General features: G+C 36.3%; 3 protein-coding genes across 3 annotated transcripts in view; 1 reads left to right on the top strand and 2 right to left on the bottom strand.

The window, feature by feature from the left end:
• atg2a (autophagy related 2A) overlaps positions 1-3,624 on the bottom strand; it is a 76,852-nt gene extending 73,228 nt beyond the window's left edge. Inside the window, exons 1-2 of the mRNA XM_056472982.1 lie at positions 3,103-3,624; positions 61-223 (exon numbers count right to left, since the gene is read on the bottom strand). Of these exons, the coding sequence (XP_056328957.1) occupies positions 61-223; positions 3,103-3,273 (334 nt within the window). The 5' untranslated portion in view covers positions 3,274-3,624. The remainder of the gene's footprint in view (positions 1-60; positions 224-3,102) is intronic.
• Positions 3,625-6,272: 2,648 nt separating this feature from the next.
• Positions 6,273-39,837, bottom strand: nxf1a (nuclear RNA export factor 1a). Its single transcript, XM_056472627.1, has 22 exons — positions 39,771-39,837; positions 38,840-38,896; positions 37,269-37,464; positions 34,621-34,744; positions 29,714-29,797; positions 28,073-28,177; positions 27,849-27,929; positions 27,694-27,763; positions 27,478-27,566; positions 25,141-25,248; positions 24,849-24,958; positions 19,921-19,957; positions 16,523-16,591; positions 14,752-14,807; positions 14,550-14,654; positions 12,534-12,589; positions 12,325-12,440; positions 12,191-12,233; positions 12,005-12,077; positions 11,556-11,738; positions 6,635-6,695; positions 6,273-6,311 (listed from the first exon to the last, which is right to left on the bottom strand). The coding sequence occupies exons 1-22, from the start codon at positions 39,835-39,837 to the stop codon at positions 6,273-6,275; spliced, it is 1,929 nt and encodes a 642-aa protein (XP_056328602.1).
• Positions 39,838-45,632: 5,795 nt separating this feature from the next.
• rps6kal (ribosomal protein S6 kinase a, like) overlaps positions 45,633-66,676 on the top strand; it is a 65,425-nt gene continuing 44,381 nt past the window's right edge. The window contains exons 1-8 of the mRNA XM_056472547.1: positions 45,633-45,861; positions 48,857-48,913; positions 54,269-54,385; positions 58,067-58,148; positions 58,233-58,313; positions 60,700-60,779; positions 65,172-65,278; positions 65,569-65,606. Of these exons, the coding sequence (XP_056328522.1) occupies positions 45,796-45,861; positions 48,857-48,913; positions 54,269-54,385; positions 58,067-58,148; positions 58,233-58,313; positions 60,700-60,779; positions 65,172-65,278; positions 65,569-65,606 (628 nt within the window). The 5' untranslated portion in view covers positions 45,633-45,795. The remainder of the gene's footprint in view (positions 45,862-48,856; positions 48,914-54,268; positions 54,386-58,066; positions 58,149-58,232; positions 58,314-60,699; positions 60,780-65,171; positions 65,279-65,568; positions 65,607-66,676) is intronic.

The raw sequence follows: 66,676 nt of genomic DNA, 5'->3' as shown, positions 1-66,676 counted from the left end.
AACAATTAAACATTCCTGTTTGAAATGCATGTTATCAACCAAAAGGTTTACTGAACTCACTGGTTCTGTATTTGGGTCGGCATGTTATTTGCAGTCCAGTGATTTCAAGAGTGCAGTGTTCTGTCACAAGGGCCGCCCAGGGAATAGTCACTGCGATGCTGTTCACGAAACCTTCAACAATCTCCAGAGGAGCTCCCAGTGAATCCAACAACTCATTCACTGCCTGAAAAGGAGATTCAGAGTACAGTTAGAAAATATGAAATGATCTAATATAAGAACAGATGCAAAAAGGAATGCAAAACAGGGAGGATGTCCAAATAAGACCATTAATATGACCCCACACTAGTCATGGGGCGATGGAAAAGTCAAGGTTTTAAAATCGCCAACATTTTCTGCTATACCATTCCTACAGCATAAGGATGGGCCGATAAACGATATTGTATCGAATCGCGGTAAAATTTATGTCAAAACCAATGATAAGCTCTGGACTTTTTCACTCTATAATGACATATAAGCCAATCACTAAGCAGAAATGTGCAACAAAAGAAACGAAAAGTGTGTTGATATTAGAGATGTACCAAATTTTAGTCCACCGAAAATTTATTGGCCAAAAATATGTTATGCCATTTAATGGACCCTCAATGGAGTCTATGATGCATTTGAATTATTTAGCCTGACATGTTTACTATTCCAAAATATTTTAAATGCTTCTAAAAAATTTAATATATTTTGTTCAAAGGGGAATTAGTTTTTGTTTTTACCCAGACATTTCAAAAGAAATATTTTAAAGCAGTAATCACAATACCGTGAAATCGTGATATTTTATCCAAGGTTATCATATCGTCAGAATCATATACCGGCCCATGCCTACTCCCCACCTTAAAAAATTAAATATAAAACAATAATTTATTTCGAAAAAGTTTTTCATTTAGGTATTAATAAAAATGTAGACAGTAAAGATTACATAAGACACTTTTTATTCACATTTTTTTTATTTCCTAATGATGTTTATCTAGTTATTTTATTATTTAAGTATTATTTTACTTTTGTAAAGTTTTTCACAAGCAGGCCCCTGGGGGTCTCTGGACCCCAGTTATACAAGATGACTAGATCATGGGTTCCCCTAACTTTTCAGCCCGAGACCCCCAAAAAATTTATGTCATTGACTCACAACTCCCATTTTTTTTCGAAGGTTATAAATATAAAAACGTTGCACACACAACAATAGGTCTATAGCTATGGTCAAACAACAATAAATCAGGTCAAGAATCTTGGTGTGATTCTGGAGTCAGATCTGAGTTTCAATGGTCATGTCAAAACAGTAACCAAATCAGCATCTCAAAAACATTGCAAGAATAAGATGTTTTGTTTTCAGTGAAGACTTAGAGAAACGTGTTCATGCTTTTATCAGCAGCAGGGTGGGTTACTGTAATGGACTCCTGACTAGCCTTCCCAAAAAGACAGTTAGACAGTTGCAGCTCATCCAAAACGCTGCTGCCAGGATTCTGACCAGAACCAGAAAATCAGAGCACATCAAACCTGTCCTCAGGTCTTTACACTGGCTCCCAGTTACATTCAGAATAGATTTTAAAGTATTATTACTTGTCTATAAATCACTAAATGGCCTAGGACCTAAATGCATTACAGATATGCTCACTGAATACAAACCTAACAGATCACTCAGATCGTTGGGATCAAATAAGTTTTCAAATAGTGTATCTGGACCCCAGTTGTACAAGATGACTAGATCAAGGGTTCTCCAAATTTTTCAGCCCGTGACACCCAAAAAAACAATGTCAGGTATTCGCAACCTCCATATTTCTCGAAGATGGTTATAAATATAAAAACGTTGCACACACAACTATAAGCCTATATAAACATGAGCATATTGAGAACACAAAAAAGTGCAACAGTCAAATAACCTCATCATTTTTTAATAGTCATTTATTAATTTAATATTAATCTCAAATGTCGTGTTTTTAAATGTATTAGAGTGCCATACAGGTTGTCAGAAAGTTTAACCTGGCCTCGTAAAATCAATCTGCTGATGCTATTGCTGTGTGGTTAATCTAAACACTATGAATTAAACATGGTAATTCAGATAGTTTATTAAAATTTATTTGTTTTTGGAAATCACCAAGCGACCCCTCGTCATTGTCCCACAGCCCCCACTTTGGGAACCACTGGACAAGATCACAATACCTTTAAAACATAATTTTTTTATTCCCATAATCATTTACTTTAAAACCTTTTACACAGACATCCCAGAACTCCTATGTAGGCCCCTGGGGGTCTCTGGACATCAGATTTACAAGACGACATCACAAAATATATTATTATCCCCCTAACCATTTAGTCTACTTACTTTAAACATTGTATTAGTGTGTAAACCTTTTCAAAGACACCCCAGCACTCCTACATGGGCCCCTGGGGGTCTCTGGGCATCCGATTTACAAGATGACGTCGCATAAAAATTTAAATATTGTATTACTATTCCCTTAACCATTTAGTCAACTTACTTTTAACATTGTACTTGTATGTAAAGCTTTTCAAAGACAGCCCAGCACTCCTATGTGGGGCCCTAGGGGTCTAAGAACCCCAATTTACAATACAACAACATCACTAAATTTAAAAAATATATATATTTTATTTCCTTAATCATTCAGTCTAATACTGCAATAGTGTTATGGTTATTTTTATTTGACATTTTCCCTCAGACACACAAGCACTCTTGTGCAGACCCAAGAGATGTTGGTTAAAAACTTCAAGAACTTTTGTAAAGATTATTTTATTAACTAATTTAACAGTATTACTCATTTTAGTTCCTTAATGCTCTAGATTACAACATCACAAACACTTCTTAAACTTATAAAGCCAAAATATAAAACCTGAAAACAAAAGTGAAGGCTTGATCACTCTGACTGTAAACCAGGAAGAGGATCTAAGATTCTGCTTTTTCTGCACAGGTCATCAAACCCTTGAAAACATCAGTGTTCAACTAACTTAACAAGATGTGTTGATTTCATACTGAACACAAGATATTGCGAAACACTGGCAATAATAGCCACATGGACAAGGAAACTGGCCTTGCCACACACTTACCCACACATCCAGATTAATTTCTCGGATGACCCCGCTGCCATTGTACAGGTCCAAGCTCAGCTGGTCCAAACTAAGTCTCTCCTCCAAGAAGTGGCCCAAGTAGTGCTGCAGTAGGTACCGACAGGCCCGTTTCTTTATTGAGCCCGACCAGGGGAAGAGCCACCGAGACATGGGGCCAGAGCAGACGGGGAGAGGGAGCTGAGAGGCGGCGGAACACGAGACCAGTCCTGCATAACAGACTTAACCCCCTCGGTAGTGTGTGGGAAAAATGAGAATTCAATAATACAAGCCTACAAGGGTGGACAAGAGGGGGGTAAAACCGTCTAACTTCCTGTCCTTTGACACCAAAATCCCCTAGTTCTCCGTTTCTGGACGTAAGGTTGTCCACAGCAGCGTTTAAAAGAGATTGTTTGTATCGAAACGGGTCACTCCGGTGATGCTTTTAATAATATATATCACTGAAATATGCGACAGGTCCTCTGTGGTTCCTCTAGCCAACGGGTTGTTTATTGTTTTCATACTCAAGACTGAACGAGTGTACGTTATGACGTCAGCGCAGGGCAAAGATGCCGGAAGTTGGGTACGTCGACCTGCCATATTGGTGCGGTCAACTACACTTTATCTGATGTTTTAATCTTTTTAGTTTACCGTCTAGAGCTTTTTACTGTGTATTGAGTTTAAAATCATATATGGCAATTTGTCATAGGCTTTATAAAACATAACTATACTATTGCATTACTTTTGTTCTCTCCACTCAAAAAATGTCGTTTGCTGTTTGTTCAAACTATTAATTTAAATGAGTAAAACACAATTCTTGAGTTTTTTTGGGACAGCTTAATTATTTTATGTTCAAAAATGTATTATTTAACTTCACTCCTTCATGTTGTCCCAACACAAACCGATTGTGTGGAACACAGAATTTTTAAATGTTCACATTCAATATTTTGTACATTGCTATTTGCAGATAATTTTAGAAAACACTTCAAATTTCATTATTTTTATATATGCTGATCTTAAATATGTAAGATTCCAAATATTTATTCTGAAGGTGAACACAAATTAACAGAAGTATCTGAAATATCTGTCAACGCTGTTACAGGTAAATTAGGTCAAATATATAACAAATTAAATAGCTTTAACAATTACTCAAATTTTGCAAATGTTCAAGTAATAAGAACATATTAGGCTTAAATAGAGTTGAGTTTTGCTAACCGAGTTGACATCAATAACAGCTAGAGTTGATCACCCATTTGGTGAAAACCAAATACACTTTCTACCTTACTCTAAAAACCTGTAAAAAGACCATGTAACCAGAGTTGAAAAAAAAATTATCTATTGGCTTAATTCTAAATAATTTGTATTAATGCTTTCCAGAGTTTCCCACCAGAGGAAATGACATCCCTTGGAGGAAGTCACATTTTTTTCTATCAGGGCTTTAGAGATTTTTATACCTTTTAAGACTAATGTAACAGAGTTGACCTGAATAGGAACTGACAAAATGATTTTTTTACTTGCTGAAATCACAAAAAAAAAAGAAAACCCCTTCTCAAACTTCAGCCTCTGCATCAAAGTTCCTGAAAGCAAAGAACATCAAGGTGCTCCATGATTGGCCAGCCCAGTCACCAGACATGAATATTATTGAGCATGTCTGGGGTAAGATGAAGGACGATGCATTGACGTTGAATCCAAAGAATCTTGATGAACTCTGGGAGTCCTGCACGAATGCTTTCTTTGTAATTCCAGATGACTTTATTAATAAGTGATTTGAGTCATTGCAGAGATGTATGGATGCAGTCCTCCAAGCTCACGGGAGTCATACACAATATTAATTTTTTTTCCACTGCACCATGACTTTATATTCTATACTGTACATTATTTCTGTTAAGTGACAAGACTTTTGCTAAACAAAGTCAGACCTTACTGTCCTAATTAAAAATCAAGACATGATCATATTTTATTTTGGTAAAATAAGCGTAATCTAGAGGTCTTTGCCTTTCATATAAGCCACTTCTGATACCAAATGATCAATTAGAAGTCAAGTTATTTGTTGTTCCTAAAACTTGGATAGGCTACAAGACTTTTGCCAGGTAGTGTATAGAGTATGTTCATGGTGCAGGCCCCATGCCAATATAATACTTTTTTCGTTACCTTGCAAAGAGGGATGTTTGAGCTTGTTTCTATGTCAAAACAGATTGGAAGTGAAAGAACATGACCGTCCTATGAAAACAACAGCATTATGACTGATTTATTTACATTATTCACACATTAGCTACAGTGTGTTGCCATCCTCCTATTTGTATGCACATTTTGGAATATCATGTAAATGTACCAAATGATCAACTAGAAGTCAAGTTATTTGTTGTTCCTAAAACTTGGATAGGCGACAAGTCTCTTGTCAGGTAGTGTGGTACGAGTTTTAATTTAATATTAACAAAAAAATTTAAATAAAAAATACTCCAAAAAATCTTTTTTAGATGTACATTAGTATACTTTGTTATCATGTAAAGCTATTTAATTAAACATGAAGCCGCAATTCTACAATTAACCATATATCTCTTGGTGTGTGTGTGAATGTCAATTAGTGACAAAATGTCAAACAAATCAAAACTCTCTCATATTTGTTCTTCTGGGATCATTTTTAACAGTGCTTCAAGTACAAACAGTGGTTTTTCATAAATTTAGTCAAATGTAAAGTGCACCACCAGATTACAACTCAAATTTTTAAGATCCAATTATTCATCTCTTGCTCTCTGTCAGGATTGTGGGGTCATAATTACCAATAATCACAACCATCTTTAATAAAGTCATAATTTGATAGGGTATTGATTTCTTGATCTTGCTGAGAAAAACCCGGATAAACAAACTTTATTTCTGTGAAAACATCACATTTAACAATAACAAAAGCTCAGCATATTTTAGACATCACACTTAAAACAGAAAAAAGTGCTTTTAAAATTAATTCAGAAAAAGCATCGCAGTGTTATTCACGTACAAACCTGAGGTATAATTTCTTTAAGAAAAAAAAAAAAGACTTTAATAAAATGATAGAATTAATGTAAAACATTTCTGTTTCATTTCAGTTTGATGCATCAAAAATCAAATGCTCATTGAGCAACAAATACAACTATGTACATGGCCATAGTTATGCTTTTTCTGAATGTTTGTTGTTTTCATTTTATGAAAGCAGCTTCAGGGATCATTCCGTGAGCCTAAAGGAGATGAAAAAATAATACTATTAATAACACTCGGGTCTTAAATGCAGGAAAATCACTGTAATCAGCATACATTTACAGTAGTAACTTACACCATGCACAAATCATAGTAAATTCAGATCAATTCTTTAGCTTATTCAATTATCAGCTACTCTGCTTTGATAAATATTTAACCTACTGGGCTTTTCAATTATTAATAACATAATTTTTTATTCTGATCACCGAGAGCAAACAAAATGTATAATTATTTAAAAAAAGATTAACAAATAAAGTTGTTTTTACATTTTGAAATTGGCTAGGCTGATCTATCAGCTTCATACCTTCAGTTCTGCGAATATCTGAGCAGCTTGCTGAAAATCCCATGTATTATCCTCCAGACACCTGCCAACACACAAGCCTTACCAACGTAGTTGGGATAATATTGACAAGAGGTGGAAAATATGGAATATATTCAGAAAAACAACAACCATGTGACTTTAACTATGTAAAAATAAAAAAATAAAAACTTATTTTAAACTCCCTTATGTGTAAATGCTGCAGTCTTGCAATTCAAGTGTTAGTTCACCCAAAAATGAAAATACTGTTGATAATAACTTATTCCAACCCCTGAGACCTTTGTTCATTTTCAGAATGCAAATTAATATATTTTAGATCAGTGTACCTCAACCATGTTTCTGGAGGACCACCAGCTCTGCGTATTTGCCATGTCTCCTTAACCAAACCCACCTGATTCAGATCACCAGCTCATTAGCAAAAACCTGTAATGGGTGTGACACAAAGGAGACATCCAAAACATGCAGTGTTGGTGGTTCTCCAGGAACATGGTTGAGAAACACTGTTTTAGGTGAGATAACATTCGCAAGTTCTTTCATTCTCCATTAACAGCAACAGTCACAAGTCCAGAAAAGGAACTGAAAACATTTAATGTGACTTCAGTGGTTCAACTGTAAATATACGAAACTCCAAGAACACTTTTGTGCACCAAAAAACATTTGCCAGTGTTTTCTGAATCAGATTAGGGTGCGCATTTACTACAGACAGTATGATTCTTGCATATTGTACTGCCCATAGTAAACACACACCCTAATGACCCAAGGAGTTAATTTTGGCACACAAAAGTGTTCTTGGAGCTTCGTATGATTACAGTTGAGCCACTGAAGCCACCTGAAATGTTCTGACAATTGGTTCCTTTTCTGGACTTTGAACATCGTGACTGTTTCGGTCTATAGATTATGAGAAAAGCTCTTCTAAAATGTTCTTTTTCTCCTAAAATGTTTACATTTTTGGGTGAACTAACCCTTTAACAGTAGCAGGAATATGTGTATAGAATGGCTAAGTGGTCTGGTGCCATCAGCCTCTAGTTAATAGTAGCTGAACCAAAGAGCATTGCTTGGCTTGGTTTTTTTAACGCATTCTCATAATTATAAACACACTGGTTTATTTCACAACATGTCATACTATTTAATGCCCTATTTACATCTATAGCAGTGGATATAGCATCATTCATTCAATTATTCATTTTCGTTCAGCTTAGTCCCTTTTATTAGTCCCAAACATTATACGCATCAGCTGCAACCCAGAACTGGTAAACACCCATACTAAGCGATTTTCACTATCAATAAGAACAGTAAGCATACAAAATCCCTCCCTGACATTGGATGGCGCTTAATGAAAATGTAAAGTGCTGTTGACTTGAGCACAACCAAGCTGGGTTTATTGTAACTTCAGAAGGCACATGAAAAAAAAAGCACTAATCTCATGCCCTTCCAGCCGCAACCCAGTAGTGGGAAACACCATTACACTCACGTATTCACACACTACGGCCATTATGGTTTATCCAATTCACCTATAGCGCATGTCTATTGGCCTCCGGGGGGAAACGAAGCACCAGGAGTAAACCCACGCCAAGACGTGGAGAACATACAAACTCCACACAGAAATGTCAACTGATCCAGCCAGGACTCAAACTAGCGGCCCTTTTGCTGTGAGTATCATAGTATTTCTATAGTAAGCAATAGTATTTCTAATATCTCACCATGTCCGAACTACACATGATGTGTCAAGATTCAAGTGACTAGCAAGTTGGCACATGACAGAAGCATTTAACTACAGCCATTCAGATGTCCAGAATAGTGCACTGCACTCCTAATGAAATGGTAAGATTTACAATCAACATGTATAAAGACTCTTTAACATTATTAAAAGTACACAGGCAAATTTGTGACTGATGTTGCTGATGTCACAATTCTGCCTTTCATTTTCAAACCATTTCCTAGTTATTTTAAAATCTGAGGTAAACGATCTGCTTCCGCTTTTAGTATGGCAATAAATGTCACGTATGTGTTATTCAAACTCGCATTGGTAGCATTTATCACTGAACAAAGCAGATAATCAGCAGCCGAGGTGATCTTTATTGTAGTTTATGCTGCGACGTCGCAAAAAATATTTTTTCAGATTTCCAAAAAAATTGAGCGATGCAGTCGCAGATGGTTAGGACAAAAACTTCTTTTAACACTGAAAAGATATCTTTTATAGTGTGTTGCAGTCACATGTAGTTAGGACATGGTGTCATCTAGTAAAACTTTCACAATAAAAGGAGCCTAATCATCTTGCTGAGGGATTTCCCCTGAAGGTATTCTGCTGTAGATGGCTACAAGATGTAGCAGAGGATCTGTAAAATCCTGTAGTTTGAACCACAGTGGATCAAATTTGTGGGTGCCCAAACTGGATCCTTGAGGGCCGGTGTCCTGCACAGTTTAGCTCCAACCCCAATTAAACACATCTGAATCAGCTCTTACCAGCATACTAGAAACTTCCTGGCAGGTGTGTTGAAGCAAGCTGGAGCTAAACTTTGCAGAACACTGGCCTTCCAGCAACGAGTTAGGTCACACCTGGTCTAATACATCCCACTGATGATCTGGGCAATTGTGAGGTCAACGAGACCCTCCACTGGTGCTACCACTATGCCAGGAAAATGGTGCACATGTACACATCCATGTGATGTAAAAGAAAATGGGATTCCTCTTACAGCCACCTATGAAAGCGTGTGATGCACTGTGCCAAATCCCACACATAAGCATCATAATATTGTGTGACCACAATAGATCTTTTGTGCTTCAGATCTGATGGTATTTACATTTCCCTCAGGCATCAATGAGTATTGGGCACTCAATATCCTGTCATTGATTTGTGGTTTGTCCTTCCTTGGATCACTGTTGGTAAACCCTCACTACAGAAACCCGGGAGCAATGCAGAAGCCTTGTTGTTTCATACATACTGTGACTCAGTTGCCTTCCCATGATGACAATTAGGCCCTAGCTTAAACCTTTAATCATAAGACTTCAAACCTTAGAGCTCCTAATGTTCTGGCTCATCAGTATGTGTATATGTGTGTTATAAATACAGGGGAGATCTAAATTAGTGAACAAACTATAATTTCCTAAACTTCAAGGCCACTGCGTAGTCCTATTTGAAATGATCCTAACAGGAGCGAGAGAACATGTTTAAGCATATTCTATGAAGAACATTGTAAAAAGTATACAAGAGATATTTGAAAAAGACACTTTCAGATACCTTATAGTTATTGGTGTTTATCTGGCACCTAATTGTAATTTCTAGAGTACTACATCTTTAAAATGTCACTCATTCAATCCTCCCAAAAGGTGGGTTGTCTTTGATAGACAACTACACAAGAGGACAGAATAATGCAGATAATCTCAATAGGCAGTTAGTTCAGTTGGTCACCAGTTAAGCTCTGAACAAGGTAAGAATCCAACATGGGCTTATTCTGAAAATATAGCCCTATATATTTCTGGAGACTGTGAATTATGTAGCCAGAGGAACGTATGGCTGCATGTCATCTTTAAAAAAAAACGCTACGGGGGGCAGATGACGGGGGCAGATTCCTTTTTCGCACTTACAAGCTCAGGGGCCCCGCTAGGGGGGGGGGAAGTTAGGAAGATTCTAAGGGCCCATACATTTAGAGGGGCCCCAGACACTACCAACTACCAACCCTGCACCCCCCCCATCCCACCCCCACCGCTATTCAATATCAGCTTGTCATAGGGCCCATGGTGGCCAGCTGCTCCCCTGTACCAGCTGACAGCTTACCTCCATATGGACGGATTTCCTGCTGTTACCAGTTTGTCAAGTTAGCTCACCATATACGTCGGCAGACTTGAGAGACACAGAGAGGAGTTAACCACAATGATGGGGTTTGAGTCTGGCGAAGAACAGTTCCAGAAAGTGGGTGAGACAAAAACAAAAGCCAAAAAATAAAATAAACAAGTAAATAACAGGGTGAAAATGTGGTAAAACGTGGTAAAAATCAGGCGAGGGCTTTTCTTTTTAAAACTGAGGGTTGGGTTTAGGGAAGTGGGTGGGCGGATCAATTGGTGCTTAAGCAAAAACACTATTGGTTGGGTTTAGAGGAGGAGGAGGGTGGGTGGGTCAGTCAGTCAGTCGACAGCAGCCTCTGGTGGATTTACGTGAGAACAGCAGGTGCGAATGGCACTCACGAAAGAAATTTGGGATCCGAAAAAGCATACACACCAGCCTCTGCTAGATTCGCGAAAACAAAAACTGCAACAAAAAAAAAAAAACATAACTCCTGGGATGTATTTGGCGCTCTCCAGAAATGTATATAGGGGTACGTTTTCAAAATGAGCCTGGGTTGTAAGAATCTGTATCTCTGCATACAGTGTTTTGATATTTAAGACTTGCACTGTGTCCAAAATCGCCTACTACCCAGTACGTACTACGATTAAATTTACTACACGACTGTTAGAAATATATGTTCTATCTAGTATGAATGTCAGTATAAATGGACATTTGTCATGATCACGTAACCTACCCGCATAAGTTGCGTTGCTTCACTCCCATTCATGAATTCTCTTGCATGGCATAATGGGATAATGTAGCATCCATCGAATGTGTACTTCAGAATCTCGATGGAAGTAGTAGGTCATTCAGGTACTTCTCGCATACTGTTTTTCGAATACTATGAATTTGGACATACTACTCTGCTTGCATATTGCTTTTAACATACTATATAGTATAGAAGTATGCGATTTCGGACACAGGGATCATGTTGGTGAGCATATTTTTTGTGACCAACGTTTTACTACTTACAATCTTTTTGTCCAATTCAAGTGTTTAGAATTTGTTCTCTAATTTTGATCTCTCACAGACATTTAGTTCTATAACATAAAGGCATGTTTTGCTTTCTCTTTCTCTGCTCACTTTTGAGACCATTCCAGGTTCATTTCAGACATCTGGGAGAAGGAGGAGAGCATTTCCTGCTGGTGTGCAGAGAGGATGGGCACTGGGCTGCTTGACAGGCTTGGGGCCGGTGCAGTATATGCACGCTGGATCTCCTCGATGGTGGTATTCCTCACAAAGAGCTCATCGTTTACGATACACAAACTGTAGGATGCAACAAACACCAAAAAGAATGCACCAAATCAACTCTGTGACATTAACAAAGATGTTCTGTGACAAATTAAAAAAATTTAATTGACTGCTGAATAGTCAGTTGTGCGCTTGAATGGACAGTGTGTCTGAGGCTGGAAGAAAATGAATTAAGTCATTACCATATTAAATAATAAAATTACACCAAAAACCAAAGAAATCAGCAGTAAAAAGGAGAGTTTTTATTTAGTCAGTCAAAATCTGCTGCTCGCTTTTCCTACCCAGAATTCTGAGCTGGAACTGTGACGAAGACTCTGGAAAATGCTTTGAATGAGTCCTCTGATTGGTCATCAACTGAGGAGGGGAAAATAAAATAATAATTTTGAAGTGAACACAGTGCTATTTCATTGACACACTTTGTTATTCTGTTATTCTGACACAAATAACAGTCTGAAAACAAGACTTACCGTCCTTGAAAACTCCACTCACTGTGAACACTAACAAAGTGCTCTATGGAGAGGAGAAGAAAACAATTAGATGTCAAAAAAGTGAATTGCAAAACAGGAGCATTTGTGAATGTTCAGATGATTGAGAAACTCACGGCGTATGCGTTGACATCGACATTGATTGAATTAATGTCGTGCAGGGTCTTCGGGAGTTCATTAAGGAACGCGACCACAGTCAGACGGGTGTGTTTTAGCAAGCGAAAACGAGTGGCTGTAAAGAAGATGATGACCGTACATGACAAATACACATCTGGGTTTTTTTTTTTTAACTCAAATTTGATTTCTCGTCATGAGTAAAACTTACAGGAATCTTTGATGTTCTTGACATTGCGACTGTTTTTGAAATATTCCAGTTTGTACCTGCAGAATTACAGAAAAGTTAAAAAAGTACAACAATTTAAAAGAACAACTTAATATTTTAATACTTTCCAGTTTAGTAAAACATTTAACAGTACTGCACAATGTTACAAAGCTTTCAATTGTAGATAAATCCTGTTTTTAGATTAATCCTTTTTGCTGTATTTGGAGTTAATGCAACATTGGCGAGGAGACTAATCGTCTTCAAGTACAAATTTTACTTTGCACTTAGTGTGTCCAAATAATATTTAAATTTATATATACAGAATGTATGTATATATACTCACCATCCACTTTATTAGGTACACCTCTCTAACTGCTTGTTAATGTAAATTTCTAATCAGCCAAACACATGGCAGCAACTCAATGCACTTAGGCATGTAGACATGGTCAAGACGATCTGCTGGAGTTCAAACTGAGCATCAGAATGAGGAAGAAAGGTGATTTAAGTGACTTTGAACATGACATGGTTGTTGGTGCCAGACGAGCTGGTCTGAGTATTTCAGAAACTGCTAATTTAGTGGGATTTTCACGCACAACCATCTCTAGGGTTTACAGAGAATGGTCAGAAAAAGAAAATATCCAGTGAGCGGCAGTTCTGTGGGAGCAAATGCCTTGATGTCAGAGGTCAGAGGAAACTGGCCAGACTGGTTTGAGCTGATAGAAAGGCAACAGTAACTCAAATAACCACTCACTACAACCGAGGTGCGCAAAAGAGCATCTCTGAACACACAACACGTTGAACCTTGAGGCAGATGGGCTACAGCAGCAGAAGACCACGCCGGGTACCACTCCTGTCAGCTAAGAACAGGAAACTAAGGCTACAATTCACACAGGCACACCAAAAGTGGGCAATAGAAGACTGGAAAACGTTGCCTGGCCTGATGGGTCTCGATTTCTGCTGTGACATTCAGATAGTAGGGTCAGAATTTGCCGTCAACAGCATGAAAGCATGGATCCATCATTCCTTGTATCAACGATTTAGACTGGTGGTGGTGGTGGTGTAATGGTGTGGGGGGATATTTTCTTGGCACACTTTGGGTCCATTAGTACCAATTGAGCATCGTGTCAACACCACAACCTACCTGAGTATTGTTGCCGACCATGCCCATCCCTTTATGACTGTTTAATCATATCACTACAACGGTTCTTCTTATTTGTAGCACACTTTATTCTCTCCAACACATAACCCCCGCAAAAACAGACAGGGATCCTTTTTATATCCCCAAAAAAACCCGCGCTAGTGCACACACTTTTCTTACGCATGTGCAGCTCATAAAATATAACTTGTTCTGATGGATACTTCTAGTAGGATAAAACACAGAAATGTGCGCACATCTAAAAAATCTCGAAGGCAGGTGATGAAGACCATGTTGGTTAAAACGTTGTGAGTGATATTAAAGCCTTTTGAGAGCTAAAGTGGCAGTGTGTTGATTTTCTTTTGATCTTTTGCTACTTATAGTAGGATAACGCGCCATGTCATAAAGCGCAAATCATGTCAGGCTGGTTTCTTGAAAATGACAATGAGTTCACTGTACTCAAATGGCCTCCACAGTCACCATATCTCAATCCAATAAAGCACCTTTGGGATGTGGTGGAATGGGAGATTCACATCATGGATGTGCAGCTGACAAATCTAAAGCAACAGCATGATGCTATCGTGTCAATATGGACCAAAATCTCTGAGGAATATTTCCAGTGTCTTGTTGAATCTATGTCTCGAAGGACTAAGGCAGTTCTAAAAGCAAAAGGGGGTCCAACCTGGTACTAGGAAGGTGTACTTAATAAAGTGGCTGTGAGTGTAGCTTCTACATTATAAAAAAATTATAATATACATTTATAAACCCTGTCATTAGTTTAAGTGTTTCACTTAGATATTGGCAAATTAAAAACATCCGGATGTTAATCTCAGCCTCAAGATGAGCTACAGTATATTTTCATGTACCAAGAGCTCACACTGTACCTGGAGGGATTACTTATGGACGGCAGACAGAGAGAAAAGCAAGCACTCTTATGATATGCCTCCAGCAGTGGCTGTCTGTCCCCAGAGTCATAGACACCGTAATACCTGCCATGATATAAGCACAAACACATATCCCTGCTGCTGACAAAAAACAGCTACACAGTAAACATTAAGAGGCTCAATAAACCATGCACGCACTTACTGCGCCAGAAAACGCTGAATGAGATCCTGGATTTCATTGGAGACAAAGTGGCTGCCCTGAATTGGTTACACAGACACGCCCAGTCAAACACTATACACATTTCATGGGCCTGTACCATAAAGCCAGATTAGCAGTTAAGTTTCAGTTTAGTTTGCACTAATTTTGGGCTTTAGGTACCAGCTCATCTCAGCTGCTCCATAATACCATGGCAACAAGGTGTGATTTAAGTTGAGCTGCCTTCATGTTATATCAAACCCCAAACTGAACTGGCTAGCCCAATAATACAGCTGCAAATTCAAATTAAAAATCTATTTGTAATAATAATAATAATAATAATAATAATAATAATAATAATAATAACAACAACAACAACAACAACAACAACAACAACAACAAGAATCTAAATTATGGAATAAAAATGGGTAGTAAACAAAGAAAAATTGATATAGAAATAGAAGTTATGCAATAGAAAAATAAATCAAATATAAAATATTTAAAAACTTTAGATACAGAGTATGTATACACTACCTGACAGAAGTCTTTTTGTCGATCAGAGTTGTAAGAGCAACATAAAATAATTTGACTTCTAGTTAATCGTTTGGAAAAGTGGCAGAAGGTAGATTTTTCTAATGATTCATCTGTTGAACTGCATCCCAATTATCACAAATACTGAAGAAGACATATAGGAACCCAGATGGATCCAAGATTCTCACAGATATCAGTCAAGTTTGATGAAGGAAAGATCATGGTTTGGGATTACATTGAGTATGGGGGCATGAGAGAGATCTGCAGAGTGGATGGCAACATCAACAGCCTGATGTATCAAGACATTTGTGCTGCCCATTACACTACAAACCACAGGAGAGGGCGAATTCTTCAGCAGGAGAGCGCTGCTCCTCATACTTCAGCCTCCACATCAGTTCAGTTCAGCCCAGTCACCAGATATTTACATTATTGAGCATGTCTAGGGTAAGATGGAGGAGGCGGCACTGAAGATGAATCCAAAGAATCTTGATGAATAAGTTATTTGAGTCATTACAGAATGTATGGATCCATTCCTCTAAGCTCATGGGAGTCAAACACAATATTAATTCTTTTTCCACTGCACCATGACTTTATATTCTATACTGTACATTATTTCTGTTAGGTGACAAGACTTTTGTCTAAGCAAAGTCCGACCTTACTGTCCTAATTAAATAATTAAAAATCAAGGTATGATCATATTTTATTGTTAAAATAGGCGTATGCCTCACAGCAAAAAGGTCAGCAAGTGTCCCAGCTGGGTCAGTTGGCATTTCTGTGTGGAGTTTGCATGTTCTCCCCGTGTTCGCGTTGGTTTCCTCCGGTTGCTCCAGTTTCCCCCACAGTCCAAAGACATGTGTTATAGGTGAATTGAATAAACTAAATTGGTCGTATTGTGCGAGTGTATGTGACTGTGAGAGTGTATGGTTGTTTCCCAGTACTGGGTTGCAGCTGAAAGGGCATTAGCTGCGTAAAACATATGCTGAATAAGTTGCTTGTTTATTCTGCTGTGCCAACCTCTGATAAACCAGATCCTCAGCCGAAGGAAAATGAATGAATGAAAATAAGAGTAATCTAGAGGCCTTTCCCTTTCATATAAGCCACTTCTGATTCCAAATGATCAACTAGAAGTCAAGTTATTATTTGTTGTCTCAAAAACTTGGATAGGCTACAAGACTTTTGCCAGGTAGTGTATAGAGTATGTTCATGGTGCAGGCCCCATGCCAATATAATATACTTTATTCGTTACCTTGCAAAGAGGGATGTTTGAGCTTGTTTCTACGTCAAAACAGATTGGAAGTGAAAGAACATGGCCGTCCTATGAAAACAACAGCATTATGACTGATTTATTTACATTATTCACACATTAGCTACAGTATGTTGCCATCCTCCTATTTGTACGCACATTTTGGAATATCATGTAAAATGCTTAAGAGATGTAAGAGTTGCATAAATAAACATACAATGGAAACACATCAATAGAACAAATTCCAGTATGTGCATCAAAAAGATCATGTGATTTTGTTTTAACAGATCATGCGATAAAAATGTGCCTGATGGACAAACCATTGGAACAACCACATTGGAAAACATCTGAAATGTTGTTTTGGCCATTCTAATATCCTTCAGCCAAAGTCTGTTATCAAATTGGTTCGGTATTGTTATCTCCCAGAACGTTAAGTGTCTGCGCTCCCAAAGAACATCTTAAACCTCCAAAAGTCCCACATCTCCATTCATTCATTTTCTAAGGCGCAAGTAATTTGTTATATAAGAAAAAAGGCCAACAGTGGCTTCTCCTACCACAGCAAATTGCATTTTTCTTTTTGATATTTGGTGCCAGTTAATCAGGAAGTGACGATTTAGAAGATGCAAGATGCTCTTTGGCAGTGCAGACATGCAAGTTGGAAGGATGGATCAATTGGATGGAGCTTTATTCGTAAATGTTCTTTGCCATATTTACGTCTGACGTGGACAGACAAAGCGTGGCATTATCACAGTAGTTGCCATTCACCATGGATGGATTCACTCGTGTAAATATGTATGACAATCTAATAAACCCATATTGTTAGCCAATATTTGAGAAATGTGAAATTACAGTCAGCCTCTTTGTGATCCTTCTTGGCTTGGATTGTTTACTTGCTAAGTCACTTCAGAACCTCACACTCACGCTCTGATTCATTGCTGAATAACCAATCATAATTCTACTCACTGAATCAGGGCAAGTAGCTACAATGTTGACCCGATGAGAGACAACATGTGGAACACACCAAACTAACTGAAAGATGAAGCTCGGTGTGTCCTCGCCCTAATTTGTATCTTTGGATGGAAACATAGCTAACAGCTATGGAAAGCCGTTTTGGCATTCAATTTATAACACATACTAGTATCTATTTTGATGTTACTAGTACTTATTCATTAGATACTAGTGCTTACTCATTAGACACTAGTTATTTTTATTAGATACTATTACTTATCCATTAGATACTAGTGCTTATTTGTTAGATACTAGTGCTTATTTGTTAGATACTAGTGCCTATTCGTTAGATACTAGTGCTTTTTTAAAATATACTAGTGCTTACTCATTAGATACTAGTTATTTTTATTAGATACTACTACTTATTCATTAGATACTAGTGCTTATTTGTTAGATACTAGTGCCTATTCGTTAGATACTAGTGCTTTTTTAAAATATACTAGTGTTTACTCATTAGACACTAGTTGTTTTTATGAGATACTACTACTTATTCATTAGATATTATCGCTTATTCATTAGATACTACTGCTTATTTATTAGATACTAGTGCTTATTTGTTAGATACTAGTGCTTATTAGAGACACTGCAGCGCTGGTGAAGACTGAGTGTTTACAGGGGTTTGACAGAAAAATATGAACTTGTAGCTAAATTGTTAGCGGTGCCAAACAGCATTTCCCGTTGTTTACATCCTTGTTTACGTCCTTGCAACAACATACAGTTAACGCTAGAAACTATGCATGTAGTGGATAAATTTTAACAAATAAATACACTTACAGGTTGTGGCTCACAATCCACAGCTTCGTCTATTATGGTTGGAGCTGCTCCTTCTGAGGAGTTTTTAGCTGAATCCAGCACTGAACTGGGAGAGATTCTGGAAGCTGTCCTTTGTCAAACGCTAGCTATATCTTTTTTATAATTCTCTGGAACATAATTAAATTATAAGCACTTCTCTCTGTGTCGTGTCCTTTGAAAGCCCAATTACAAAAACAGGACAAGCTCTGTGGTAATAGCAGCGTTTAGACAGCATTTTTAGCTTTCTCTGATATAACATTACAGCACCTCTGGCCACGCCCCTTCGCTGTGTGGGGTGTATGTACATGGTGTATGCATGTAACCTGAAGGGTTTATGACTTCATTAACATGGATTTTTTTTTTTTGTAGTCCCCAAACTTCGTTCGCTGTAGGCTTTACTAAGCTAACTCTGTAAAAGCCAATGCCTCCCTTTGCATTGAACTTTGAGCGTAATACATTCAGAGATGTTATTTATGTTCACAGAACCACATTACACATCAACTAAAGTTTAAAATGCGGCTCAAACTGATGCAGCTAACAGTTACTCTAACTGACAGTATTTACACAGCAGAGGCAAAATGCATGTGGTAGTAAAGGCATAATGCTTCCTGGTCACTCATTAGATACTAGTTATTTTTATTAGATACTACTACTTATTCATTAGATACTAGTGCTTATTTGTTAGATACTAGTGCCTATTCGTTAGATACTAGTGCTTTTTTAAAATATACTAACTAGTGTTTACTCATTAGACACTAGTTGTTTTTATTAGATACTACAACTTATTCATTAGATATTATCGCTTATTCATTAGATACTACTGCTTATTTATTAGATACTAGTGCTTATTTGTTAGATAATACTGCTTATTCATTAGATACCAGTGCTTATTTGTTAGATACTAGTGCTTATTCATTAGATACTAGTGCTTATTTGTTAGATACTAGTGCTTATTTGTTAGATACTAGTGCTTATTCATTAGATACTAGTGCTTATTTGTTAGATACTAGTGCTTTTTTTAAATATACTAATGCTTACTCATTAGACACTAGTTATTTTTATTAGATACTAGTACTCATTCATTAGATACTAGTGCTTATTAAATAGATACTAGTACTTATGTATTAGATACTAAAACTTATTCATTAGAAGCTAGTACCTATTAAATAGATACTAGTTCTTATTTATTAGATATTAGCACTTATTTTAATAGTGACTAGTAACTATTCTGTTGTTACTAGTAACAAATAAATTTTTATGGGATCTGTCATTGAGATGTCAACTATTCAGTTTTGACTAGCATGTATTTCAGTTGGGATTACTAAATTTTTTATGTAGTAGTAGAGAATCATTAAATAGTAGTACTTATTAATTAGATTCTAGTATTTAGTTAATAGATACTAGTACCTATTTATTAGATACTAGTACTTAAATAATAGATACTAGTACCAGTGTGTTCTGGCAGCTGGATTAAAATAAGTCTTGCTGTCCTCGACTGATTAATGATTGACTAACTTCATATTTGACAAGCGCTAATAACTTTTTTTGTACATCGAGTCCTGTCAACTCAAAACATTACTGAGAAATAAAAATAAACTCACCAGTCTGAGAAGCCTGGGAAAACGCTTCTGAACAGCACTGGCACAGAACAGAAGACAAAATACACAAGAGGAAGAGGGAGATGGACATGATTAATACATCAGAAAATCAGTACAATGACAAGTGTGTTCACTCCCATGTGATTAAACTTGTGCATGTTGTACATGAGTCATGAAATAGTCTTAATATTGTGCCATAATCAGCACAGATAAATAGTTTAAACTAGTGTTGATACTTCATATTGATACTTCAATTCATATATTAGACATTAAAACATCAAAATCTCTGATAACTGATTTATTATATCTTTGTCATGATGACAGTAAATAATTTTTTACTAGATATTTTTCAAGACACTTCTATACAGCTTAAAGTGACATTTAAAGGCTTAACTAGGTTAATTAGTTTAACTAGGCAGGTTAGGGTAATTAGGCAAGTTATTGTATAACAATGGTTTGTTCTGTAGAAAAAAAAGCTTAAAGGGGATAATAATATTGACCTTAAATTGGTGTTTAAAAAATTAACAACTGCTTTTATTCTAGCTGAAATAAAACAAATAAGACTTTCTCCAGAAGAAAAAATATTATCAGACACACTGTGAAAATTTCCTTGCTCTGTTAAACATTATCAGGGAAATATTTAAAAATATATAAAAAAAAATAAAGGGGGGGCTAATAATTCTGAGTTCAACTGCATATTTTATAATAAATAAATCGTATTATATACCATTAACAAATAATATACTATTGAACGGCTAAAGCATTTATAAATCTTTGTTATATTAGTTAACAAAATTCATGTCCATGTGAAAAGGGTGGCCCACAGTGTATTTGTAAGGCTTGGTTGTGTTTATGGGATGCAAAGCAAATCTGCAGATCAACTCCACATCACCAGGAAGCCTCATGGGTCTACTAGCACACGCTTTGCCTCCGCTGTGTAAATACTGTCAGTCAGTGTAACTATTAGCCGTATCAGTTTGTGCCCGAATCAGAGAAAATGAAAAGGACACAGCTGAACCTCACGCCTGCTCTCTAAAATAACACCTGACAAGTGTCTTTCACATATATTCAGAATAAGCATGTGTAAGTAATATAAAATGTTCTCATATCTTTTGTGAGTTCGTTTTTTGATGTAGAACGCAGGGAATGTAGCAGCATGGAGACACTGCAGCGCTGGTGAAGACTGAGTGTTTACAGGGGTTTGACAGAAAAATATGAATTTGTAGCTAAATTGTTAGCGGTGCCAAACAGCATTTCCCGTTGTTTACATCCTTGTTTACGTCCTTGCTACAACATACAGTTAACGCTAGAAACTATGCATGTAATTGATCAATTTGAACAAATAAAAACACTTACAGGTTGTGGCTCATAATCCACAGCTTCGTCTATTATGGTTGGAGCTGCTCCTTCTGAGGAGTTTTTAGCTGAATCCAGCACTGAACTGGGAGAGATTCTGGAAGCTATCCTTTATCAAATGCTAGCTATATCTTTTTTATAATTCTCTGGAACATAATTAAATTATAAGCACTTCTCTCTTTGTGTCGTGTCCTTTGGAAGCCCAAATACAGAAACAGGACAAGCTCTGTGGTAATAGCAGCGTTTAGACAGCATTTTTAGCTTTCTCTGCTATAACATTACAGCACCTCTGGCCACGCCCCTTCGCTGTGTGGGGTGTATGTACATGGTGTATGCATGTAACCTGAAGGGTTTATGACTTCATTAACATGGATGTATTTTTTCGTAGTCCCCAAACTTCGTTTGCTGTAGGCTTTACTAAGCTAACTCTGTAAAAGCCAATGCCTCCCTTTGCATTGAACTTTGAGCGTAATACATTCAGAGATGTTATTTATGTTCACAGAACCACATTACACATCAACTAAAGTTTAAAATGCGGCTAAAACTGATGCAGTTAACAGTTACTCTGACTGACAGTATTTACACAGCAGAGGCAAAATGCATGTGGTAGTAAAGGCGTGATGCTTCCGGGTTACGTGAAGCCAATCCGCAAATCACAGCACATTATATTAGCTGCTCAATCAGAGCCTCTTGAGGGCAGGCATTTCGGAGGAACTAGGAAATATGACAGTCGTTTCATGTTAGCTGAGTGGCAGTATATAATCAAAGTAAGATATATGAAAAAATAATCTAATTTCTACAAGTAAAGCATGCGCACACATTGCTGTGATTCTTATAAACGTAACCAAGCCTTAAAAAATACACTCTGGACCACCCCTTTAAAGGAATAGCCAATGTACACCAGAAAGCTTAATTTAGCCATGAGTAAGTTTAGAAAGAAGCAGAAATAAAGAGAATCTTCTCTTAGCAGCATCACAACAGAGTCATCTTAACGCGTGTACTGACTGTCCACATGGACATAAACCGGTCTCATAATCTGATAATGCTTCAAGTGCTGGCTCATCATCGTCATCATCACAATACAGAGCGTTAATCAGCTTTTGAAGCAGTTTAAATTACTGTTGTTTTTAATAGACAATGGTGATGATTTTTGTCCTAAATCAGAAATGTGTTAATTTTCAGAATGTGTTTTTTTACATTTTTAATGCATATATATATACACTGTACATCTTAATGAACAATTTCAGTAAAGGAATAAAACCATGGCTAATTTTGGTCCGTTTTGGACTGAAACCCCTTCTGAAAACAAACTGATGTTGAACAATGTTTCTGCTGTTCTCCAGATACATGTTGGGAATGACAGCTCTAATTGAATTGCCTCTAAACTGGTTTAAATCCCCTGGACATTTGTGGTTGCTGATATAACACAGTTTTCAGAAATGTCTAGCTAGCTAGTGTAGCAAACACTAGCTCCCACTGCTTTTTCAATTGTGATGAACCAATAAAACAGACCTAAATGAATGTTATTTTATTCCACTTTAGGCATTTACTTCTTAAATGTAACAAAAGGTGTTGCTTTCTGTCACACATACACACTACATTCTAGTTTCTTAAGGCCATTTGAAGCCAGTTTCTTCAAAGCAAAATCTGTGAGATATTTTAGAAACCGATTACAAGACAATGTTTTTAGCCAAAACCAGTAAACATCTTATAAGTTTGACCTGCTCACTTTTGGAACTTAAAAGTGGAAGTTTATGAAAACACCGCAGTTGCAGTGTCCCGTTAAAGAGCTGAAAACGAGTTTTCTTTGAAAACAATAACTTGTGTTACATTCCCTGGGCTGCTGTTTATATTTTTGTCTCTCTCCCTTCGATCTTGTTCTCTACCATTTCATATACTGTTCTGCTGTTTTCTGCGTCTCAGGTCCTTGCTGATTAAATCGTCGATACCGTTCTGCGAACTTTACAGTTTACCAGCATGCCCTGCTGTTCAGTGCTGTGTGTGAGCTTGTGCTGTGTGTACGCTTCTGTTCATTTAGTAATTTGTATATTTTTTTCTGGTGTTATCTAACTCTCAAATAGTCTGAAATTTCAACATGGTTTAAGAGTTTCTAATTCCTATTAGTAGTAAAAGAAATAGGTCACCAGGTCGAGCAACATACATTTAGTTAACTGAATGTTTAAAAGCAAGCACTTGCTAAGTGGGTAAGCGCTTATTTGTATTTATTATATTTAGGTAGTTTCCTTTGCAGGGTGGCAGGGTGCACCCTTATAGATAGGGCTAGGAGCTCTGTCATCCAAGACGAACTCTTGAGTAGAGCCACTGCTCCTCCACATTGAAAGAAGGTGCCTCTGGCATCTCTTTCGGATGCCTCCTGGACGCCTACCTAGGAAGACCCAGCACACGCTGGATGGACTATATCTCTTGGCTGGCCTAGGAACACCTCGAGATTCTCCCGGAGGAGGAAGTGTCTGGCTACAGGGAAGTCTGAGGTTCTCTCCTGAGACTGCTGCCCCCGCAACCCAGCCCCGGAAAAGCAGATGAAAATGAACGAATAAATATTTAGGTAGTGTATTTAGTGGCATCGGATACGCAGAAGATTTTGGGTTCTTTTTCACATTTTTATTTTCCTTACTAAGCAAATAGGGGTCTTGGGTTCATAGAAAATAAATATTAGATTTACTCTTAATTAAACTTAAATCTCCTTGTTTATTTCTATCCACCCACTTTATGCAGCATTAATATTACTTTCTAAATGTTGCGTTTTTCCATAGACATCTTATTTAATCGTAACAATATGCAAACATACTATGCGTTCAGGGGAGATTAAAGGCAAGAGCAACAAACATACACAACGATAGCAGAGTAGGTGGTAATGTTGCTGCTCAAGTGTTTTCTAAAGCTTCATCAGCAAAGTGTGGATTTACTTCACATTACAATTAAAAGCAGAAGTGCATTTTACACAAACTGCAAATGACCAATAAAACATGCACATTTGAAAAAGTAACTGGTCCATCAGTAGATGCATGCTGCAATTACATCATCTTTCAGAGGTGTGACTGTCTGATTAAACTATAATGAAATATACAATACTTTATTTATATTTTATACAATATTTCAATTTAATTACACCTAAACAAAACCAAATATATTTTAGTCAACTAAATGTAGAGTAGATCAAGTCATCTAAAGTCTTATGAAATTTAGTTAATAAAAACTAGACTAAAACTAAAATGGAATTTCAGTCAAAAGACTAAGACTAATCAAAATTTGTTGTCAAAATGAACACTGACACACACCAGGGTCGAGCTGCTGACAGGTACTTTTTTCTAACAGGTTCTCACCAAATACTGGCTTGGGATCTTGAGAAGAGTTTTTGGCCATTTTCATGGATATGTGTAAATGCGTATTGTTTTGAAAACAATAAATAGACAGAAATACTTCTTCGTTTTTAGATACATTGTTTTAGAGTATAGTAAAGGTAACCTATATTTACTTTCATTTTTATTTTACCCAACAAGTCTAGAGTCTTATGAGGAAAAACTGTGATTGTTTTCAGCGTATTTGCCACTGACCTGATGTATCTGGTTTGATCTTTGAAGTGGTCACACAGAGGGTTCCCATCCAAACACAGCTCCACTAGCCTGAAGCCCCTCACCTTTTCCAGCTCACAATCTGACTTGAGCTGCCAACACAAAGAGAAAGACAACACAACACTACAGAGATTACACAATACAGACAATTCTGTGGAGCTCTGGTCAAGTAAAGACAACTGTAGGAACTAAATTTGCTAAAATTGTGCAGAACAAATGTTTCTAACAATATAAACAGCACAGTAATAAGGGCATCTGCTGGCATGTAGCTCACCTCATTATTAGACAGGTTCAGCGACTGCAGATTTGGGGCTTTGTCCACCAATTCGGTAAGGCCATCTAACTTGTACAGTTTGTTTTTGCTCAGGTTCAAGGACAACAACTGAGAAGAATCAAAGAAAAAGAGAGGAACAGAGATGTTTTTTCACACTACTCATTTATTTTTTCCAAACTGGCTTTTCCAAACTAGGTACAATGTACAACTGGGAGTTTGTGATGCAACTGCGGTGGATTTACAAGTTGATTAAAGCTACTCATTAAATTGTCAAATATTCATAAACATTTTGTTTATTTTAAATGTTTTTTACCTGTATCATAGCAACCTCAGCAAATCATTTTCAAGCATTAGTTGACCCAAAAATGTAATTCTGTCATTATTTAGTCATCCATTAATTCATCTTTGGAAGACACATTAGGATATTTTAGTTAAAATTTGAAGGCTCTCTCATTCTCCATAGACAGCAAAGGTTGTGAGATGAACATAGTCTAGGTGTCCGTTCTTCATACCTCGCTTAAATGATCTAAGATAATTTGGCAGATCCTGCATCTTTTAATCCTGATAACTGATCTCTGGCTAATTTGGTTCTTCAAACAAGTTCACGAATCAGATTTGAGATCGCTGCATGTGTTGTGAAGGACAGATCTATCAATCCTCGAAATCATGATCAGCAATGCAATGATTGGCTGTTGACAAAGCAGCGTAATGACATCATCTTTAAACTGTTTGTTAAATATGATATCATCAGTAAACTGTTTGTTAAATATGATATGCACTTTCATGTGTTGAGAGTATTTAACAATTTAATTAGTTTTACATTTAGAGCAGATTTTTTTATTATAGTAGCCTATTCATCGTTCATGTTTCTTTTCTTTCTTTTTTTAAAAAAAATGTTTAGTTTTTTTTTACCTTTTATTAGGATAGGATAGTGGAGGACAGATAGGAAAGTATTAGGAGCAGAGAGAGGGAAAGGGTCGGCATAGGACCTCGAGCCGGGAATTGAACTCGGGTCACCGTGAGCACCATGGTGCTATATGTCGGCGCACTTAACCACTAGGCTATTGGTACCAACATTGTTCATGTTTCTTAATCATGTTTAACAAATTAATTTTGCATCAAAAAAGCATTTTGATATTGGTAAAGGTGTTTGCAACTTTTGCAAAGCATAAAATCACCATCATATTAGCTGTCAAATCATGTGCATGACTGCATAAATGATTATACCTTAAAATAAAAAATAATAAACAAAAAAAGTCCAGTATTGTGCATGTCTATTATCATACACAAATTCTACTAAAGCTGGTACCTTTAAATAGTATGCATTTGTATCTAAAAAGTCCATATTAATAAATGTTCTCTTTGAACCCCTCAGGGAGAACCACCCCATGTCTTTGCACTTTTTTACGGAGTGCAGATTGCATAAGTTTTATTAAATTTTTTTTACTTGCCATGACAACTCTCCGATGAGTTTTGAAGAACGAAAAGATCAACATACAAGTAATCAGCGTACAAAGAACAGCCCCAAGAAAAGGAACTAAAGATAGTCAAAACCTTCCATGGGACTTCAGAGGTTTAACTGTAATCTTACGAAGCTTCAAGTGGAACATTTTTGTGTGCCAAAACAACAACAAAAAAACTGTATAAACCAATTTGTTTGCCTACTGTATGTCCTCACTTCAGCTGCATCAGGTCCCGATAACATATCATATTAAGCATGCACTCTGCAACCTGACGAGGAAGTGAAAACATTGGCGAACACAAGTTTTTTGGTGCACAAAACTGTTCTTGCAGCTTCGAATGATTACAGATACACTGAAGTCACATGGAATGTTTGAACAATGTTTTTAGCTCCTTTTCTCACATGTTCCGAATATGTGGCCCAATGGTTGGGGAGTTGGACTTGCAATTGAAAGGTTTCAGGTTCAATTCCTGGTTCCGGTAGGAATTGAAGATGGAGAGAGTGAATGAACTGCACTCTCTCCATCTTTGATACCCAGCTGAGGTTGCTCCTGAGCAATGCATCAAACTCCTAATTGGCCCATTAGTGAAGATCTCTCCCTCATTAACATAGGACGTCAGTCTTGTTTTTGAATCTGCCACCATGCTGACACACAGGCATTTGAAGCTCCACCCTCTTTTATAAAAGCACAATCTCATTTGAGTTTAAAGTCACAGTCAGCAAAAAGGCACATTTAGAATCAAAGCCTAAAAGGGGCAGTTTCAAAGAGTTCTAAAACATTGTTTGTGTGGTGTTTTGAGCCGAAACGTCACATTTACATCAGACACTTATTTTACATTTTGTAAAAAGGAGCATAAAAAAAGTCCAATTCTTACCTCCGGGATATTCTCCTGTATGATTTTGATCACAGCTTGCATGCAGTTTTTTCGATTTAAGATTATGTCAACATTGTGACAAACCAATTCTGGAGAACAGAGACAAGTAAAGAAAAAATGATTTTGAAAAGCCTTCGAATATTGATTTGGGTAATTTTTTTTGGTAATTAGTGCAGCATCAGGTTGCGTGTACTCATATATTTAGCACTGTTTTACCTGGATCGGTGCGAATGCTGGTCAGGTCAAGAGACTTCTGGGAATCATCGAAGCGCTTGGACAGGCAAAGCTGTGGAAAGGTGAAGATTAAGTGAGACAGCTGCCCCCTGTAGGCCACAAGTGTCACTGCTGCAATAAGCAACTGTAGATCAAACCTTTAAAAGCTCCAGATCTTCTAGTCTCAGCTCACTTTTGAGGAAAGGGGGAAAATAACAACTGTTCATAAGCACAACCACCTAGAGAACAAGACACATCAGTACAGGACACATTTACAAACTAGCTAGAGAGTTAACAAAACAAGAAAATGTGTTAGACATCTGATAATTCAGGGACTATGCTGAAGAAAAATGAATGAATGACAAATGAAACTGAACAGTACTCGTTGCCCATCGCTATCCAGGATTCTGCGTGAGAGTTTGCTCAGAGCACTGGCAGTGGCAGTGTCCTCCAGATAGAAATGAACTTTATCTCCTTCTGTGGTGTACTACCATAAAAAAACATACAAGGATATAAATTACAATGTGACATGTGAATTAAAACTTTACATACAATCTAAAAACTACTACATTAAAAAAAAAAAAAAAAAAAAAAAAAAAAAAAATCACACGTTTACGGTTACACAATTCAAATATATATTTATGCTCACAAGTTAAAGGTATTTATTTATTTATTTATTTTACTATTGTCATCAAAATGTAACAATGGCAAACAATATAAGTCCCAAAACCACATTCAAAAACCATTACTGAAAAAAAAAAAAAAAAAAGTTAAATATCTTTGAGTTCCCCCCTAAAAATGTAAAAATGCAAACGCATGCTATAGCATAGGTAAAACAGAAGATTATACTGCTTTTATTTGATTCAAATGAATTAATAAATACATGACCACAACAACATATGCTTTAAATTATAAATCAAACATAAAAATCATGTTTCAGACGTTCAATATTCAAGTTCAAGTTTAAGAAATTCTAATTCAAAACTATTTTTAATAGCATAAAATATCTTGTTTAATTAAATTAAAATAGTTAATAATTCAATTCAAATTCATATTGTTTCAGCATATTTTAAGCTCCATAGTTGAGTCTGTTGCGGCGGCAAGGTGGCTAAAACATTACAAAGCATCATAAACAGGGTTCCCACTCTTTCATGGACACCAAATTCAAAATCACTAATATTTTAAATCACCTTTGCAATTCACACCTCCAGCATATATATAGCTCCCTCAAAGTCCTTAACATTTCACTTACACTTAATGTTTACATTAAACTGTCATAATGATGATGATGTTTTCAATGTGTCATTTTCAAAAAAATGCTGATCGTTTTGAAAAACCAATATAAAGTCATGTTTAAAGAACTTTAATACAATTAGTGTAATTAAATACTGGTAATATTCAAATCAAGTCCTGAAGTATTGATTACAGCATTATTTGACAGTTCATGTATATGATTTAAATGTTCGATTTTTAAATTAAGAATTTCTTAGTTTTTTCATTCAGTTTTTAAAAACAGCACAGTGCAATTGTTGAAATAACCCCATAAACTAGAAATTCAAGCACACAAAAAACAATTTTTAAGTACTTTTCAGGCCTTGAATTCATGTTTCTGAAATTTAAGCACTTTCAAGAAACGTGGGAACCCTGCAAATAGTTATTTAAAAACAGATTTAAACAGCTCAACTAAGTTCAAGCGTCAGTCCTAGACCAACTAAAGAGAGAAAATGAAATTTGCTCATCCTTTACCTGTTCAAAACCTATTTGAGTTTCTCTTTCTGCTGAATAGATGGTATTATGAAAATTGCTGGTGGCTGGCACCCATTGGCTTTCAGCATTGACTACAGCATTTTTCCCTACCATTGAGGTTGATAAGTGCCAACATATTTGCGTTCAACAGAAAAAAGAAACTCATAAAGGTTTAAAACCACACAAGGGAGAGTAATGATTACAGAAATGTAATTTTTTGGGTGCACTATCCTTTATATAATAGAGCATAATCAAGCAGAACAGAACATAGACTTACGTGTAGTGGAGTAAATGCAATGGGACAGAGGTTCTGTAGAGACGTTAGCAGCCATCTCTTATCATACTTTTTTCCATGTGGGATCTGTCAAACAAAAGCAAGAAATTCAGAATATAAACAACACAGTAATCAGGATCATCCAGACCAGGGGTGTGTTTCCCAAAACCATCGTTCATAATTATATATAGTCAAGCCTGAAATTATTCATACCCCTGCCAAATTCTGACTTAAAGTTAGTTTTATTCAACCAGCAAGTTAGTTTTTTTTTTTTTTTTTTTTAAACCGGAAATGTCACAGCCTTCTCCCGAAAGATACAACAATCATTTTCAATGAGATTTTTTTTTTTCTCACCTTACATTTGAATAAAAAAAATTAAGTCAGAAATTGCCAGGGGTGTGAATAATTTTCCCAATTCCATTATTCCAATAAACAAACTCTCAAATTGTGGGAAATTGGACCTGTAGTTAGAAGCAGAGTTCCTGGCTGTGTTCTATTCCTAGTTATCCCCCTATGCCCTATTCCTCTTGAACACCTCACTATCCACTTTGAATGATTCTGAAAGCTTTGAGTCTTCCTCACATCTTATGTAATTTGCTCTCAAAGATATTTTTATGCAGTTGAGTTTTAAAGATCTTCAAACTGACTGTTGTGCTCACTTCTTAGCGCACTCCAAAAACATTTATAGCATTTAGAAAATTTATGTTGCGTATCTGAATCTTTGAAAACAAAGCATATTAACATGTTTAAGTGTTAGTTCACCCAAAAATGACTCACTCTCATGTCGTTCCAAACCCCTGAGACTTTCATTCGTCTTCAAAACACAACTTAAGATATTGATCTGAGCTCCAAATCCAAACAAAATTCTCAAAACGGACTACATGCCCTCAGTTTTTCAATTGGAATATTATCAAACTACAAGAATACTTTTGAGTGCACATTAAACAAAAATAACAACTTTATTCATTCATTCATTTTCTTTTCGGTTAGTCCCTTTATTAATCCGGGGTCACCACAGCAGAATGAACCGCCAATTTATCCAGCACATGTTTTACGCATGCCCTTCCAGCTGCAACCCAGAATTGGGAAACATCCATACACACTCATTCACACACATACACTATGGACAATTTAGCCTTCCCAATTCACCTACAGCACATCTTTGGATTTGTGGAGGAAACAAGAGCACCCAAAGGAAACCCACGCAAACACTGAAAGAACATGCACACAGAAACTCCACACAAAAATGTTGAGGCTCAAATCAGCGACCTTCTTGCTGTGAGGTGACAGCACTACCTACTGCGCTGCCTGTCGACTTTATTAAATAATAATAACTTTTTAGAGGTTTTTACCTATATTCATAGGACAGTAGAGATGTATTTTTATTTATTTATTTTAATTTTTAAACAGGAAAAGATTAAAAGATAACCGGCCTGGTTCAGCATAAATGCTGTTTTTCAGCAGGTTTCTGCTCTGCAGAGCATAGAAACATACAGACACCCTTAATATCTTATCCATCAACACATGAGAACAACACAAACAATCACCAAACATTCAACATGAAGAGAGACAGGCTACAATCTCAGTGGCTACAGCGATAGTTGACCATCAGATGAAGAGCATGGCATTTTGTAAAAAGTCTCAGTGTTGGTATTGTTTTTAAATGTTGTGCGATCTCATTCTGGGCTTTTGTGAATACATAAAAATAAAGATCTCCGTTCATAACAGTTTTTAAAAGCCGGTCATGGCAAACATCCATTTGGAACGATTAGTCCTTGTATTAGGTTTTGCTTCCAAAGCACAAAGGGCTGCTGAGGTAGTATTTTTAAAGTTTGATAGTAGAGTTTAGTCCCTATGTTCATAAAGTAATTTTGAAATGATAAAGCATTAGAGAATGATAGCGCAAAACAATGATGTGTCCATCCAGAAAGTCTATTGTGGATCTTATAGGCCCTATTATACAGTCTAGCTATTGGCTCCAAGATATCATTGATTGTGAGTGACCAAACAGGTAAACAGTATGACACGATGGATAACATTATGGCATGAAGATAAGTTTCTGAAACAGAAAAAGACAAATTTGTCCTAAGTTTCCTATAAACAAATAGTTTTTGCTTCAGCTAAACTTCAGCTAATGTACAGACAGGAAAGTGTGGGAAGGAGATAAGGAAGGATCGGTAAAGCACCTCGAGCCAGGAATCGAACTGGGGTCACCACGAGCACATCGTTGCTATAAGTCGACGCACTAACCACTAGGCTATTGGTGCCGACAAAAAAGACTTTATTAAACAGTTTCTTCTCCTCAGTGTCAGTATAGAGTGTGCCCCCACATCTGCTGTGCACCTTTTTTTACTAACCAAGTTTGTCGACGCCATTATAACAACACAGCTCACTCTGCCTATTCATGTCCGGCGGAAAAATGTGATAGACAGGTGGTAATTTGTGTGTAATTATTTATTAATGATTTGGTTATGGGTAGAACAAAGACCATGCGGGTCAGGTAGTTAAAACGGTAGGCTACAAATAATTAATTCGTTATGAATTAATTACTCATGAATAATTAATTCACCGATGCCTATGATGACGATGCCATCGTCCATTGTGAGGTTTCACACTAGACGTCGTATAATGCCAGATTAGTTGACATCGCCCAACCCTACAACACACTGCTCCATCTGAACGGTCATGCTGGAAATTTACTGCTGATTACAGAGCTTTACTGACAAATGCGTGCAATAATTAATAGACATGTCTCTCTTGCTCCCTCTCTGTGTGTCATGACTGCTAATTCAATACGGGGTCAAGATTTAACGTGTCAACTGATGGATATTCGGTCAAATATAAATCTCAGGAGACCTCAGGAGTTTGGAATGACATGAGGGTGAGTAATTAATATCAGAATTTATTATTATGCAAATGTATAAAAATACATTGTGGAGCTTAATGCTGCGTTCACACCAGACGCGGATGAAGCGTCAAGCATGGGTGATTTACATGTTAAGTCAATGCAAAGATGCAAATAGAGATTTTGCAGCGTAATTCGCACAAATGAGTCTGCATGAAATGTTTTTGAAGGTTTAATGTGCGAACAGAGTTGGAAAATCTGAACTTCAGCGGATATTTGCTCCGCCTTAACCAACAAGTGCTTGTTCTTCTAGGGGAGTGATTATGAGGTAGTGCCTGGTGTTGGTGTCCCGGGGGAAAATCCTCCTGCGGACACCGGACAACAGTTCATCAAACTGGGCTTGGCTCAGTCGAAAGAACCGCTGAAAGCCTCCATCATCCAGGTATAGTTTATGGAGGAGTTGATGAACTCCCTGAGCTGGGTGCATATCTTAAAGGATCTAGTCGACTTAGATATGGCGCCAAACGAATCTATGCTGCTTTTCAGCCTTTCTAAAGCACATTAACACATTCGCTACTTTGCGAATTTGGCATGCAAATGAAGCGAGTAAACTCATGTACAAAGACTTGCGTTGAATTCATACTAAAACATTGCGTACGCACAAATACACAATACATCTGAAGTAAAAAATTCAGATGTATGAAACAGTGCGTACACGGAATCCCACGCATATTCTCTTTGTACATCTGAAATAACGTGATACTGAGCGCACGTGCACGAGTGCAAAATCCCTCCCTGCCTCCTCCCCCTAATAAATATGGTAATGAATCTACTTTGGCAAAACCAAACAAAAAGAAATGGCAAAAGCAAGCAAGAAGAGAAACTTCGCAGAATGTGAATTGGAGGTGCTCCTATCGGAGGTAGACCGGAGTTAAACCATGTTATTTGCAAGTTTGTCCTCCGGAATTAATAACAAAAGAAAAAAATAAAGTGGGAGAGTTTAGCTGACGCGGTTAACACAGTGGGGTCTGAACATCGCACTGTAAACAAATTAAAAAAGAAATGGTCCGATGTAAAGGTGCAGGTTAAGAGGAGAACATCGGCGCACCGTCAAGGTGTGGACCGAACAGGCAGGGGAACAGGGGATGCTGAACTAACACCCTTTGAGGAGAGAGTTGCCTCAATTGTGGGCGACAATTTATTGTCTGGAGTAGTATCTGTGTCTGTGGGAGACACAGATGTATTAGAGGAACACGTTGTTAGGGCGGTATAGCAGCACCCCTCCACTCTTATCAAGGCAGTGCCACCGGCATTTCAGCTGCCCAGTCGCTCGCTCTACAACTGACAGAGTGCCTGCCACCTTGGAGACTCATCCCAACCATGCTGTTTGTGAGGATGAATTAATCATGGGTTGACCAAGGCTACCTTGCTACAATATTTGTTAAGCGCATTTGAGCATCACATATTATTTGCACATTTATTGAATGTAAATGTTTCCGATTCTCATATGCAAATTCATCTTCAGATGGCGCCTTTATAGCAATGTGCGTGCAAAGGATCGCTCCGATTACATTGGGAAAACCGACGATCGCTGCAAATTGCGCTTTAATATTTGGCTGGTAAACTGCATGGTATGGAAACCTTGTATACCTGCTAGACATGCGGATGATCCCGTCCCATACAGCTGCCATAACACAGCTCAAAGACACTTTGTAGTGTGCAATTTAACACAATTGCCTCTAGGAGTCGCCAATGAAAAAAAACAAACACACATAAGAAATATACATGCCAGACATGAAATTAGCGTGGACCAACGCACATTCTCACGTTAATTTCATTGTTACTAAAACCAAACGCGAGCGTGAAATCTGGCGTACGCAAAGTTTTTGTGTGTACGCAGCGTTGATACATGAGGCCCCTGGTGTCTATTTACGCTCAGCGCAATTTATTCTCGCAAATCGTGTCTGGTGTGAACGCCCCATAATACTCTAATTTTTAAATGTTCACAATGGCAATGACACACTACCATTTACTGGGTGAACTGTTCTTTTAAAGTAACTCTTACTGTCATTTTGAACCATTGTTTTCTTCCTTTCTTTTCATCTTCTGCTCTGAATCGTTGTGTGCTTCCCTCTCCAATCATCTCCACCTGCCCTTCTCCTCTCCAACTGGGACGTCCATATGGAATACTACAGGAAACGCATAACATGGTTTAGGAATTATATACACAAACATTCCTTGCATTGAGCACATTTACATGGACACCAATATTCCGATTTTAATAAGCTTTCATTAAGAGTCTGCCATGTAAACTAGGGGCGTCAAAATTAATTGTTTCTTCGCTACACCGTGATGCAGATGCGGACAATTCGATATTGGTTCAGTAATAATCATAACTGGTTTTTACGAACTAACATCATTGATCTCCTATGCACTATGTTGCGGTAGAATACTATGGCAAAGGAGGCAAGGGCAAGTAAATCAGGGTATTTGCAGGAATCATAAAGGAAATTTCAATACCTTTTTAAGACTTTTTAAAGACCTTCTCAAAATATTTTAGGACCTCATCGTCACTTCAAGTTCTAATCAGTATTAAACCTTTAACTTAATAAACAGTTGTTATTAAACAGTCGTAGTTAAATAAATCAATGGAGCACAACTATGCAACAGAACTGAGATAAGCTCAGAAAAAACAAAGCTAGAAATAATAAATTACATGGTCGTTTTCAGCGACAGGCTTCAGCCACTGTTTAAACTTGTCTTTTTCAAACTAGGAATGGATAAACTTATTCTTTCCCATTTTGATTTTGCCATCTGATTTGCTCTATGGTTTCGCGACATGTGGAGAGCGTCACATCACCTTCCCGAATTTGTCGCAAATGACGTGACATCACCCAGATGGAGGAGCTTCAAGCACTTCGAGCATGCCATTGTTAACATTAGGAGGAAAATAAATATATTTATGCTTTTTTTGGAGCCAAACACTTTGGACAACGCTTAAACAATATTTAGGACCTCGTAAAAACTCAATAAGATGTCCGCGGGGTCTTAAAAAGTATTAAAAGTTGATAAATTAAATTATGAGGAAATTAAAAGGTATTAAAAAGTTAATCAGGACTTACGGTTTTAATATGAGCAGATATCCACCTGATTGATTCAGGCCTGGGCGCGTCTGGCCAAGCTCCATCTGGGTGATGTCACATAATTTGCGACAAATGGGGAAGGTGATGTGACGTTCTTCACATGTAGCGAAAATTGTTTTACAAATAATATAAAAATATTAATAAATTTATAGATTTTAATAAAAAAATTTTCTTGTGTTGTAGAAAAATATATAATTACTGTATGTATGGAAAGCATCGTCAATGCACAGAGATATTGAATTGATATCGATGGCATGATAATCGTAACCTAATCGAACCGTGAGACCAGTGTAGGTTCACACCCCAAATGTAAACAGTGATTTTTTGACATTAATCTGACTGAAGTCATAATCAAACTAGACAGAAATCGAATTAAGACATGTGAAGTCTATTTTAGTTGCATTATTGAAGTGTAGTACAGACATGTAAACACCCTAATCAAATTATTACCGTTTTGTAGTACTTTTTGCTATATTTTGTGACAAGACGCACTAGGGCTTCACAATATACTGTTTCAGCAATGATATTGCAATATGCGCATCCGCATTAGTCACATCGCAAGAAATGCAATGTAGAAAGTCTGAATTATAATTGACCAGAAGCTACAGAATTGTATTTAATTACTGTAATTTATACTATTTATGCAAAAGAAAAATATATTACTTCGAATTTTTGTCTTGGTTCTAGTTCAAATGTCTACATTTTAAAGTGAAAATAAGATTTTGCTTACCCTATTGGCAAATATTTTGCTTGCTAAGGAAAAACTCTTCATTTTTTATTTTTTTATTCTGAAGGTGAAAACAGCAAACGTTTTTACTTGCTTTAAGAATTTTTTGATATTTGTACTAGAAACGAGACAAAGCAAAGAAAGCCTTTTTATTTACATTGATTATTCAGTTTCTGTACCTTGATACTGTTAAGATTCCCCAGAATCCATCAAACAGTGCTATTCAAACTATCTTAAAAAACTGTATATCACAATATTTATCACAGAAAAATTAAATATCGCAATATCCAATTTTTCCAATATTGTGCAGACAAACAAATAAGAATGGCTTCAAGCAACAGAGCACATTTTGGTGTGAGCAGGAAACTGACCATGCTGGGAATTCTGGAAGAAATGGACATTATGAAGCGCCTTGACTTTGAAGTGACTTTGTCGTGGGGGCATTAATGAAAAGTTGGTAAATAAAATGGCAGAGGTGGCCTGTTGCTTGAGAATTTGCATCCACTGTCTTCTGTTTGCACGCATAGTGTGAGAAATTAAGAGCAGATGAACTTGTCAAGAAAATTAAAAACAAAACGGCCAAAATCACATATGGTGCCATCACGAACACGAACTGTTGCATGAAACGCTGGAGGAAACTAGCATTGACTAGTGACAAAATGTGCTACAACATGTAAAATGGGATCATGAAAGAAACATTCAAAAAGCAACTCATGTAAACACCTTAATCACATTATTGTCTTATTCGATGAATTAAGGCAAATAATTAGATTACTGAAGTCCATGTAAACGTAGTCACTGATGTAATCCTTACTGATGAAGCTCAAACACAACAACACTTACAATCTTTGTTTGGCTGTCCCAAACTGACCGTTCATCAAAGAGACATCCATACTGTTGTTCTGCATCCTGCCGCGGTGTCCTGACCCACACCGCCCTCGGGCTCCAGAACAATGCAGCAAGTGAGCTGGATCATTGTGTAGATTAGCTTTAACGGACCCCCAACTTTGACGAACACCCACCAAGCGGCCATCTTGACCTGAAACAAACATTAAAACTATCAGCATTTCATTGACTGTCAGATTGTCATTGCTTGTTAAATGTGTTTATCACTTCACTGTTTAAAACATGCCAGTTGTCAGACATAAAATCTTAGGCCCAATCCCAATTCTACCCCTTAGCCCTTCCCTTTACCCCTTGTTTTGCGCGTTCACGTAAAGGCGTAGCGCTAAGGGGAAGGGGTAGATAGCCCTCGAAAGAGAGATTTTTCAGGACCACACTCGAAACCAAGGGGTAAGAAAATTTCCCAGAATACACCAGCCACAACGGCAGAATATCTGAACCCGGAAGTAAGGAGATCCACAAATTAGTATTTTTTGTCATCATTACAAATTTTTTGTAATGTTAAGAAACTAAGCTTTTTTTTGCACAGGCCTATCTAAAGGGTTAATGGTGCCAACTGATGATCAACAGTAAAAATTACTAATTTTACCTCTTCCCAACAGGGAAAACCACCAACAATCAAAAATGAATGATTACATGGTGTCATGGTTTTGTAATAAAAAAATGTGGTTATAATGGAAGTCAATGGGTCAAAAACAGCCAAACAGTACATTAGGGAGAAAAATGTTAAAATCAATCATAAACAATCAAAGACAATGTTGTTTCACGTCAAAGACTTTGATAAAATGTTAAACAAATCCAGTCCACAATTACTTTTTATATTGAATATACATAATTGTGTGTTTTTCACCAAATCAGTGACATCATTTATGAATTTGGCAATTAAAGAGTTAAAAACCTGTAATTTTCAAAGAATTTAGTAATTTAGTGGATGTTTTCATCCCGAACACAACATATGGGTAGTAAATTTGCCAAGTGTGTATGATTGAGTTCTTTAAGAATTTCAAAGCAATTTCTCAAAATATGTGTCCAAACAAGATTTGTTGGGGGTCATGGTGTTTCCTCCGGGTGGTATAGGTGAATTGGGTAAACAAAATTTTCCGTAGTGTATGTGTGTGAATGAGTGTGTTAGGATGTTTCCCAGTGATGGTTTGCAGCTAGAAGGGCATCTGCTGCGTAAAACATATACTGGATAAGTGGTGGTTCATTCCGCTCTGGCTACCCCTGATTAATAAAGGGACTAAGCCGAAAAGAAAATGAATGAATGAATAAATATCATTTGCCACCAAAATCATTCTGCTAGCAGAAACACAGAAAAAGTTATGGCCAAATTAAGACTCAAAATCAGCGGATGAACATCCTCAAGAGTAAATTACATAAGGATTAAACTTCTAAATAGACAATTCAACATGGGGCGGTTTATTTCGCTGTGGCGACCCCAGATTAATAAAGGGACTAAGCCAAATAGAAAATGAATGAATGAAATTAACATAGATAAAATGAAGTTTTACCTGTGAAAGAGCCGTCAGCACGCCACACCTCTCTCACTACAGTAGAACCACTCGAATCTAAGGCAAAATGGGACAAAAAATTCCAACATCAGTGTAAAATATTGTTGTAGCTGTTATTTTGTGACAGAATTACCTGTGTGGTCGAGCCGCCTCAACCACGAATGAGCAAAGAACATCAACATACTGAAGTGAATAACAATATCCACGAAAAAAGCATCGGACAGACGTCATCACGTTTAAATTGAAAACTACATTTCCCAAAATGACTTTGTGACAAAAGTGAAAACATTTAACAGTAATGTTACATATAATCTGTTTAACGCAATTAAATTTATAAATACATACAAATTCGTGTTTTAATAATATTACCTTGCACGTTAACAATTCAATATTAACGTTAGCATACTGACAAGATGTGAAAAGTGAAGACTCGAAATATATATATTTTTCAAGCTGTAAAGTAAATTTACAGTGAAATATTAGTAACAGTACCACTTTAAAGTAAATAAATGTACTCAAAGTGTTTTTCATTTCTGACCTCGTCATATATCTGTTGCTTAAAATCTGAAAAACATTTAAGTATTTTTGTTTTTCATTTTCGATGCACGGTAACATTAGTGTAAAATTGAAAAGCTGCATGCCCATAAACACGTGCTATTCTAGCATTAAAATCTGTAATTTATGACAAATACGTTACATTTGTACATTTTAAACAACTTTTAATTCTACCCATATAGAGGAGAGGTATGATTATGCTTTTGCTAAAGATTTGTTAGTACTAAAAATTGATCTAACGTTAATGAAAATGTGAGCAGCTGACGGTAATTACAACCTGTCAATCATTCCACCATAATTCAGCAGAGTGTGCCATTTTAGTTCGGGTTCAGCAAACACTACACCATAAAGTCACAAATCGAGTTAATTTTGGTACCTGAGGAACTGGAGCAAACCCGCGTTATCACAGACAGATTGGGGTACCACTCCCGGTAACGACTCATTGTGCTCCGGTTAATTTCATGAATTGCGCGCGATCACACCACGTGCACCCGCTCTGTTGCACGTGCAGCGGAAAATCCGTCGTGCTACACCGTACAACCAAAATATGTCAGTGCGTCGAAAACGGTAAAACCACAAATACCGTTTTGCACGTTGCCACAATTAATATCAGGTAGTTCCATTATATATATATTTATTATTTTATTTTATTAAGAAAATATGAGTTGTACATTGGCATTTGCTAGGTTGCAATATGTTTTTAGTGTTTTAGCACGCTGCTAGTGTAAACCAAAACAAACTGGGTGGATGCTGAATTGCTGATTATTCATGTCGAAAGCACACCTTCAAGAATTTGTCAAGGGTCTTAAATTTTTTATGTCATGGAACCCAAATATAATCCTTTTTTTTCTTTTTGCCAAATAAGTTTTATTTAAGCCACGGATTAAAAAAGAAAAAAATTCTGTTTACAAATTTTGTTCACATATAACAAATAAGAAAATTAATTTTAAAAAATTGCAAATTTAAAAAAAAAAAAAGGAAAAACAATATGAAAATCATAATAAAAACACCCACATAACAAGCAAATTTGTTACAAAGACCTGTTTGAACAACAGAGTATGATGACAAAGCATATTAAAACATTACAGAAATGATGCATTATTATGAGGGGTTTTTTTTCAAGGTAACAGATAAAAGGATTCCAAATTTTGTCATTGTTTGAGTTCTCTTTTCAAATAGTATCTAATTCGCTCCAAATAGAGGCAATTTCTCAACAGTTTACATGTAAGGGATTCCTTTTTTCCAAAACAGCAGCAGAGAGCTGGTTGGCAGTAGTTAACCATTATGAGAGCAATTTATGTTGTGTATTTGACAACAAACGTGTTAGTTCAGAGAATCCCAGAATTATAAGCATTGAATCCGGTCGTAATTGCAACTTCAACATCTCAGAAAGCACTTCAGAAATACCATTCCAATAATTCTTTATCTTAGAAGAAAAAATAAAACAATGAGATAGATCCTCATCTGATGAATTACATTTGTCGCAAAGAGGTGAAATATTTTGGAAAATTTTCTTTGAATGATGTAACCTATGAATTATTTTAAACTAAATAAGAAAATGTCTAGAATTAATAGTGTTAATATCCTCCAAACCTGATTGCCACATTTCTTCCGAAATTTACAGTCAATTCTTTCTCCCACTTTTCCTTGAAACATTTTGTGGAGGGGGAAGTAACGGATTGTAGTTGTTCATAAGTTATTGATAATGCTTTTTTACTACCTTTACATCAATCAAGGCATTTGTCAATGAAGGATGTGAAGGCACATGGGCATGTATGTAGTTCCTAATCTGTAAAAATCTGAAAAAATGATTCTGAGGGAATTTAAATTTCTGCTGTAATTAGTTAAATGAAGCTAGATTTCCATCAGCAAAAAGATCCCCTACAGTACTGTATGTGCACCTATTTCCTTCCATTACGTAAAAGTCCCATCTATTGTTGATTGATTCTTAGCAATGGGAGTTAAAAGAGAAAGTGAATTTAACTTAAAATGTTGTTTCATATATAATCCTCTTTTAATAGACCCTAATTGTAACATGTTAATTTTTTAAAGACCTAAGACTATATTTTGAAACCTTAATGTCATTAAATATCTGGAAAACATCCGGTTTCTATTAAGTCACATTATAATTCTTTATATTCATTTTGCTACTGTATTTATTCATTTACAAATATCTTTACTTATGTAAATGATTCATTTAAATTTATTCGACGATAGTATGGTGGCTCAGTGGTTAGCACAGTTGCCTCACAGCAAGAAGGTCACTTGTTCGAGTCTCGGCTGGACCAGGAGGCCTTTCTGTGTTTGTGCTCCAGTTTCCACCACAGTCCAAAGACATGTAATATAGGTTAACTGGGTGAATTAAATTGGCCTATAGTGTATGAATGGGACAGTGTGTGGGTGTTTACCTGGGTAGTGTCTGGAAGGGCATTAACTGTGTAAGACAATTTGCCAGAATAAATGGCAGTTCATTCTGCTGTGGTGACCCCTGATAAACATGGAATAAGACGAAATAAAGTGAGTGATTGATGTCTTTGTTCATTTATCAAATTTCTGGTTCAAATACTGGACAATTAGATTATTTAAATATTTTTTTATCATTATTTTTAGTTTATCATTTATATATTTTTAAATAAATTATTTAATACCAATTTTTTTGCAAAAAACTTTTTTCAATTGAATTGAATTACTCTGTAATCTTTTAAATAGTCTATCTGCCAGTAAAGTTAATGTCTCCAAAATAAGATGCACAATTTGAGGTGTTATGCTTGTTCATGGAATAAATGCCGCAAGGTTAATTGCAGGTGATGTTCATTAAAGTGGCCAATAGCTGGGAAATAATACACTAGTATTGCAATTGCACACAGAACACTTCTCTTGGTTGACCTTCGCTCTGTTGCACTAGTCTACAAACAAACGTATACTGCATCACTAACGTAATTCCATTTTTCGGTAACTAGTATTCAAACAAATGACTGTTCCCCCGTTACAACACCATTATCGTTATTGACAATAAATTGCGGCATTATATAATTGATTTAAAATTTGCAATTGCACTCACTGAAGCAAACATTTTTTCTCCCTTTCGCTCTGCTCTGGTGTGTGTTGTAGAGGGGCACATTGATGATTGCCATGTGTGTGTAAGGGTGATACAACCACATAACTGATGATGATTGGATAAAAATGCAGATGGTGCAAGTCAATCATGTTGGTATATTTTGAAGTACTTTTCAATCACTTTTTTCAATCACTAGGGGTTGTTGTGGTTTCCGGGTTTTCTCTTAATGAATCAAATTTAGTCTGGAGGTTATGAATATCAGAAGAATATACTTTATTGGAATATTTTCCAAAAAAGCAGAGACAGCCTAGAGCAAACCCATCTCAGACTCTCCCCAGGACAAATCCAAAGTGTCTGTGTTCTTCACAATCTTTATACAGTTTTTTTTTCTCCTCCCCACCTCCTTGTTTTAACTCTGATCATTGTAGGATGTTTACTCTTTACTGAGAGGTTCAGTATATCTTTAGGTGCTCATGTTATTCTGGGCCCTGTCCCCTGCAATGCAGACACCTGTTTTCACACCAAAGTTATCTCTCCATAGATTTAATCTCTTATGAGTGTTTACATACATTGCCATGTTGGTACATTCATTTAACATGTCACTCTTCTGAAAGCCTCTCACAGATATAACTTCATATGTCTTTTACATATACTATCAATGTTTTACATATTAACTCAGACGTGCGAATTTACACAACAGTCACGCCATGGCCATCTGCGGTTCCGAGAGGACGGTCATGTTGTCTGTGCAGTGAGTTTATCGGACCAGGTCACCCGCAGCCTCAAGTTCAGTCTGTGTTTTCACTTTAAGATGTCAACAAGAATAGTTTGATAATGCAATGCACGCTTAACATCGAACTGACATCGCAACATATACATTACAGCTCCAACCTGAAAAAACACGTAGTGGTAAGTGTCAAAATTATCCTTATTTGATCCTTATTATCGATGGTAAAACTAAAGAAACTGCTGTTTAATGGAATAACTGATTATCCCTGCACATATAAGTCATCCACACTGTTAACTTTTAATTTTTTTTTAAACAAGTTAGGGTAATTGGGCACCTTAAAATGGTTTTAAAAACATAAAAAATGCTTTTATTTTAGCAGATATAAAACAGGTAAGACTTTCACCAGAAGAAAACATATTATAGGAAATACTGTGGAAAAAATGGTGTTAAACACCATTTGTGAAATATTTAAAAAAAGAAAAGATATTCACAGGAGGGTGATTAATTTTGACTTGCTGTTTATATATATATATATATATATATATATATATATATATATATATATATATATATATATATATATATATATATATATATATATATATATATATATATATATACACACACACACATCAAAAGTAACTAGTAACTATTTTCTTTAGTAATTTTTTTTCATCAAATACTTTTTTACTCTTACTCGAGTAACTTTTAAGATTGCTACTTTTACTTGAGTAAAAATTTCCTCAAGTACTTTTACTTGAGTATAGATTTTGGATACTCCACCTGAAGAAGGCTATTTATCCAACAATTGTTTATGCTTTAGAAACAATGAAATGCTTAAGAAAATCTGTCAATATATGTTATAAAATATGGTGTCATTACTTTCAAATGTTTTGGGCTTAAAATGTAAGTGTTTTTTTTGCAAGCTCCTGTTTGACTCAAATTTAAAGAACTGGGGGTAATTTCTATTGTTTATGTTTTGTGATTAATATGGATTTAAAGCAGTGAGACAAGTAATTAAATTACTTGTTGAGTAAGCTTACTAAGTTACTTTCCAGACAAAGGAATTAGAAAAGTGAATTAAATACAGTTTTGATTATGTAATTAGTAATGAATTACTTTTTTGATGTAACTTATCCAACATTAACTGCATTCTATAATAAAATTGAACGCACAATGACATTTAAGTAAATTTAAATTCTGTCTATAGTGTTTTCTTTTCTTATATCCTCTGTGAAAGATAAACAAAATGGAAAATATTCAGAATGTGAAATTTGAAATGCAAAGGGTGCTTTAAAGTCCTGGATTTTCATGAAGCAGAGCCTCTGAGCCATGTAGAATATTTAAATAATATAAAATTCTATACTATACCAAATCACACTTTAAACTATCATGTGAAATCACAGACAGAAGGGATGGCAGGAGCCTGTGATTGAATGTGACATGAAAAATCTTTCCTCCTGATCCCAGAACCACATTTCAAGTAGGCCTATAAAAGATAAAGAAGCATTTTTTTGTCAAGGTCAGATTTCAGTAAAGTTATACTTTTGAAAATATTGCATTACAGTACTGAGTTACTGCCCAAAAAAGTAACTAAGTAATGCAATTACTTAGTTACTTTTTATGGTAAGTAATGCACTGTTACTTTTGCATTACTTTTCCTTACCTTTGCTAAGGTTTGATTTTTTTTTTTTTTTCAGAACTTGGAGGATGTATATACACTGAAAAAAATATTCAAAGATGATTCCTTGGATCTACTTTTTTGAGTTAAGTGATTGCAAACAATTTATTTAGGCTGAATTTAAACAAACAAATGAAGTTGAACATTACTCAATTTAATTTGTTTAAATTTAACACATTTAAATTGTTTGCTACAATTTTGCAGACATCATTTTTTTCAGTGTATGCAGTTGACTTGCTGTATAACCTTAATTTACCTTAAAATACATTAAATCTTCTACCATCTTCTATCACAAATTATTTTCTGGGAACTTCCTGACCCCAGACCGGCCGTATATACGAAAAGTAGTGAAAGTAGTGTTTGCTACTTTTGTAGTTTTTGTCATCTTAGTGAAGTAAAATCCTGTTCATTGATTGAGACAATGCCTTTTTCTTTTTTTCGATGTGTTCAATAAGATTTAAATAAGCAACTCAAATAGAATTACTTCAAGTAATGCATTACTTTACTCGTTACTTTAAAAAAAGTAACGTTATTACGTAACTCGCGTTACTTGTAATGCGTTGGTGGTGCAGTAAAACATTGTATGTACATTTACTTCATTCATTATTTCTGCGCACTATCACACACTTAACACGTTCACTTCCAAGTGCAGCGTTGTTTGGGCTGTTGAGTAGTGCATCGGGATGCTGTTAAATGGGTTTGTGCTCCCTTCAGTGGGGAAATCCTCCGCTGAGTTGCGTCACAATGACGCAAGCGCTGCCGTCTTCAGCTCGCGCGGACAGAGACGGCCATATTTGTGGGAATAAGCGAGCGGAGCGACCCGTGCGATTCTTATGATCCGGTCAACCGCCCGCGTCACTTAGTTTTCACTCGCATTTAATGTCAACCACAACAAAGAAATGCCTCGCGGAATAAAGCTCTAGTTACACCATATGATATCTTTTGGCCCCGCGCTGGAGTCCTCGCTCAAAATGGAGGTGCAGAGCGTAAGCAGTGAGGTATGTCACACATATGACCACGTTAATGGACTTGTATTGATTATCGGTGTCATCAATTACAGCTTTGTGTGTTTTTGGTGATATGAGCGAGTGTGTCCCTGTTGCGCGGGTGCGCGCACGCAGAGTGGAGACTCGCGTGACGACACCTTTAGCTTGAGCCGTTAGCTTGTGATAATGATGCTACTATTCATGAATCCTGCACAAAACTAATGCAAATTACGTTTCCAGAAGCGACACCATGTTTATGTTGTGTGTAAACCACGAGTCTGCGAGTGAAATGACTTTGTTATAATGACGATAAGCCTGCGCTTGTTGATCGGATTCACCTTATGAGTCATGACTAAAGCGCACGCACGCGCACTCGCCGAATGTCAAAGTAAACTATATAACGCCGCTATCATTTGCTTTCATTTAATTACAGTCTGTTAATTACATGCCGATTACGCTATCAACTCCAGTCTATACGCTAAAAAAGATGCGAGATATTAGGAATTTCTTCCATATCTGTAAATATCCTGTTCTTTCTGTTTGTTTTGCTTTAACTGCCTGGTATTTAGCTAAGTTATACGTTACGTAAATATTAAATAGACTTACTGTATTTGGACCACTATTATTATGCACTTAAAGTGTTTATCTCACGCACAACGGTGTCTACTGCAAACTAGTTATTAGTTTAAGCTTTGGAATGTAAAAATATAGATTATAAATATAGATAAAGCATCTAGCATCCAAAGATCAGAATGAGATTTCATTTTTTTGTGTTCATAGTAGCTATATGACACTGGGCTTTGCTGTGTTTGATCATTAAAGATCTGTCTCTGTCAGTTGTAAAACATTTTAATCTGTTTTAGGCTACTGGTCAAAGATGTAATAGATGTGATAAGTGCTTTTCAATGATTGAGCTGAACCAGCGACGCCAGATGCATTGCACTGTTCTGCATGGTTATGATGCATTTATGGTGACAATTATAATGGTTTTGGAGTAGTTCTGATGTTTTCATTTGCTTTTTGGAGAATGAGTCCTGTGATGATTATACATTAGTATACATTGTTGTTGTTATTTATAATGAAAAATGAACTAAGGCAGGTTTAATAATTACTGCACAGTAAAATTTAGAGAGTTCATGTGGAGCAGCATTTATCAAAAACTGAGTCACTTCAGTCCTTGTTTGTGAGCTGTATGCATATGAATGAACAGTGTAGAGCTATGAAATGCAATGCATAGTTATTTCAGTCATGGTATTTGATATTTAATAATTGCATTAAGCCATTTCATAAAAAAAAAAATCAATCCCAGTTTTTAAAATTAAATAAATCCCATGAAGTTATGTAAATATTAGGACAGTGGAAGATACTGACAATTGTTTTTAACAATTAATTCATGGTTTCTGTAGGATTACATGATTGATTATTAACCAACCCTTTGCATTGTGCATAATCACTTGCATGCAGCTAAAATATATATTGTGGTGGTAATTTAAAGTCAGCTCTATTTGTGATAAACTTATTATTTGGTATTGACTAGTGATTGCCTATTAAAAATCAGGTTTTGGATTTTGTGAATGAGTTCAGGCCAACATGACTCGTGAATTTGTGTGTGATTTAATATTCATGAACTTAGCATGAACACTGGAGCATTTTAAAGCTGCGATTCATCAGCGCACCGCTCACTGATGACCTACACGGCCCATCACAGTCATTTCTGTTCAGCACATGAGCACAATGGCAAATCATTGCTGTTTAAGAACGTACTCAGCATCGCTCAAATGTTTGCGGGAAATGGCCGTTTTTAAAATTCCTGTACCGATTGGTACTGTATTCCAGTATCGTGACAACCCTACTACTAACTATACATGTATACATTTATGATTTGAAAATACATAAACTGTAGCTTATTTTCAGAAAATTAACTATTTTTTAAGTGTAGTTGCTGACTGACCTTTATATTGCCAGGGCTAGGGATGCAACGATTAATCGATTTCACTATTAACCACGCTTTAATTTATCACGGTTAACTAATTGTAAAGGCTTTTCAACACCGCATTTCTGCACAGAACAAAACTGCTGCAACTAAACGAATACACACGCACACTGGATTAACTATGGCTGAGGCTAACTAATGGTCGTTCATAAGTCTTTTGCACACGCAAAATCATTATTTCCAATGGAGGCACGTGATTTGTGCGTGTGTATTGGGAGTGACGCGACACCCTTTCCATGTGCATCTCGAAAACATCTAACCTTTTCAGAATGCCGCAAGCGCACCTTGCTTTATGTGACAAATTTTCTATGGAATATAGACCTTTCTACTGTGGTCCAAAAATGAAAACATCAAACATTTTTGTAATCTAGTTGATCAAAAGTGTCGTTCAGACAGAGGTTCAACAGCCTTTGACTACATTTGTTCTCTTTAAAAGAGAAATACTTACATTACATGATTAAATACTTTTATATAGATTTACATTAGACAAAAACTATTTTTTAAATATTCTTATTTTTATTTATTTATTCATTGTTGTGTGATTTATTAATACTTCAGCTTTAATGCCACAAAGCTTTTTTTTCACTTATTTTTAAGTCCAAAAAGAAATGGACTATTGTTTGTTTATTATTTTGTGTTGTATTTATTGGTTGCTGAGCAGCTATAAATTACACTTTAAAATATAAGCAGTTTTCATGAGATTTTTCTAAACTAGTCGTGTTTTGAAATTGAGTGCATAATAACCGCGAAACCGTGATTATTCCTCAGACTATAATCTTACAACCGAAATCTGTAATCGTTGCATCTCTAGCCAGGGCTAATAAACCTGCCCAAATAACGTTTTTTTTTTTTTTTCTTTCAATTTTGGCATCAGGCAACTTTTTATTAAAGATCTTTGGCTAGTAACATGACAGCAATAATATCAGCACTGGTTTGCATTTTTGATTTTTGAGAGATTTAAAAAGTTTAAAGTTGCTGAACATTAAAAATCCTAATGTTTTCTTTTTTCCTCAGGTTAATGGGCATCAGATCATGGATGAGCCAATGGAGGAGGAGTCCTACACACACTGTGTGAGTAATTGTGTAAAATTCTGCTACTCATCCAGTGAACTCTCTTGAGGGTCTTGAGGGTATTATGTTTATTGATGTGGGTTTATGAAGGACTGATACTGGCCAGGCTGATCCAGAGCTGACATTAGTCTATAAGGCTACGGACTGTGTGTATGGAAAACTCTTAAAGATATAGAATAAAAAATGAAACGCCATAATTTACTCTCCCTCAACCTGTTCCAAACCAGTTTCAGTTTCTTGCTTCTGTTGAGTATTAAAAAACATTTTGAAGAAAGTTGGAAACAATCAGCAATTATTAACTTTCCTAGTATTTTATTTTTTATTTCAGTAGCTATGTTTCCATCCACCTGTTTTTCTGCACATATTGAATATGCGCATAACAAGTTGATGGAAATGCCAAGATGCGCAAAAATTCTGAAAATGCACATAAAAGAACATATGCACATAACTGAGAAGGATAAACATCTTATTCGTTTAGAAAAGATGCGCATAAACTAAAATGGGAACACTTTTACCAAACAAATTCAAGTATGCGCATTATTAAAGTCATGTGATTTTGTTATAAGAGGTCATGTGATGATAAAAATGTGTGTGAATGGACAAACAAGCAGGCTGACTGCATTGCGAAACATCTGAAATGTTGTTTTGGTCATTCTAACACGCCTTAAATGTTTCAGTATTAGTGTTATTATATTATTAATGACCTCCAGAATCAAGAGCGTCTGTGCTTCGCATCTCACGCCTTCAAAAGCCACCACCTGTTCATTGCATGTCGGCATTGCCTTCTGAGGCGCAAGTGATTTATGAAATAAAGAAAATATTGACGCCACTTCTCATACTGCAGCAAATTCGGTTTTTACTGTTGATATTTGGCGCCAGTTAAACAGGAAGTGACTATTTTGTTCTTTTACTCGTTGGATTGAAACTCGATATTCCCGATAAACTCGATAAACGCGACATTCCAGTTTTGCGCTTAAATTTAATTGACATTTTTGGATTGAAGCATAGCTGGTGGTTACTTTTTTCAACATTGTTCAAAATATCTTCTCCTGTGTTCAACATAAGAAAGAAAAAAGTAAATATTTGGAACCACTTCAGAGAAAGTAAACAGAGGAAATGTTAATTTATGGGTGAAATTTCCCTTTAAGAAAAGAAAGCTGTAAAACATCTTTTAAACATGGTTTGGAGCAAGCTAAAATTTCAGCAAGCTAAACTATATGTAGTCTTTCAAAAACAAAACAAAAAAAACAATGTGAAAAAACCCTTCAGCGTCATGAGGGGACAGTAGCTGAGCACTGTTGAGTCCTGCCTTGTTCTTGTCTAAAACTGAAAAACGCAAGCAACAAATTAAGAAATAATAATAAAAAGCTCATAACCGTATTGTTACTTGAAATTTACATTTCAAGTGCTGCAAACTTTATAACTTTATAAGTCAACAGAAGTGGTAACTAGGGTTGCACAATACTAGAAATGTTTATGTCATGTCATTGTTGAGTATTGCGATTAACAATATTTATTATGATATAACATTTCCATAACCTAGAAAATTTGTATTTTTATAAGATGATTTTAAATCATTTATTTATGCATTAATATTAAAGTAAACAGGTAATTTATATTTGTCAGATCTAATTTTAATTCAGACAAAAAAAAAAAAAAAAAAACAGTAAAGCTGCAAACATTTAGGCCCAATCCCAATTCTACCCCTTACCCCTACACCTCGTTTTGTGTGTTCACATGAAGGGGTAGGGGTGTCCCAATTCTCTTTAGCATGAAGGCGTAGGGCTAAGGGGAAGGGGTAGAAAACCCATCGAACTGAGATTTTTTTCAGGACCACACTTGAAACCAAGGGGTAATAAAATTTCCCAGAATACACCAGCCATGACGGTAGCATAGCTGCATCCGGAAGTAAGGAGATCCACAAATTAGTATTTTTGTCATTATTATGAATTTTTACAACACACAAGAACATGTTTTAATACATTCATAACCGCGCTCGTGTTTTACCGTCATGCTTTAAAAAAAAAACGCTAAAATAAAAAAAAGCTAAATTTGGCTATCTATAATCCCTAATAATAACTCCTGTACAGCAGTCCCAGAACATTCTGTCACTCAATGACACTCGAATCCCCTGTCAGAAAAGTCTAGTGACTGAGAATGAGCTTTTTACAGTGTCTGCTATAATGTTAATGTTGTTTTCTTGTGTTTACATAGATGAATATGGCCACTGTAAATGCACAGTATAGTTACGATTTAATTGCCACGTTATATCCTTATGATAACATAATATATGGCTTCAATGATTTCCTGAAGATAAATACCAAAAAATAAAGCAACTGAAATAACTACAGCAGTCGCGATCGTCTGATCTCACATGAAACAAGAGATCGCGATGACATATGATGACGTGTGCAGGTGCTGTAGTGGTGTCTCAATTCTTAGGGGTAAATTTTGAAGCCCTTCCCATTCACACTCTGTTTCAAAGGCCAAGGGTAGGGGTACAAAAATAGAATTAGGAGTGGGCCTTAGTCTTTAAAACACCATGAATAAAGGGAAAACCTCTGACTCTGATTGGCTGTTGTCATTTTCCTGTCTTGTCTCAACTCCTGCCATTAGGATATATTTTCCGCTCTGGGTTTAACTTTGAGAAGCTCTAGCCCGTAGCAGAACAGCAACTACTGGGGGTTGGGATTAAGATAGTAAGGTCCCATCTGATTGGTCAAATTCAAATAAACAACCAATGCATAAAATAAATGTGATGTCTACAATAGCTATATTGCAAATGCTATTATCACGATAATTTTGCGATATATAGAGCAGCCCTATTTTTAATGTTACTTTGTTAACTTGACTTATCTGCATAGTCATGGATATTATTGGGTATAATTAGTGGTGTGCCTACTATTAACTATTAACAAGTGCTGTTTTTACCCATTAGTAAAAATAAACCGAAATTACCTTCTAGTATTTTTTTCTATATTTTAATCTACTAGTATTTTGTATTAGGCCCTGGATGTGTTGCATTCACTTCAAAACAGCCTGAATTGTAGATAGAGCCTGTGGATAGATGCTTGGAGGTGTTGCTGGTGAGTTTCAATTTTAAAGACGTGGCACTGCACGTCCCAACATGCCACATCACTTTTTGTTTGGTGTGTGACCCCCCCCCCCCCTAGTTTCTGAATCAGGTGGCGTGCATCACTGATGTTGATGTAAGGTAGAGTAGGGCTGCACGATCCTGACTAAAATGAGAATCACTTTTTTTTTTTTTTGCTCAAAATCAAGATCTACAGATACGTGGTCAAATAAAAGTTAATATAAGTAGGCTATTATAATTGTTATTTCTCAAACGTATGGTAAAACAACACTAATAATATTAGGCTTATGTGTAGGTCTACTGCTGGTTAAAAGTCTGAATTTAAATGGACTTGGAATGGTGGATTTGAGCAGACTGTCAATATGTCCTGTTTGTTAATTCACAGTAAATTGATGGCATCAGAACACAACTATTCATAATTCTGAAGTTGAATTATTATGTTTGAGACATATGCTTGTCATTTGAAAACATTATTAGACCATTTTTTTCAGTGGTAAAATGAAACATTTAGCATTATCAGATTTCTTCCTGCATTATATTCAGCATCATTGTGTTCGCTGTGAAAGAAAAAAACATGTCAAATGCTTGTCGTAATCATAACAGTAAAATGTGTGCACCGGTTTCACTTTCACTTCCAAGTGCGGCTCATGGCTGCTGTCACTGTGAGAAAAAACACAGCAAATCATACCTCCCGCACGGCCCTCAAACAATCGCTCTGTGCAACAAAGTGAACGTTATTTACAACTTTATTAGATGATATTCACAACCTATGTAGGTTCTGTTCACTAAAGTAGGCATTATTGGCGTGCACGCTCATTCTCTGTAGGAAACAGCAGCTCGCGGTCAGCTCACCTGTGATTTCGCGGCCTCATTACATTACGCAAACATCATTACATTAAGACAGAAATGATATTTTTGTGTAAATTATACTTTATACATAAAGTATGTGACACTTTTTACGCCATTTAGAGGTGTCCATGTTGCTGTAAAGACTTGTGCGACCGCCTTTATGCTTCTCTCCTGACCTTGAAAAAATAATTGGCTGAATCATAGAAAATCTGATCGTGTGTGGGTCGAATGGAGATCGTGATCTGTTTTTCGATTAATTGTGCAGCCCTAGTAGAGAGGATGTATTAACTTTATTATTTTTTTCACTTTATTTAATGCTAGTATAACTTTATTGACTAGGGACTGTTTACTTGTATGACACTATACGACACTTACAGTTGGGGGAAATGTATTGAACACATTCATGTTTTTTCCTGGGAATAATATTTCTAAACAAGCTGTTAACATGGAATTGAACCAGATTTTGGTAAATACAACACAACATACAATACAATACAAACATAAAAATAAAACAAAAACAAATCAGAAAAAGGAGTTGTGCGTAATAATGAAATGACACACGGAGAAATTACTGAACTACTGAAATGCATTTAATTAGCTTTTTTTGGTGATGGCAGCTTAAAGTATGTGGAAAATGATGGAGTCTTGATTGGTTCTGTAGGTCTCGTTTTCCAAATCTGATCTTTAATTTCTATTGGATTTAATCATATGATTGGCTGGGCCTTTTCACAGCTTGATTTTGGTAATGTAGATGTTGGACTAAAGCAGCTGATATTAATTTACAATGAGGAAGGGCAGAGGGTTGCCGAAGAACTACTGAGAGATTTCAACTGCTGTCTGGGCTTTCACACCTCTCTTTCTTCATGTGTTCAATACTTTTCCTGTGTCATTTCATTGTATTACACACAACTTTTTGTAAACTAATTAGATTTGTTTTCTTTGCATATATGGATTTATTTGGTTGTTACCAACATCTGGGGAAAATTAAGTCAACAGCACCTTTAGAAAAATGTTTACTGAGAAAAATGGTGACGTATTCAATACTTATTTCCCCCACTGTTTAAGATGTGAAGCTAGACTTTTTAATTTCCATTTACTTAGTTTTTTTTTTATTAAACACTACAACAAAAAATGTTTGACTTTAATTATTCAAGTAAACTTTAGCATCTTTGCTGATTAACTATTTTGGACTAATATGTTAGCATGTGTGCATCTGATGTGCAACATCTACAAGTTGTCTTCACTTCAAACTCGTGCTGTGCTTCATGTAGCATGTCACTGCCTCAAGTTAAATTTAAAAATCTAAATATTCAGTGGACCTCAAATCTAATGAAGAAAAATAGCTGCAATTAATAATGTATGTTCATTATTTAACAAAAGTAAGTATTGCATGTCTGTGTTTGTGTGTGCAGGATGAGGGAGCTTATAAAGAGATTCCCATCACTCATCATGTGAAGGAGGGCTGCGAGAAGGCCGATCCCAGCCAGTTTGAGCTGCTCAAGGTTTTGGGACAAGGCTCCTTTGGGAAGGTCTCTGATTTTTTTTTACTTTATATGTGTTACTGACGGTGCTGTATTGTATGTATATTTATGGTTTGATAGATGGTTTTGGTACAACAGGGAGAACAAAAAAAGCTGTTTTGAAATTGATTTCAGTATTTTGCAGCATTATTTTCTAACAGATTCACTGATTCATCTGATTGAAAAACAAAAGCAACACAATTATTGTAAAAACATACTGAAATGGGCTACATTCAGCGACAATTCTTACGAACAAATCTGTTCTTGAAGTGGACATGAAATAAAAAATGTACTCTTCCTATTTTTATATGTATATTGTATTAAAGACTGTATGCACTATTACTGTGTGGTTCTATACCACCTTAGAGGACTGGTTATTCAATTGATGTCCAAAGAATAGGAGAAAAGAAGTCAGACACAAAATATTATGTTCAATGAAGGTATTAATTTCTTTATGATTGTGTAAACATAAATAGTCACCATACAAATAAAATAAAATTGCGTAGGCCCATGTAAATAACAAACAATTATCATATAAGAATGACAATAATTACAGTACTCAGGTGGTAGTATAGTGGTGAAATAAGTCCCAATAGTTTCAGAGAATAGGTCCACCTTATAAAGAGGAGGTGCAGTGATCACTTTAGCTGTCAATCCTTAAAAGTGATGTTATCAATCAGCATGGAACATAGTCCGGGTATTATCTTCGTATGCCGTGAATGTATATAATGCATGATGGGATGTGTGTGTATTAAAGTAAGTGCTCAGATGGATTTAAATGCTTATGTATATAAATATATATAGGTGGTTGCGAGTCATTATACGCGTGTGTGTGCGCGCGCGTGTGTGTGTGCGTGTGCGTGTGTGTGTGTGTGTGGTTCTATAATGAAAGAGTGCATCGACACACAACACTGATGTACTCACGGTGACCTGAGTTCGATACCCAGCTCGTGGTCTTTTTTTGATCCTGTTGCCGTTTTTATGCTCCCCGTTCATTCCTGTCTACACTCTTTACTACCCTATCCAATTAAGGTCAAAACTCCTGAAATATGTTGATTAAAAAAACTAATAAAAGGATAAATGAATGAATGATTGATTTATTTTTAAAAGTCTTTAAAAGTCAGCATTGTTCAGCTATTTAGGCTCTATTTAGGCCCCATATTTGTTATCAAGGGGTGTGGAAGTAATGTTATTGAGGCCAGCAGGTGACACTTAACCTGTGGTCTAGGGGTGGGCGGTACACCGGTGTCATAGTCATCACCGGTGTGACATTGCGCCACGACATGGATTTTCTAATATCGTCAATACCGTAATAAATCAATTATGCGCCTTGAACGGCTGCATTTAAATCAATAATAGCTAATTCTAAATAATAAGGCATTCAATTTTTGAATTTTCGAATCTCGATGCGTTGCATTCACCGCGTGTTCAGCGCAAATGTCCGCTAAATATAAAATCTAACACTGTAAACATCATCGCCAAAGAAACTCACCTTTACTAAGTTTACAATGAAACTACAGCTCATAACGAAGAGCGGAATTGCGCTGGTGGTCATCGCGAGAGTCCTGCTCTGTCTGCTCATAAGTGCGGCTGACTCGCCTGCTTTATTCCAGAAACACAGAGAAATGAAGATCAGCTCATAACGAGACTGAGCATTTACAATGACCCAAACCAAAACTCTAAAGAGTGATAGAAGTGAGACTTTCTTTTGTCCGTTCTTCCTTGAGATGTATATTATTTAGCTATTGAAAGTAATACCATGATATTATACCGTCACCGTTCAAAAGATGAAAAATACCGTGATATTAATTTTAGGACATATCGCCCACCCCTACTGTGGTCTGTGTGAGTCCTAATGCCCCAGTATATTAAAGTGGACACCATACTGTCAGTGAGCACCATCTTTCGGATGAGACGTTATGCCGAGGTCCTGACTCTCTGTGGTCATTAAAAATCCCATCACACTACATGCACAGAGAGTAGGGGTGTTACCCCGGTGTCCTGGCTAAATTCCCTCACACTGGAGCATTTTAAAGCCACGATTCATCAGCGAGTCACTCGTATGTCAGCTTGTAGACAAACCAGCTGATCGATGTGACTTAAAACATTCCTGTATCGATTGGTACCGAATTCCAGTAGCGTGACAACTCTAGGCTGTAGTAGCACATAGAACTATAGTAATGCTATTCAGATTTAATACTTTGTGCTATGTCTTGATTTGTGTGTTTTAAAAGTGTGAGATGCAACAACTGCTCAACATTTAATGTGACCACAGCACATAAGGTGTTTTTAAGTTCTGTTCTCTAGAAAATCCATGAACATAATTACTGCTGGAGAAGAACAGTTTTAGTTCGCTCAAATATGTGTGAAAATGTGACTCATGGTCCCCGAACATGTAATGGACTGATGCTGCAGAATTCTGGCCAAGACTTGTTGCTTATGTCCGTTTATAAGAAGACTTGACTGTCATACAGTTTGACATAAACGTACTGAGTCATGGTTATAGAGCTGAGGACATGTTTGTTCAGTCTGACAAGCAGATCCGCTGTCCTGAAGTGTTTAACTCTAACCCTGATCAAACAGACCTTTCTGTAACTGTCTAGTAATCCTCAAGACCTTTGGCTGCATGATCTGAAAATTTTGGCTCCTGACTTCTTGACTCACTTCTCTGTCAGGGAGCATGTGGACAGACTTTTTGGACAGACTTCTACGGCAGCATCAAGCTTTTAATAACGAATAGCAAAAGTGTCTTGAAAAATATCTAGTCAAATATTATTTACTGTTATCACGACAAAGATAAAAAAAATCGGTTATTAGAAATGAGTTATTAAAACTAATATGTTTAGAAATGTGTTGAAAAAAAAAAAACTTCTCTCCGTAAACAGAAATTGGGGGAAAAAATAAACAGGGGGGCGGGCTAATAATTATGACTTTAACTTTATATTGACCACCAGCTCAACTTTTAGATCCTATGCAGTAGCATCTCGCTCAATTTTTCAAAATAATTTTCCCATTTAAACCTTCTTCTGTAGTTTCATGTACTAAGACTGACAGAAAATAAAGGTGTCCTATTTTCTAGTTTGAAATGCTTAGGAACTACACTGTCATTCTGGTGTTTTTTTTTTTTTTTTGACATTTTTGAGCAGGATGCTAATGGTCTAATCGATTCAATTATCTATGCTAAGCTAAAATGATCCCACCAGTCACAGATCAGCTGAATGGATTTAAAAATAGTATAGCTCAACTGTTTGACCCAAGGGAATTTGTTAAATGACACTTTTTCCCCAAAAAAGAGGAGCGTTCCTTTTGTTATTTTGTGTTTGGTACCAAAAGTCATGTATCCATATTTGGTTTGGAATGACCAAATATTTTAGTGTCCTTAGCTTACAACCTACTTTGCATCATCATTATAGAAATGTGTGGCTCTGGGTAGCTAATGTGCTTGTGACTTGTCATTAAAAGGGTCATACAGATTTATTTTTACTACTTCAGAAACATCACGGTGCCATGAAAACAGACCACTTTATACATTGTGTTATCCAGTGGAGTAATTAATTAGACAATTATGGACTTCAGGTGTTAACTACATGTTGTAAACAATCATTTATGCTGGTTTTAGGAAAATTGTATATCCATTTTTTTGTGTGTGTGTCTATTTTAACAGTAATGTAATTTTTGAACTTTCCTCAGGTGTTTTTGGTCCGGAAGTTGATGGGTCCAGATGCTGGCCAGCTTTATGCAATGAAGGTGCTCAAAAAGGCATCTTTAAAAGGTCAGCGAGTGTCTTGATCCGTGTGAGTAGTTAGTCGGCACACTTCCAGTGTTATTGTTTACCAGTGTGTGTGTTGTGTTGCAGTGAGGGACAGAGTTCGCACTAAAATGGAGAGAGATATTTTGGTGGAGGTCAATCATCCTTTCATTGTGAAGTTGCACTATGGTAAGACTCAGATGAAATGTTTTAGAGAATCTATTAATGATTTACACTGTTTATTGGTTTACTCTAGTGTTGGGCGATGTTGACCAATTTGGCATAGTACGATGTCTATTGTGAAACATCACGAAGGACGATGGCGTCGTTGTCGTAGACGGGGGTGGGGGTGGGGGTGGTTGTTGTTAAATATCAATTAATTCATAACAAATTAATTTATTGTAGCCTACCGTTTTCACTACCTGTCCCACATGGTCTTTGCTTTACCCATAACCAAACCATAAATAAAGTTACACACAAATTACCACCTGTCAATCACTTTTTTTCCCCGCGGGACTTTGGCATGAATAGGCACAGTGATCTGTGTTATTATAATTTTTCCCACAGCTGATGGAGGAGACGAGAGTTCGTTTGGAGTTCACTGTAATTCGTATTGTAATTGATAACTTCCTTACTTTATTATCATTATGAGGAAATAATAACAAGTAAAGATGCTAGGGCTCGACCGTTTTGGTCGCAAATGCGCAAATTTTTCACAGCAAAATCCTTACCGCGTGTGCGGATTTTGGAAACATTTATGCAGAATACACCTTTGCACCTAAAAACGCCAAACGCAGCGCTCAGAAACAGATTAAAACGGTTGTTATGTGAATTTGCTGAAGTAAATAAAGCCTGCAATGTTTGCCCCACCTTTGTGCTCTTTTCATTGGCCCACTGCTCTAGAACAAAACACGAATGGATTGGTTAATATCAGCTGTCAATCACTCAGTGAACGCCTTCTGCCTTCAGATGACAGGAGCTACAACCGTGAAAATGTGAAGCGCTGAAGATGAGGGATTGAAAATAACATTGACAGATTTTGTTTTAGAAACCACCTTAAGTTACTAATAATGGCACATCTTATTAGTGATCGTGTCCTGAATGTTAATCCACCACTTACACTTTTCCAAGAGTGGATAAAAGCCTTCCAGTGGCTTCAAGTCCGCTATGAAAATAACTAAAGCCATTCACTGTAAAGTCTGTGGGACGGGGTTTGCAGGTTACATCGTTTGCCACTGAATCTACACATTTTGAGCATGAGAGGTACTGTATAATACTTCATTTAATCCTCACGATGCTGTTAGCCGTGTAAGCAGCAGCTATATGTAAAATGTAACACCGCTCATGAAAAGACTGTTATTGCTATTAAGATGACATGCAAATAACAAGTTGTATATCACTATAAATGTGGAATGATAGATCATGATGCCAGCTCAGTATCGTGAAGTTTATCGGCGATAGACGATGGCATCTATCGGCCCAACCCTAGATTACACCCAGAATTTTTTTTTTAAAGTTTTAAATTCCAAAATGTAACATAATTGTTACTTATTTGAATGGTCTTAATTCAGAGTGAGAGTCACCCGTGTTTGAATAAATCATACATGGTGTGTTTTTGACCTGGTCTGACTGGGTTTTTTGTCAATCTCTGTTGCTGGAAGGCTTCAGACTTCAACTACTCATTTGAAGCCTTGTGTGCTGTTGGGGATGTTTTCATCCACTATGGAGTGATTTTTGAGTCTTAATTTGGCCATGATGTTCTCTGTGTTTCAGCAAATGGAACGATTTTTTGTGACAAATCTTATATTGATACATAATTAGGCGAAGAAAAAAATTCAACAATACACTCTGGGTACATGTTTTTTCATTTTTACCCTTTCATTATGTTCGGGGCTGTTTTTGCCCCATTGACTTCCATTATAACGGCTTTTTTTATTGCAAAGCCATGACATCATATCATCATGCATTCTTGATTGTTGGTGTTTTCCCTGATGGGAAGAGGTAAAGTTAATTTTTTTTTTAACTGGTGATCATCAGTTGCAGTGCAAAAAAAGCTTAGTTTTATGCCTTCTATATGGCATACAATGTGTGTGAGAGACCTTTGCACACTTCTCTTGATATGTTTGAAGCCTTGTTTACGCTTAAATGTTTGTTTTAAAACGTTTAAGTTTTACTATGATTATGCATTCCGCCCAGAAAAATAAAACAATGCTGTTATCATAAAGTTCATGTTAAAGTCTTGACAAAACAAAGACGTATTTAAAATCACATAAAAGCTACCCTAAAAAGTAAGTTTTAAGTGATTATTTTAGCAACAAACATGTTTGACAATGAAGACAAAAAACATCTATACTATTTGGAATGGAGAGTCCCTGAGTGTTTTTAAATCAAGTGCCTTCATCGAAACCATGAAATTTCTCTAGCAGGAAATTTGTTTTGGTGTATACAATATGTGTAGTAAACAAACTGGGATGTATATATTTTTCAGCTGTTTATTTTTTCCACTGTAATTTTAGGTTTCTGTGGAATTCTCCAGAAGTGTTTTCTCAATGTGTTTTTTTTTCTTCACTTACAGCCTTTCAGACAGAAGGGAAACTCTATTTAATTTTGGATTTTCTCAGGGGTGGGGATGTATTTACTCGTTTATCCAAAGAGGTAAGCATCTGGTGTTCTACAGCTTATCTTTGTTGAGATTAATAGACCAATAAACTTGTACTTCCATTTTCCAACATCAATTAATTGTTTGTAAAATTGGCCAAATTCCTGAAAAAATGTGAAGGTTACCTTTTGTTAATTTACAGGTCTTAAAAAGCTGTAAATTCTAAATCTAAAACCTAAAACCCAAATATTGGTCCGTTTTAGTGTATACTATACTATGTTTGAGTTTTTACTCTGAAATAACTCAGAATTTCACATTTGTGCAGTTGTCTAACATTAATGTCAATGCTTTGATATTCACTTTTCTGATTTAATTTGATTAATGCATTGTTTAACATTTTTATTTAGCAATTTAACGAATATCTGCTGTTTCTCTACCACCTAAAAACAACTAAATAGAGCTTAGATATTTTGACTAGGTTTACTATCAGCTTGTCAGTGCAAAATGTCTAACTGTTGTTATAGTATTGACAGCTGTTGTTTTTGCACCTGACCTTATTGGATATGCAATTGTAGGAGCTGAGTATTTAAATGAATCCCACAACATGATTTGCAAACCTCAAAGGACTGGTATTTTCACCTTTATTTAATGCTAAACAAATCATGTACTATTGAGGTACATGTAAAGTTAAATGTTACTATTTTGCGCTCAAAATATAACAGAGAGAACGTCAAGGAAATTTTTTCCCACGTTTATTTGGTAGGCCAGAGGAACACATCGTCCAAACTTTAATAAAATAATTTGCCCAGCCATGTTATTTTTAATTTACTTCAGTAATTAAAAGACGACTTGGAACCTAGAATTAGGGAGAGTCACAAAATGCCAGGTCCATCCAAACTTTTTTCCTCCTCTTTCCTTTAGTCCTTTTAAACCTCCCTCCTTTAGCTGAGTCCGCATTTTCACCTGCGTTATTCGTGGTCATAAAGTCACTGATGAAATAGTGCAGAAGCACATAACTGTGTTGTACTACAACAGGTTTAGGGTTTTTCCAGGACAGTCCTGTATTTCAGCTCTATTTTTTAATGTTTTGCGAGAACAGCCTAATCAAAGGTAACCAAACTTGTCCTAGAGCAGATTTACCACCCAATTACAATTTGCTATCGATTAACTTGCAGTATGAGAAGCTGAGGTTGGTGAAATCACAGCAGAAGAGCTCTCTCATCCGCATGATTCTAGATCCCTCAGACAGCATCCAAACAGTTTTTCTCTTGCTAATCAGATGCAAGTAAATCTCTGCCTTAGTCCAGGGGTTTTCAAACTGTGGGGCACGCCAGCACCGATTAAGGGCGACACGAGACATTGAGGTGTGCACTCGAGTAAATTATGATGACAATTTTTATGCGTTTACTAGAGGGAATAAAATGATGCGTGTCCTAAAAGTATGAAAATCCCTGCCTTAGTCTATGGATGCATGCATTTGTCAAATTGTCCACCTTACATTTATTTATTTATTTTGTTATTTTGCTTTGTTAAGATTCTTGATGTATCATTTTATTAAATCACCATTTGTATTAGGAATGGGAAGGATAATTAATAAGGCTTCTGGGTTGTATACTATATTTCTACCCAATTGCTGTGTATAATGCCTCGTTTCCACAGAGTGGTACAGTAGGGTATGGTTCGCTACGGGTCACCTATATCAGGCTTGTGTCTTCATTGCCAAATGGTACCAATGTTACCCTTTTGGTAGGCGTAGTGTTCAACAGAAAGTTGCAGTCGATGTCATTCTCACTTGAAATTCACATATCGAATGAGAAGCACTTCTTACTTTTATGAGCACACACAGAAACTAACGGTCTCTGAAATATATTAACAATTACATATAAAAATACCCAAAACATAATTTTAGACCTTATTTGGGCTCATAAATGATACGAAATATATACAGTCAGTACAAACCTCTCATCTTTATTCTTCACCAGCACAAGTAAAGTTAACGTCTTGTTTAAAAAATAGTTTCGCCTTTCCAAGTTCATAATAGTCCAAAAGGCGATGATAATAATTAAACATGGCAGTTTGTTCATGTTTTAGGTTGCTTGAAAGAATCATTTGCTCTTTGTTTTTTCAAGCTGCTGCTTTATTTTTGGAAAAAATAAAGGATGTCAGAAGCATTTCAATAATCACGTGCACGTTTTCATTATGAGGTCAAATGAGTTATTTCAAACATAGACGCATGGCAAACACACGTGAGCTCACTAGCCTCGTAAACAACAACAGGACACATGGAAGATTCTGTTCTTCTTCTTGGCTTTGGGGCTGTTCATCAAGACGAAGCCAAGGTTTTGTTTGAGCTCGAGTCGACCATGGCTCGTTATTATATGTATATATTGTTACAATGTAATGTCTCTGCTTTGTATTTAAAAATGGCGCTTCCTTTGTTTTTATTCTCCTGGCTTGTACACGTGTTAGTAGCATTTCTCTGTAAACCAATACCTTTCAACTGCGCGTCTAGCTCTGCCTTTTTTTTAACCCTTTTGTTGTGGTATGGTATGGTTCGCTCTTTAGTAGCTTTTGACGGTGGAAATGGGCACAAAGGTGTACCGAACCGTACCATGCCCATACTGTACCACTCAGTGGAAACGGACCATAACTGTGCAAACAACCTCTTCATTACCTTCATGTAAGCACTTCAAAAATCGTCGTCAAAGTCTAAAATGGTGGCTTCGCAGGTTCTGATTGTAGAATCATTAAATGAGAATACAAGTTTTTTGGTCACACTTTACAATAAGGTTTCGGTAGTTACTAGTTAATATATTTATGAACATGAACTAAAAATGAACAGCATTTACTAATCATGCTTCAACATTTACTAATGCTTTATTGAAGTCCAAAGTTGTGCTTGTCGTTTTAACATTAGTTAATGTACTGGAAGTTAACAAGATCTAGCAATGAATGATTTTACTTTTCTATTCACATTAACAAGGATGACAAATGAATCCTGTTATAAATCTGTTCATCGTTTGTTCACGTTAGTTAATATATTAGCTAAAATTAATGGAACCTTATTGTGAAATATTTGTCAAAATTTTGAATGTAGCTTATTCACACAAACTATTATGTGAATCAGATTGCAAGGTTTTGCATTGGATTCATTCTGCTTAGGGGTGTAACGGATCACTGTTGATCTGTGATTCATATGGATCTTAACCCATGGTTTAGAACACACGTGACCTGCGGATTAATAAATTTTTTTACTTGTGGATTAATCCTAATTTTGTAACGATCGCAGAGAGATGTCCTCTCGTGTCATTCAAATCACATGTATGAAAGCATTTAGGCTTTCCTGTAAAATATAATGATGACGGAAGTTGTGGTAGATTATTCTGGACGTGGTGGGTTTCTTAGGTTATTAAAGGTGTTTTCTGTCACTACTTGTTTAGCCTGCTTTAATGCCTTCAGTGGAAGCTGCATGATTAATCAATAAAAGATCAGGATCTCAACACCCACACAGAATAAATTATAAATGATGTCGCTTTGCATGTACTTATTAATCCTTTGAATCGCTGCATTCAAATCTGTGTTTGAAAAACACAAAAATTAAGAGATTCAGTCTTTTAGTCTTTTGAGTTGGTTACAAACAGTCAAATAACACAGAAGTACTGGGATAACAGTTTATAGCTTAGATAAAACCACTGATGTTTATGGTAATGATTAAAATCACCATCATATGCATTTAACATGATGCTCTAAAATGAAAGTTGTAGGCAGCAATTACATTATTTAAGCAATAGGTGGCGATAACCAGCTATCAAAAATATGCCACTGAATAATTCTTCAAAAATAATCATCTAGCAATAAAACAAATTTTTATGAGTGAAACTGAATCATTTATTGAAAATTAGATTTAAAAATAAATCTGGGCTGTACAAATTGTTAGATTTCTACATTTAGCATTATCAGCAACAACAGTAGTAATAGTGAATTTTTCACAATACTGTATATTTTAAAATGTCTTCATTTTTATTATTATTTGAAATAAAAGGAAAGCAAAGCATATTTGTCTTCTCTCCTTTTTGGCTGATCCGCATGGATCCGAAATTGTCTGATCCATGACCAAACCATAATGTGATCCGAACCCTGAGATTTGTGATCCGTTACACCAGTAATTCTGCATGATGTAAATGAATACAAACATACTGTCTAACTTTGTGTTTTACATTCACATTTGCCAGTACATGCGTTTTATAATAAAGAATATATGTGTATAAATATATATATCACTTGTTAAAAATACAGTAGCACATCTCTGAATTGTTGACCCTCCTGTTATTGATCTGAAATGCTTGTATCCATCTTTTTTGCTTTGTTGTAAATGTTGACGTTTATATTGCTGTGTGTGTGTGTGCGTGGTCTTTGATGAGAGAGTAAATTTGTCCAGTTCTTACTAGGTTATGTTTACAGAGGAGGATGTGAAATTCTACCTTGCAGAGCTGGCCCTTGCATTGGATCATCTACACAACCTAGGCATTGTTTACAGAGACCTGAAGCCTGAAAAGTAAAGTATCCCCCTTCACCTCTCTGCTATTTTCCCTCTCTCGCTCTCTCTTTCTCTTTCTGTGTGTAGAGTAGAAGCCATACTTTCTCTCTTTCTGCCTTTTCACCTGTCCTCTCTTTTTTTGATCTTTCATTAAATAAGGATGGCTGTATCTCTCAGAACCCATTTGCAAGATTATAACGGAGAGGTCTTTGAATTCTCCGTCTGATTTTTTTTTTTGTTTGTTTGTTGACTTGTTTAGTTCATGTATTGTTGTATCTGTATTGGAGAAATGTGGTCTTAATTTTCAGCATTTTGCTTGATGAAGCTGGACATATCAAGTTAACAGGTACGTACCGTTGTACAAATTCTTAAATCACTTCCCTGCCTGTTGAACATGTGCATGTAGATATGGAGGCAAATTTGTAATATATAACTTCTACTGTTAGCGTTTCACCCAGAGTTTTCTAAAATGAGTCATATATAGTGTGTGTGACATGGTCAGACTGGGTTTTTCATCAAACTCTGCTGCTGGAAGGCCGCCGTCCTGCAGACTTTCAGGCTACTCTCATTTGAACACTTGTTGGGGATGTTTTCATCTCCTGGGTTTAAGTTTTAATTTGGCCACAACTTTCTCTGTGTTCCAGCAAATGGAAGGATATTTGTTGACAAATTTTGTTTTGAGACATATTTTGGGAAAATGCTTTAAAAATATTCAAAAATACACTCTGGATAAATTGACTACCCTTTCGTTATGTTTGAGGCTGTTTTTGCCCCATGACATCATATCATCATGCATTCATGTTTGTTGGTGGTTTTCCATGTAGGGAAGAGGTACAATTTTTAATTTTTACTGTTGATCATCAGTTGCAGTGCAAAAAAGCCAGACCCTCCAGGATTTTGCGAATTTTATTTATTTAATTTTGGGGAAAATCGCTGAATTTATCACAAACTCAGCAAAATTTCACGGAACTTGCATTTTTTTCTGAAATGCTGCAGATTTCCTGCAAATTTGGGGTCAAGACGCTTTCTATGATGTCACCACGACATGGATTCGCCCTAAACAAAAGCCATGTGGACGCAAACAACCCTCGCTAAGCCATGGTTTTACACACATGATGATTGTTGGTGGCAGTATATACCTTTACGCTGGTCTGTAATTCAGCATTTAGCCAGAAGAAGAAGACAGCGCATGTTAAATATAGTAAAAGTCGCATTTATCTATAACTATTACTGTGGACCTAAGACCCTTCAACTAAGACCTTAAAACCTTGAGGTGGGTGAAATTAGTTAAAGACTTGTTGTGGGCACATCACATTACACAGGCATTGTCATGCCTCTTTCACATCGCTCGTGCTAGTAGAGCAGAAAGCAGTGTGTGTGTGCAGTGCATGAGCAGAAGCAGCGAGCTGCCATGCA

The sequence above is a fragment of the Danio aesculapii genome, chromosome 14 (assembly GCF_903798145.1).
Source record: "Danio aesculapii chromosome 14, fDanAes4.1, whole genome shotgun sequence".
Taxonomy (NCBI): Eukaryota; Metazoa; Chordata; class Actinopteri; order Cypriniformes; family Danionidae; genus Danio; species Danio aesculapii.
The sequence above is the reverse complement of the archived record's forward strand: the minus strand, read 5'-3'. Positions and strand labels throughout refer to the sequence as shown.

Bases quoted from the DNA above. Each gene is read 5' to 3' on its own strand.
- nxf1a (XM_056472627.1), bottom strand. From the start codon at position 39,837: ATGAGTCGTTACCGGGAGTGGTACCCCAATCTGTCTGTGATAACGCGG. The intron at 27,764-27,848 runs GTTTGATCTACA...ACCTTTCCACAG, and splicing joins AAGATCTGGAGCTTTTAAAG to CTTTGCCTGTCCAAGCGCTT. The intron at 12,234-12,324 runs GTGAGTTTCTCA...TCCTCTCCATAG, and splicing joins TCGATGTCAACGCATACGCC to AGCACTTTGTTAGTGTTCAC.